The sequence below is a fragment of the Paroedura picta genome, chromosome 7 (genome assembly GCF_049243985.1).
Source record: "Paroedura picta isolate Pp20150507F chromosome 7, Ppicta_v3.0, whole genome shotgun sequence".
NCBI classification, from domain to species: domain Eukaryota; kingdom Metazoa; phylum Chordata; class Lepidosauria; order Squamata; family Gekkonidae; genus Paroedura; species Paroedura picta.
This window is the reverse complement of record NC_135375.1, coordinates 82,973,625-83,045,713: the sequence shown is the minus strand read 5'-3', so window position 1 is coordinate 83,045,713 and position 72,089 is coordinate 82,973,625. Positions and strand designations below refer to the sequence as shown.

The 72,089-nt window shown below is 41.7% G+C and overlaps 1 long non-coding RNA gene across 4 annotated transcripts; it reads right to left on the bottom strand.

The window, feature by feature from the left end:
- Nucleotides 1–31,888: 31,888 nt before the first annotated feature.
- Nucleotides 31,889–65,081, bottom strand: LOC143841836 (uncharacterized). 4 transcript variants are annotated; one of them, XR_013232884.1, is made up of 4 exons: nt 64,881–65,081; nt 46,148–46,358; nt 43,301–43,363; nt 31,889–32,198 (listed from the first exon to the last, which is right to left on the bottom strand). It is a non-coding gene; the product is annotated as an uncharacterized LOC143841836 (long non-coding RNA). The 4 variants fall into 4 exon arrangements; XR_013232886.1 differs by having other exon boundaries at nt 31,889–32,195; XR_013232883.1 differs by lacking the exon at nt 43,301–43,363.
- Between the last annotated feature and the right edge of the window lie 7,008 nt (nt 65,082–72,089).

Below are 72,089 nucleotides of genomic sequence, written 5' to 3'. Positions count from 1 at the left end.
ACTGTTGCATGATGCTCACCTATTCACCCATGAATCATGAGCAATGTTTCCTCTTCCTGCCATATCTAGCTATAGCCTCAGTCCAAACATTAGTCCTATTTATTCCTATGAAGCAGGCAAAAAAGTGGTGCCTTAAAACTCTAGTCACAGGAGACAATAGCATACATAAAATATCTGGTTGTGAAAGGCAATGAGTCCCTTTTATGACTCTCCTGCATCCTTCCTGCAGTGATTCTCAGCCTGGGGGTCAGGACCCCTTTGGGGGTCGAATGACCCTTTCACAGGGGTCGTGGCAGGGCAAGCAGCTTGGCCGGGGGTGCCATCCACATAACAGCCTTGCAGGGTAGTTCATCTGTCTGGAGCGGCAGAAAAGAACGAGATGGGCATGATGGGACAAGAGGCAGAACTGAACTGAGAAACCCCAACAAAAAACTAATTTATATACAATCATGAACAATGGCTCTTCACACTATTGGTCAGTTTCAAATTAATTTCTGTGAAAGAACCCTTGCATAATTTCATGGTTGGGGTTCACCACAACATGAGGAACTGCATTAAAGGGTCACGGCATTAGGAAGGTTGAGAACCACTGCCCTATAGTCTGGACAACTAGCTTGCTCTAACCTATCAGGGCCCATGCCTTATTTGAATTCTAAAAGAGTTTTCAACAACAGCCTTAGACCCTAATCGCCCTGAAGGAATACATCAGGTGAAGCCATCAGTCATGCACCATTGCCCTGATATCCAGGAAGTACGGCAAGCGCTTCTTTTCTCCTATCAAGTGACTGATTAGCATTCAAAATGTGCATTTACATACCCAGCAATAATCCTTGAATTTCACATCGCTAGAAGAGAGTTGTGAATCAGCTCCTAGCTGCTCCAAAATATTTATTGCAAAAAAGAGCAAAACAAAACATTTAAAATATAACTTTAACTTTGTAGCTGTAGGAAAGATTTCTGTGGTTCTAACAGAACTGCTCAACTGAATGAAATAAACACCTGGTATTATTTGCTGAATGAGGAAAATAGTCAAAGATAGTTCTGTTCTGAGAGAGAACACAATATTCTCACCATTTTCTTATAATATTGCCATCCTCCTCAATATGAAAAAGCCAGTTTCTAAACCTCATAGTAGCTGAAAAATATCTGTGACAGAGAAATGACATTTCCCTGCCTTTTAGCCCACTGAGGTACAATAATTTCTCACACAAAAAAATCCAAGATTATATAGACTCTATATTGGGAAGCAAAGATTATTAACAGTTGCCACCACTGTGGTGTTGTGAGTCTCTAGACACACCAAAACAAACATAAGTTGTGCATTTCTTCGCTCTTCTTTTTGCCCACCTCACATCTCTGCTACAAAAACTGAGAAAACAGTTTTCTGGCATGAGAATGCACTTTTGAATGAAAGCCAGGCAAATGCAGAGAGTAGCAGTCTTTGGAATTATATTTTAAACTGTGGGCTGCATACCAGGTTAGTTGAAGCAGCACCATACAGGGTTTCTGTAACATCAAGCAAGCCCTCAAATTTATTGTACTAGTGCATTTATTGTATTAGTGCATAACTTGACCACTGAGGATGACCCTTTGGATCGAAATACATCTGGTCTCAGTTCCATGTGTTATTGTGTAGTGTACATACAGGGCTTTTCTGCACGTGATAAATATGGTGAAATGCTTACCTAATGTAGTCATTATATTCTAGCCGCTCTGCCTGATGTTGCCCACATCCAGTGTCTGGGCAGCAAACTGCTTGCTACATCCTCCATTTTAAAGTGTGAGTTGGGGAATGGCATAAAATGGATTCACTAGCCTAAAAACCGCTAGCTACCAGAGAGCAACCAGCAAACAACCAGCAGAGGGAAGGTATGGAGGCTCAAACGCACTAAAGTTGCCTGCCTCGTCCCACCCTCGCACTTGCCTCCCTCTTCCTTGTTCCTGGGGATGGGAATTTCTTTTTAAAAATGGCTAACTTACTTGGAGGAAGGAATAGGCAGAAATGCATGCAGGTGATGTCAGAAATATTTTTTTTTCAAAGTTGTAACACAAAGCATGCCTCTCAAACATTTTTCACCCCCCCCCCATAATAATGATATTAATTTTTAGATGTATCAAAGGACTCGTGATCCCATAAGGGGTGGCATTTAAAAAGCACTATGCATCTATGATTCCATGCATAGACATTGCAACAGAGAAGTATGAATTTAAAAAAATTAGCAGGCATTGCAAGACCTTTAAACTGTTGGAGAAAGGGGATTGGTTGCCTGAATTGATTGACAGGTGGAAACGAGTTGCTCCCTTCTGCCATTTCCAGCAGGAGGAGGGTGAGGTGCACGAAAAGGCAGCAGACAAAAGCATGACAGCAAAAATATAAGGAGGGGCTGGGAAGTGTGAAAAAAAATAGTGCTTTGCCATTCAGCTGGCCTAACGCTATTTTTACTGAAGTGCGGAAATGCCCAGAATATATCATTGTGATTTATCAATGTTTTTAAATTTTTAACTTGTGCATAATAAATATTTGCATTTTAAACTTTCTTAGTAGCTCTCTCTGTAGCCATGGTGGATCTGTAGTTCTGAGGGGTCTCCACGTCCCACCTGGAGGCTGGCACCCCTAGCCCTGGCTAATAGTTGGATGGGAGACCACCAGAACACCTAGGGTCACTATGCAAAGGGACACACTGACAAACCACCTCTGAATGTCTCTTGCCTTGAACAATGCCATCCTCCCTGATGCCAAAAGTTTATTGCAACATGATAGCACTTTATACACATATATATATTGGTGAGACAGCTGATACTTGGCCCCTTGTAATGCAGCTTTGCTACAATAGACATTAAAATTCAAACTGAGCCCACTTTTTCATATGTAAAAGGTGTGTCATGCATTGGTAGACATTGATCTGGGCAAATACAAAATCAGACACATTACTGTAGAAAAATGTCAAGACATACCATGATCTATAAAATCAGTGGATAATATAGGGCATTCCCTGGGAGTTGATACCAAGAGACCTGGGGCATTTCCAGAATCACTGACAGAAAAGGAGGGTATTTTCAGCAGGGAAAAATTGTGTGGAAAGAGGTGATTAAATCTGGCCATGCTTCTTCCATACAGTTATGAAGACTTTCATAGATTGATAAACTATATAAATCTGGTGGTTTATAAACTACTGAGATTTTTCTGCCTAATTGCCAGTTTCCCATAGTGACCTTGATTGCCAATAACTTCAGGATGGACAAAGGGAAGTACTATACCACACTCTGCATAATTTATGTTTGAATAAACTGCTGTAAAAGGTTACTGATTTAGAAGAGTTTAAAAGGGTTTAGTAATGGAGGAGGACAGGACCATGAGTGGCCATTAACTATGATGGCCAAATAGAACCTCCATGTTCAGAGGTGGTATACTCCAGAATGCCTTTTTTTTTTTTTTTTGGTGGACAGCCATGCGAGATAGATGTTGCCTTTATTTGCTGCCGATGGAATTCCAGTGTGGAAAATAGGACATTGGACTACAAAGACATCTGATATGATCTAGCAAGCCCCTTATTTTCTTCTCATAGCCCATGTAGCCATATTCTTGGTTTTACAGAGGGATTCAGAAATATAATCCAGTGTTCCCAGTGGTTTCTACTTCTTTAAATATATAATCATAGAATTGGAAGGAACCTCCAGGGTCATCTAGTTCAAACCCCTGCAGAATGCAGGAAATTCACAACTACCTGCCCACCCACAGTGACCCCCAATTCCATGCCCAGATGATGCCCCCCCCCAAAAAAAACCCAGAATCCATGGTCAGTTTGGTCTGGAGGAAATTTGCCCACTGACCCCATAGTGGCAATCAGAATTCCCCTGAGCATGCAAGAAAGGCCAACAAGAGCCAAGCTAAGGCACAATCCCTTCTGCCCACCCACTTACAAACTGCCTAATTCACAGAATCAGCATTTCTGTCAGCTGGCTACCTAGCCTCTACTTTAAAACTTCCAAAGAAGGAGAGTCCACCACAACTTGAGAAAGTCTGTTCCACTGAGGAACCACTCTAACTGTCAGGAACCTCTGGCTGTTAAGCTGAAAATTCATTTGAATTAATGTTATCCCATTGGTTCTGGTCCAACCCTCTGGGGCAACAGAAGACAACTCTGCTCCATCCTCTACAGCCCTTCAATACCTGAAGATGGCTATCGTATCACCTCTAAGTCTTCTCTCCAGGCTAAACAGACCAAGCTCCCTCAATCTTCCTTACATGTCTTGGTCTCCAAACTCCTCACCATTTTCGTTGCCCTCCTCTGGACTCACTCCAGTTTGTCTACATCCTTCTTCAATTGTGGTGCCCCAAATCGAACACAGAACTCTAAATTAGGTCTAACCAGAGCAAAGTGGTACCATCACCTTACACAATATGGACACTATTCTCTTTTCAATACAGCCCAAAAACCCATTTGCCTTTTTAGCCACTGAGTCACACTGCTGACTCATGTTCAGTGTATGGTCTACTAAGACTCTTAGATCCTTTTCACACATACTACTGCCAAGACAGGTCTCTTCCATCCTATAATGATGCATTTGATTTTTTTTTCCTACCTAAATAAAGAACTTTACATTTATCACTACTGAAATTCATTTTGGCCCAGTTTTCCTGCATATGCTACTACATAATTAAAGCTGTGAGGAGAAAGGTGATGGCGATCCTTCTATGGTTAGGGAAGGCATTCTTTGCATACCCAGAAGTATTTTTCCCCAAAACTCAGGGCCATTTCGCACGGCTTCAAAATAGCACAATGGTTGCTAATTGAAAACGCTACTAATTTGCCTTAACGCACGACGTCGCAGACAATCTGCAACACTCCTGAAACCAATCAGCAAAAAGCGCTTCGTTGTAGCGCTTTTAGGGGAATCCAGAAAAGTGGATTCACCCTCCGGATAGCGATACACTCCTGCAACCAATCTGCAACACTAGCGCTAAAGACCTGTGCATTACCATTGTTGCTGGTTCTTCAAAGTCCCTCCTCCTGAGCCTGTCCTCCAAACTTCCGGCGAAGCGATCGCCATTTTTTTTCTCCGAGCGAGCGGGGATAAACGCACCAGCGAGCCTCTTTCTGTTTAGAGGCTTCCCTGGCTTCAGTCCTTCACCTTTAGTCACTAAGCACAAACCACATAAAAGCCCGTTTGCTGAAATAAAGTCCCTTTATTTTTTACACATTAATTCAGCCGAAAATCGGGCCCGTGAGAGGGGGGGGGATTTTTTTTTATCACTCGAGGCAGCGTGCCAACGATCATACAATCAAACGACAGCTCACATTAGGCAGCTGGATGGGTCTCTCCGTTGCAACGAATCTACCTAGATTCGTTGCTATGGGTCTGTTTTTTTTAAAAAAAAACCTTTCTTAAAGGGAAAGGGGCTGTTTGGGAGCATGCTAATGGCTGCCCATTGGCTGCTTGACGGCCAGGGGCGGGACGAGCTTGGCAATAGCGCTTCCTTTCTAGCGATTTCTGCCGAGACCGGAAGCCTGTGGGAAACGCTAAAAAACGCAACTGATTCCACTACAAAGGCAGGTATGCATAACGACGAATTCCACTATTTTAAATGGCGATTTTTCATTCCGCAAACAATTTGCAACAAAGATCCCCGTGCATAAAGGCCCTCAGTCCACACTGAAAGCACTTTTCACCCTAGTGAAATCTTGGCACAGAGTAACCACGCCAGGGTAAGTGGCCAATGACTTATATCAGGAATAAGACTGAGAAATCTGTGGGGCAATTGGGATGATCGTTTTAAATGTTTTATTATGTGTAATTATGTATGTTTTATGTATAAATAAGTATGTATAATTTTATTTTATGTCAATTTTAATATGTTGTACACCACCCTGAGCCTTAGTGGGAGAGGCGATTGATTAATCCAGTAGTAGTAGTAGTAGTAGTAGTAGTAGTAGTAGTAGTAGTTAGACAAGACAAATTTGAGATGCATAGTCATGCCAATATGCTGTGGCAAGATAATAATAAAAAAGAAATTTTGAGTCACCATGGGGGAAAAATAGATGCATCATAGCTTAAGATTTCATGAATAGCATCTATTTCATAAGATAAATGAAACAAATTGTCACTGGGTACATGGGGGAAATATTTGTAAGGAAGTAAGGAAAGGAAATGTAACTTACATGCAAATGATTGCTATGAAGCTATGATATCTTATAATGACTTAATAATATATGTGTTTTTAAAAAACATATTCAAGGGAAATAGACAATTGGAAACAAGCCACATTAAATAACGTGAGACTTCTAAGGGAGACTTGTTGAGGATTACTCATCTGTTCTATCCTCTTTGATTTGCACCTTATGCTTCATCAGGAGCGCAGATCGGTCACCCTGGAAATTATTTCAGGGGCTATTTGGATTGCCAAGAGGTTTTCTTCCGTCCTTCTTTCCTAGTTGGATTTCAGCATCTAGGGCAGCTTTTCTAAACTATTTTACCATCCAGACATTTTACCATCCAAAATTCCTTCATGCTTCAAGAAACCTCAGAAGTGGAGCGATCATGCAGAATATGGTTGGGAAGCAAAATGATGTACATGCCTACCCAGGGCCCCTCCCCTTCCCACAACCTCCGGGCCCATCATTGGCCATTTTGGGAGGGTAGGCAGGCTGGTGTGAACATATATCATCATATCACCCGATAAATGTTTAACAAATTTTAAAAGATATAAAAAATGAATTAACTCCTACTCATTCACAAAATCTTTTCAGGGTTTTCAAGAAACCCCAGGGTTTCATGAAACCCTTGTCGAGAAAAGCCCAGTCTAGGGACTAGAGTTGTTTTCTAAAGTTAGCGTAAGTTCATGGGGGCATCCGAAGGTGGCTCACCTGCCTCCTCTCCCTGGAGGATAAAACTGGCTTTTCACTTCTTGCCCATTTTTCTTCCCCCATTTAGCACCTTCAGATTGCAGTGAGTTTCCTTTTATTTTGTTTGGGTTTAGTAGAAATCTTTTAAAGCATGTTTTTTTTCAGCGTAGTGCTTTTTGAGACAACCTGATGTCTCCTTTCAGTGGAACTTATTTCAATTAACTTTGCTGACCTGTTTGGATGTATCTGAACAAATCTGGAAGTGTCCATTTGCATTCTTAGACTGTTTCTTCTTCCTCACAGTTAGACATTCTTGCTTCCACCACTGCCTGCTGTTTCTCACAAGGTTTAAAAGAAGGCTGGATTCCATTTGTAGTTTCCTGCATCTTCTTCCTTGTCATTTGAAAGCTCCTACCACAAAAATTAATGAAATACTCTTCATTCAGTGCACTTTGATCCCCCCCCCCTCCATACGCACACATTTGGACAAAAATATAGCAGGTGTTACATTTCTGCAAAATATGAAGAAAATATTGTCTAACTATTGCATTTGTGAAATGGTGAAAAAAGTAACATTGGACAGCAACCCAATGAAAGGACAGATATATCAGGAAAAGGGGTGGGGGTGGACCCCAGACAGCTCACAATTAAGCAAAAAGATGAATAGAACCAGGGCGTATTTTATGAAAGTTCTTCCACTTATTCTATCAATTTCCATGGGATCCTTTGCTGTCGCAGTAAGATCTGTCAGACCGGTATTCCAATCACTGACTGATGGATTGCTGGTAGATTAATGTTGTGGTTATAATGAAGGAAAAGAAGCTACCACTGCTCGTGATATCTATTAATCTATGAAGAAATGATAAATGCCTTGTAGTGATTTAAAAAAAAGAGACAGCAATATATGATACATTCTCAATTATGCCTCAAGTTTTTGTTTTTGTATCATTTTGTTTTATAAACTCAGCAATCCGCACAATTGAAAGGCTGATCCTAAGGGCCTATTGATACAATTAGTAGAATGGAGAAGTGTTTGTCATTCTCAATTCCAGGAGATCTCAAGGCCCCACTTGGAGGTTTTGTAATAGTGGCTCTGAAATGCCTCCAAAAGTGCAAAATTGTCACTTATAAAGCATCATAAAGACAACCATCAGTAATAGCCATACGAGAAATATTTTGTTTGTTAGTTTGTGCATTTAAAACATTTATAGCCCCCTTTCCTCTATGCCACTTCACAACCATGGGCAGCATGGCTAGGACTGTGTTACTGTATTGCAATGTTCATCAAGAAGACAAAAGTCATGACTACTGGGGAATTACATGATTTTAAGGATGAGAATAAAGAAAATGAAATGGCTCCAGGTTTTCTATTCCTTGGCTCTATTATCAACCAAAAGGGAGACTGTAATCAAGAAATCAGAAGGAGATAGAGACTGAGGACAGCCATGAAGGAGTTAGAAAAGATTCTTAAGTGTAAGGATGTGCTGCTGGTGACTAAGATCACCAGTTAAATTCCAGATCAGCATTAAGGTTTTGGTACCCAACTTTAAGGCTATTCATGGTCTGAGTGTGGCATACCTGAGGGACTGCCTCTCTGCCTAGATCCCCCCCAAAAGTTCTCCACTTTGCAAATATCAACCCTGGTCCCTAGACTACAGCTAGCCTCAACCAGGAATGAGGCCCCAGAGGAGATCTGGACCCTGACAGAACTGGTTCAGTTCTGTGGGGACTGCAAAACTATGTTCTTCTGCCAAGATTTTGATAGGCACCAGTGAGTCTACTACATCAATTGGATCCCTCCTACGAAAGCACCCCAAACTGGAAAAGACCTATCAATATAGAGAATGTCTCCAAAGTTACAGTTATAATTGATGCAGTGGTTATTTATAGATGCTGATTTTAAACAGTTTTAGGAATGTATTAGAAACATTATTAATTGTATTTTCATCTATTATTATTTGTAATTGATTTTTATGTTGTACACTGCCCTGAGCTGGCTTGCTGGGAGGCTGGTATATAGACTGAAGAAAGAAAGAAAGAAAGAAAGAAAGAAAGAAAGAAAGAAAGAAAGAAAGAAAGAAAGAAAGAAAGAAAGAAAGAAAGAAAGAAAGAAAGAAAGAAAGAAAGAAAGAACTCTACACAGAAGTTAAAATGTGGAATTTGTTGCCAGATGATGTAATTATCAATAAACTGCTTTAAAAGAGATTAGATAGATTCAGGAAAAACCTCCATGTTCAGGGGTACCAGAACGAGTAGACAACGTTAGGAGAAGGTCTGAACATGGAGGTTCCCCTGAGTCACCATGGCTAGTACTCATGATAGATCCTTCATGAATCTATCCAATCCCTATCAAAGCTGTTTATTCCTGTGGCCAGCACTACATCCTCTGGCAGCAAATCCCATGTTTTACTCATAAAGAAGTTTTTCCTTTTGTCCATCCTGAATCTACTGCCCACCAGTTCTCATTTGATGCCCTTGAGTTTTAGTATTTTGGAAGATGAAGGAAAAATGATATTTGTCAGCTCTCTCTACCCCATGTGTAATTGTGTAACCCTTCCCACGTGGACATCCCTTTTCTAACCTAAAAAGTCTCAGATTCTTCAACCTTTTCTCATAGAGAAGATACTTCAACTTCCTTGGTTGCCTCCTCATCTTGGTTGCCCTCTTCTGTACTTTTTCCAGCTCTGCAATGTCCTTTTTGAAATGTGGCGACCAAAAGTTTACACAGTATTCCAAATGAGGTCACATCATAGATCTGTACAGGGGCATTATAAATCCAACCATTTTATGTTCAGTCCCTTTCCTAATCCCTTTTTCACTGCTGCAGTACACTGAGCTGACACTTTCATCAAGCTGTCCACTATGGCCCCAGATCTTTTTTCATCTCCATCTCAGCAAACTCAGACCCTATTAGTCTAGACTTGAAGATGGGGAATTGTTTGTCTCATCACCTTATCAAAATTGAACCTCATGTGCCACATTGTTACCCTACTCACCCAGATTGTGGAGATCCCCTTGGAGGGTCATAGTTGGCCTTTGTTTTCACCATCCTGAATAATTTGGTGTCATCTGCAAATTTGGCCACCACACTACTCACGCCTAGTTACAGATCACTGATGAAAAAATTAAATAATAAGAACCCCAGTACCACTTCTGGGAACTCCACCGCTTACTTCCATTGTGAGTAATATCTCTACTCCCTATCATTTAACCAGTGTTCAATCCATAAAATAACCTGTCTTCTCATCCCATAATTACTCAGTGTACTCAGGAAGCTGGCTCAAGTACATTAGATATACTGCAAGATCTGAATGAGAAATCATGAAATTCAGAACAAGTACCTGAACTATCAAAACAATTCATGTTTACATATGCACAAAATCTGCAGATGGGCCTACAGTATCTTCCTTTTTAGTGTTCTTAATATGTTTTGGTCTCCTCTAGCAAACCCATTAAGCTCTTATGTAAAATTAGCCAAAACACATGGATACAGACCTTGGGCTTACACTACGGTCCATTCAGAAATGGATATTTTGTCTCTTTTCAAACTGAAATGGGGACAATTCCATTTCCTGCACTGACTACTCATGATTGATGCTCATTGGCCATATGATAGTCTCTAGGCTGGCTGCCCTTGTGTCTCGGTCTTCTATTGGAAACATGTCCAGGCAAACATTCTTCTCCTTCTTTGGACTTGGTTGAACCCAAAAGGTGTTATGAGTTTAAGATGGCAGCCTCTAAAATGCTTCAAGTGACAGATTAGGCTCTGGAGCCAGCTGCTCACATATTTGAGCAGCCAGCAGGAATTCTTTGAGCAGTTCCTGTGTTTTAGAGGGGGAAACAGGGACTCTCCTGGTATTCTGTGACAATGTTTTTAATCTTTGCTATTTCATGTGACAGGCGGATAATGGTTAGCCGCAGGAGACCTGTCAGATCTTTACATCCATCCATTTTACCGCTACTAGAATTAAACAGCCCAGACACACCAACTGAGTAGTTGTGGGACACACCTTTTTTGATTCCTTATACACAAGGACTTACTATACAAGCTCAATTTTCAAGTGTTAATTAGTATTTTATTTTTGCACAACCTTGATCACTGAATTTTGTTAACACTACAAAGAGAACAATAAGAATTGGGAGGGAGTGGCATGACCCATTGAATTCCACTAAGTTGAATGGAAAGTATATGTTTAAATTACTTTTATTGAAACCAATAGAACTTAAATGTGTACAATTTACCCTAGATGATACCTTGTGTGTTTAAGTGTGTATTTCCTACGTAGTATTCTCATGACCCATGGTGAGTCGGTGCCTACACCAGTGTGAAAACCTGGGGCCATTCTGCACCCAATAAAAACGTGAAATGCTCACCTTATGCAGATGCCATATTTTTGGCATTTTGCATGACATCGCCAACATCCAGCATCCAAGCAGCAAACTGGTAGCTACGTCCTCCATTTTAAAGCACTATCTGGGGAATTGGATAAAGTCAATTCCTCAAACTAAGTAGCGCTAGCCAGAGGAGAGCAACTAGCAAGCTATGTGCCAAGGAAATGTGCTTAGCCAACGTAGCACTATCTTTGCCTCCAGTTCCTGCCCTTGGACCCACCACTCTCTCTCCCTTCTCCCAGGGACATTTTTTTTAAGCAAACCAAATAGAGAAACAAATAGGCATTAAATTGTTCAGTCAAAGCACAAAAAAATTCCCCCAGTTAAAACACAAAACATGTCACCTCCCCCCCCCAAAAAAAACAACAACAACCGGGTTTGAGATTAATTTTTAAAAGTTTCAAGGCTCATAATTCCAAAAGTGGTGGCATTTTAAAAAGTACTATGCATCTATGATTAGATGCATAGGCATCTCAACGAAGTTTTACTTTTAAAAGAATTTTCTGGCATTGCAGACCCTTTTAAACATGGAGAAAGGTGATTGGCTGCCTGGCTTGATTGACAGGCAGAGAGGTGCGTGCAAAGCACGGTGCTCTTCCGCCATTTCAAGCAGGTGTGCAGAGTGAGAAGAAATGCGAGAAGGTGGCAGAGGAAAGCAAGGGAGCCAGAAGGTGAGGAGTGGCCAGAGGGATGTTATTTTTTAGCATTACCCCATAATGCTATTTTTTTCAATGTGCCCTTGGAATGATACATCAAAAACAGCAAGTGTGAACCAAAAATCAGCATGTCATGCTCTCTAGCTTATTTAGCTTGTTCTATTGCTTCAGACCAATATGGCTACCCACCTGAATCTATCAACAGACTACTATATGCATGGAGAAAGGTTCAGGGCCCATCATATTCTAATCTCCTATGCATGCCCAGTACATTACAGTAGACCATCTCTGAGGAGAGTTACTGCTGTCTGAGCCCACTGAGATTGATGGGCTTAAATTGGAGTAACTCTGCATAAGATTGAGCTGTAAGTCTTTTCAACATACTTATTTATTTGGGAGATTTCTCTGCTGTTTCTCCATAGTGCCTGCTTAAGGATACTTACAAAGTAAAACATAATAAAGAATAGTACAATTTTAAAAATAACACCATAAAAGTCATAACAATGGAAGCAATATTTAAAATACAACATCAAAAATCCAGCAAAGGCATAAATATAGTGTGACACATCATCTTAAAATGGGTCTCATAAACACTTCTCAGGCACAGGAGACTGCAAAATGAGATCTGCTACAAATCAGCCTATGATAGTATACGGACTTCTGTTTCATCTTCTTTGTTGTACGTTTTTACCTTGTGATTTTAAAATGAAAAAGCAACTCAGAGAGAAACCATTTGCATAGCTGTTGCATTGCCCAAATGCACTGCCCAAATGCAAATATTTACATAACAAACAGGTGACTATTACCATGGCTTTAGACTGTGGATCTGACAACTGTCCTTTTACAAAGGATTACAAATGGAGACCATGGGTCAAGTGAAGATTCCAAACAAAGTAAATTTGTGTTTATAGATTCCTTAATCACAGGATATATTTGTTCTATGACTGGTGTTATGACTTTATAAGGGCAGCCCACAATCACCTTCTGTTATATCAGACAGCCTTTTAGTAGCTGATTGCTAACGGATTTTTATGTCATTTCAGACACAACCATTTTAGTAACTGGCTGCTAATGGATTTTATTTGCCTTTTCATACAAAGTAACTTCCATCCAGTTAAGTGTGGTTGAGGTACACTACTTTCTTCCATTTTCATTTTTTTCTTTTTACATCTGAGTCACTGTAGTGTACTATTTAAAATGTCTGCAGAGCTTCCGGTAGACCCATGCTTTCCCCCTCTGTCCTCTTTCAATGTATGATCTTCCTCAAACCTTTTTTGAACATTCTAACTTGAGCACTGTAGTATTAGACCCATATCGCTATAGCAGCACCATTGAGATGTCTTGGCACCACTGAGGCACAACAGACACCCTGTGAGGTAGGAACTCTGAGAGAACTGTGACTGGCCCAAGGTCACCCAGCTGGCTGCTTGTGGAGGAGCGGGGAATCAAACCCAGTTCTCCACTGCTCTTAACCAGCACACCAAGCTGGCTCTTATGCCAAGCTGGAGCTGTGAACAAGCAAGACAGGTCTTTCCAGAAACCTGAAAAGGACCCATGTTTGCAGAAAAACATAAAATCTTAACAATAAATACTATGGAAATTGCCTGTAGCATCAGATCTGCCTGTATGATGGTAAAAAACAAACAAACATCTGTATCTGATTAAAAAGTTAAGGAAACAAGAGGGATCTTATTGTGCAGTCCATGATTCATCACCTTGCAAATCTATTCCTCTATGTCTTCTCTAAGAAGGAGGTTATTCCAACATCATAGTTGCCAGTAACGCCTTCCATGCTTTGCTCCATGGATCCCGTTCAACACCTTTCTCAACTGTGCCAACTGACTTTGGTGTAGGTTAAGCTGCTACACAGCTATGCTAACTTGACTGCAAATGTGCTAAGCTGTGCCTTCTGTAAGTGCTAAAGAGTGTACTGAATCATGCAACCTAAATGGATTTTTAAAAGCTCTCTTGGTCTATTTTTAGCCAGGAGAGACCTTTTAGTTAGAGAGCGAGAACAAGCAGCAGTAGTGCATGTAGATTGCACACACACAAAAACAGGCTTTGTAGGTGCTTTGCCCTTGCAGTCATGCAGCTGGCTCATAAAACGTCAGTGCCTTAAACGGTCTAAGGTTATCCAGAGATGGAACATGGGCACAGAAGAAGCCTTCAGAATACAGGATCCGTGCAACGTGCATGAGGACTTTCAATCACCTTGGTTTTTCTCCTGCTATAGTCTTGAAATTACCCAAACATGAATATGGCAACATGTCTCAAAACAGTATGTGAATTCAAAAACAGCCCTTGAAAGAAGGTTTTGATTTGTTTCACTTCCCTTCTTGTTGGCAGGTTTGGGGGAGGGTTTTTTTTTTTTTTTAGATTAAACCCATTGAGGCCCTGGTTTCCATAAAAATGATTCCATTCTGACCTTCTATGGAGTTATTACAGAAGAATTGCCTCCTTCAGCTGCACTGGCTACCAATTGAATACTAGATCAGGTTTAAAGTACTGGTATTCACCTTCAAGGCCTTAAGTGGTCAGTGTGCTGCATATCTCAAGGACCATTTTCTTTTTAAAAATTGAAATGTATGCATTGCTATACGGACACATCACAACAATAGAACATTTTTTCTTGTTTTGTTTTGGGGATTCTTTTTATGATGGTTTCAATTCATGTTCGGGTAGATTTCTGATAGGCTTGAGACTTACGCTGTTCATGGTGATTGGGCCCTGAGGACTGTGTGTTCACAATACAGAACAAAAATACAGAACATGGATGCCATGCTAATAGAGAGATGTCTGCTTGATAACATGGGCCCCCCTCTTTTCCCGTTCATTCCCTATATCCAGAAAACTAAAACATGAATTTGTTTTAGATAGGGTTGCTGGCCACTCCCAACATAACAGTATATTTTATTTTCACTGATACATGGGCACGGCGGTTTGCATTCTTGTAGCAACACAGACTGAGCCATTTAAAAAAAATGGCATTCCGGAAATGGAGAGGGGAGGGTGGGTGCGAGGGCAGGGAAACCGCTAGCAAGACTGCCACATGTTTCTTCATCCAGACAGACTTGCCCTGGTTTTCACCTTGTTGTATGCTGCAAGAAGAAAGGGAAAGCAGATTCTCCTGCTTTCCCTTACTGCAGGACAATGGGAATGAAAACTCATGCCAACCCCTGGTTGCTGCCAATATCATCAGGAAGCAGCAATAAAACCCACTAACTATGAGAGGCTGGGCAGAGGCAAATTCCTCATGCAGAAATTGTCCAGCTTGTAACAGGACTGTGACAAAACCAAGGTCACCTAGCTGGAGGATCAGGGAATCAAACCTGGTTTGCTAGATTAGAAGCCACTGCTCTTAAACACTACATCAACCACAATTATTATTATTATTATTATTATTATTATTTATTTATTTATTTATTTATTTATTTATTTATTTATTTATTTATTTATTTATTTATTTATTTATATCCCGCCTCCCCCCGAAGGCTCGAGGTGGCTCACATAAAAATTCATCAGCTGGCAATAAATATATCACATAATAACCTTCTAATAAAAGGGAGTTCATTGCTGAAGTGCCTATGGATCACAACTTGCTGCAATAGACTGGAATGAGACACTAACACTTTAGAACAGCAAAAAAACAACAGACAGCCTTAGGAGCTATTTCCCAGAACTACATAGAATCTATGTTGACTGCAGGATATGTTGGGAAAGCATTTAGGCAGAGTATGAGTGGGTGTTTGTCTCTTGGGAACCTTCCTTGCATACCCAGGGAATAACTGATCCCCACTATGGATGGTAGGTAAATTTCCTCCAGGCCAGGCTGGATTCTGGAGATTTTTGGAGGGGGGATGACTTGGGCATGAAATTGGGGTCACTGTGGTTAGGCAGGTAGTTGTGAGTTCCTGCCTTGTGCAAGGGGTTAGGCTAGATTACTCTGGAGGTACCTTCCAACTCTGTGATTTTATGGAGCCATTAATCAATTGCTAAGGCTGCTATAAAAAAAAGGAGTCTGTCATGCTGTGGATTCTGCTATCATGAAACTGTCTAATGTCTTTGTATCTTGCATAGGGAGATCTGACACTCGAAAGCTCATACCTTGACATTCTTGTTGGTGTCTGAGGTGCTACTGGACTTGAAGCTAGCTCTTCCATCGCAGGCAACACAACTACCCACTGGAACTATAGCTGTGTGGAAAGTGAACTTCCCAGCCTTTCAGTGGTGTTTTGGTTCATCATAAGAATTATCATGGCCTTAAACCATTTCTGTAGTCCAGACACTCTGAATCACTATGTGCATTTAAGTTGCACCATTTTGCTGAACTTCTGCACGATTCTGCATTGTTGATGGACAAATGACTCAGCCATCTGCAGAATCAGTAGAGAAAAACGCATGACACTTCTGGATCACTGGGACAGGAAGAGCTGAAAGAGAAATACAGCTGAATTGTTTTATGTTAAAATATCCCTTGAAATATAAAGCAAAACAAAAACAAAAACTTAAAAATGCTCTGACAATCTATGACTCGTCTCTCTTCCTCACACATACCACTCTCACACACATACACATTTTGCATATGAACTACTGGAAAGAACAACTAGCCCTTGCATGGATCACATGTAATCTTTTGAATTGCCCTCTCTTGGTGCATGTGTGTGTTATGTGTCATCAAGTCACCTCCAGCCTATGGCAGCCCTATGACTGAATGGAATCCTTTGCCAATGGATGGTTCAGCAAAATGTCAAGTTTTAAAATGACACCAAATAATAAATCAGCTGCCATGAGACTGAGAAAAAAATATTCATTTGCAGTATCCAAAAGATAACCTGCATGTAATAAAACTAAGACTAAAGTCTCTTAGCAAGGAATGGAAACAACAAATGATAAGGGAGTATGGCAGATACATGCAATATCCAATTTTATGAGAATTTTGTGCAAAAAAATGGCCTTTTATATTCTACCACCTGCAGTGATCATACAGACTACTATTTGAAGCTACAGAAATCAGCATGATGACTGGCACCGATTAAGCGAGGCTTGTGAACACAAATGCGTCTGACATATCTTTAAAAATCTTTAGATGTTAATTTATATATGAGAGGGGATGTAACTGATGCACTGAATAGTACAGGAGGAGGTGGTGCTTCAAGTATATCAACATATATACTTTAAAATATAAATGTAAGAAAAAAATAGAAATGTTCCTCCCCCGGAAAAAAATGTATCAACTTTTAACTTTCTTTGGATCTTCAAAATTCACTCGAGGTGAAATGTGATGGTAACTTAGTCCTAATTCTCTTTGATCATGTCAGGATCTACACTTCTACAGAGTTTAGAGAAGGGCTCACAGAGTTGAATGTTTATCCACGTGAAAATTCCTTCCTGTGGGGAAAAAAGGGATCTAGTCTAATCTTCCTGACATGCTAACAGGCTGCACCTCACAGGACTGGACACGGTGCTAGTTGCAAATGGATTGTCCTGTGTGGATAAAATAATCCACTTACAGATTGTTGCTCTAATGCAGGGGTAGTCAAACTGCGGCCCTCCAGATGTCCATGGACTACAATTCCCAGGAGCCCCTGCCAGCGTTTGCTGGCAGGGGCTCCTGGGAATTGTAGTCCATGGACATCTGGAGGGCCGCAGTTTGACTACCCCTGCTCTAATGCAACAATAACAGGAGGTTGAATGATTCAACAAAAGAGGCTACACTTGCAGTTCACGATGATACCTCCCATACCCAGTTTTACTATGCCAGTAATAATCAGACCTTAGAGATGTGTGGGAACTCCCAGAGGGATTTTGCTGATGTAGTTATAATAGTAGTAATTTTCGACAGAACATGCTCAGAATTTTTCTGTCTACAACCCTTAAAATATATCTCAACATTTCCTTCAGGTAAAATTTGTTGGCAGCTTAAGGGGGGGAATGAAATTGTCCTTACAGGACCATGGACTAAGACAAAGGAAATTACAAGTGTAATCTAACACAAGAAGGCCAACTCAAGCATTCTGATGACTGATAGAAGGAAGACAATTAATATGACAGATCTGTCAGAAAGGCAGATGATACCATGCTGAGCTCAAAGACAGTGGCAAATTATAAATGTAAATGAGAAACTTTTTAAAGAAAAAAAAGGTCAGAAGTGAAATCAGAAGGGGGGGGGGAAGCCAAGTGCAAAGCCAGACTGCCTCTGGAGAAAGTGTGTATCAGAAGCAGTTGGGATACGTTCAAATATATGTTTTGTGCACAGAATGTCTGGGTTATTGCTTCTGCTCCCCGCAACTACGTTAATACATATGGTGTAGTTTAGGCAAGCAAGAAAAGAGAATATTCATAAGTGTAAAACTGTATGTTAATTTCCCTTCCCTGCCTCCACCGTATACACCTCAGGAATAACCCACCCTCGATTTTCTTCTGCCCCAGTCCCACTGAAATAAGCTAATGAAGAGTGAACTCCCCTGAGCTTGGTTTGAAATGGATTCAGTAGGTGGGGGGGGGGCTCATCTTTTAAGGCAGAAATCTAAATTGATCCATAACGTAAGACATTTTTAGCCTAAGTGTAGCTGGTTAAAGGTAAGCAAATATCCCCAATTGGTTTGTTGTTGAGGCTCCAGGGAACTGTGAACTTCCCAAGTCTTGTGAGAAACAGCTGCCCATGTCAGACAAAGGTGGAGGAAGCCAAGAGTTTCTCACTCTTTTTTTCTCTGTCATGGACCCAGGGACAGTGAGAGACAGCGAGTGGCAGACAGAGAAAAAGAGGAAGACTTTTTAAAAAATAGCTGTTCATGATGATAAAGAAAGGGGAGAGCCACTATCCTAGAAGCCTCAGTGCTGTATGCATTTGTGCAGCGGAAATACTTTTGAGAAGACCTGAATGTTCGCTGTTGGGGAGGCTTAAGGTTTTAAGGTCTGAATTGTTTTTATTGTTTTGTTTTGTGGGTTTATTGTTATGCTGGAAGTGATGGATAAATCAAATCAAATCAATCAATCAATTATTTGGAGAGCTCAGTAAAAAACATTCATTTTAAGGCTCCAGAGATTTGGTGTCATCCCAGGAATTTGTTAAGAGGTATGCACAAAGAAGTTCATACTTTACTAGTTCTGTGGCCAAATCCCATACACCAGGCTTTCTAAACAGGAGCTTAGTGAAACATGGAAAACATTTCTCCTTTTCCCTTTGGGCCAGGGCTAGCAACCCTCCGGTAAGTGGAGGGAAGTGAAGCCCTAGCTCATGGCTACCCTTCATGATCCAGCCCAGCTGAGTTTTGCGACCACATCAGCCAGCCAGGCTATGTGCAAGATCTGCCTTTCTCACTGGTACACCTGGAGCTTGGGAAAGGGGACAGTAAGGTAGGCAAGCAAGAAGCCACACCAGAAAGAGCAGGCCAATATCGGGGGAGGAGAGATGAAAGCCTGCCCCAGCTCTGTTCCTGGCTCATTTCTGGCATTGGGGGGTGGGAAATGGAGCATGATGTCACATACGATGGGATTGTCTGGGTGATATCACTTCTGGTGATATGTGATTTCCAGGGGCATGTCCAGGAGGTATGGCCTGCTGACATCACTCCCAGGGTTTCTTGAAGCCTGAATGTTTCAGGGGTTTATCTAGAGTAAAAACGGTTGAGAACGGCTGCTGCATGCATCGGGTTGAAATTTTGCTGTGCTGCCTCTAATCTCAGTTTTTTTCTCAGAAAAGGCCCTCCGAAATCAAGGCATCAAAGCACAGTCATGTCAAAATCTCTGGACTGACTCTGATATAACCAGAGGGCCAGCAACAATCTCCATGCAGTCTTCTTCCCTTCTTGGAGCTTTCTCGGGAAAAACAGGGCATAGAATACAGCTCATTTTTATCAACACAGCAGTGGATTTTATTCCCATTTCTAGCCCAAGCCTGTTTGTTTATATCCCACCCAGAGCACTCTATTTACATCACAACCATCAATATGAGCTGAGCTGGCCTATATATGCAAAGCCACACTTCTCATCCATCTTGCCTGGTGTTATCTAAGGTGACTGGCACAGCCCTCCAGAATCTGAGGCAGGGAGAGACCCATCCCCAGCCACTGATATCTACTAGCTGGAGGTTGTAGGAACTGAAAAAGGAATATTCCACAGGCAATGTGAATTATTTGGCTACAATTCCACCAGGAATGCCAGCCTAACAATAACAATGAGTTTCATACCTTATCTGGATTGGAAGCTATGATTCCCACACCCAAACTGATATGGCCTGGAGATCATAGGGAATTACAACTGATCTCCTGATTACAGAGATCAATTCCTCGGAGGGGGGGGCTGTTTTGGGAGTAGACCTTATGACATAATATTGTACTGAGGTTCTTTCCCTCCCAATATGCCACCCTCTACAGGTGACATCTTCAAAATCTCCAGGAATTTCTCAGCCTGGAATTGGAACCTCTGCACCAAACCCATTGGAATTCTTCAGTACCAATGTTTGGTCCTAAAGAAATAAGGATAGCATGGGGAAGCTTTAGAGTTCTGATTGATTATTTTCTGCTAGTATAAAAAGCTCCTGGCCACATGGGAGGAACTCACTCTCCCCATACTGGACCAACACCATTTTCCAACAATGATGAGGGGAGAAACTACTTACAGCTTCTCATATGTTCCCATGGCAACATGGGGAAAGATAATGCTGTTGCAGTGTCCATCTATATGACATGATGCTGGTGAAGAAGAAGCAAAGAAAGGAGCTCTGACCATTCGTTGAATGCCTTCTCTCAGCTTTTTCAAAACCCCTCCCCACAGTTCTGGGACAATCTTTAGAGATGGGTTTGTGTCCTGAAATGAAACTACTTGAGACAGCTTGTGTCAAAAAAGGAGTATTTTACACTTCAGAGGTCTCAGCAATAATTAGGACATCTGAAAACATTCAAGGTCCTCTTACTTCTTGCTTCATAAATAATACCTTGACCAAAGTGGTAGTGAGGTGGCCTATAGAACCACACAAATCCATTTTTTCTTCCGGAGTTGTTATATCACTGATGGATGACCACAGTACTTCCTGCCTGCTGTAAAAAGGACTGAATTCATCTGGGAGGGAAAGCGCAGGCTGACTAAAGTAGCATGTTAATCCTACAAATGTAGAACACATGCAAACGCCCCACTCCATATGAGCATTCTCATTGTTCACAACCCTGGTGATTAAGTTGCACTTTGCTGTGAGAGCCAAACTTGCACTTCAGGAAGTTCAGGGGGGCATGATGTGAGGGAGTAAACGATTAATCCTGTTGTAGACAGGGCTGCAGACAGCCAAATTCCATTGCTGTCAGCTGCTCTCTCTTTCCAAACAGATTGTCAATGTTTTCTGTGAAGTGATGGCTTATGGTTCCTGTTCCACACATTTGTCAGTGGCAGAGGTTTAAAAGAGTTGATGGGCATCGTTGCATTTCGGTTGACAAAACACATATTTTACAACCTACACTGTTTCCCAGCTCCACATTGCTGAAAATCAGCTTTGCCAGTTAGACATGGTGCTGTATCGACAACTTTTAAGTAGAACTGAATAGAGCACAGCCAAAAACCAACCAAGAGGTTTGCCATAGCAGGGAAGGAGCACTGACCTTTTTGTGGTTTATGACGCTGTCTCCTCACAAGGTAATTATATTTTTAAAAGGAGAATGGATGGGTTCCTCCTTTAGTCACTGCAATTGTTGAATCAAGGATGTTTGCACAGTTAGAAACATTTTTCCAGCTAGCTTATGACTGGACTTCCACCTTGGGGAGTTGGCAAATACAGCCTCTGCAAGATAAAGCTAATTCTTTAGAGAGTCTGCCAGGCCACTAAGTATACTGTGATGGAGAAGAGGAAGACAAGAAGTCTGTATTCTTCACCGTGATGCATGTATGTGCGCATAGCTTCCCACGAACCCTCAAGAACTAATCTCCGCTTCCCCATTAAAGCCTGCATTAGGAGGGGCATCATTTGTGTCTCCGTCTTACAACGATAGTGCCTCAGCTAGAAGCAATAAAGAAACCTATAGATAAAACTACCAGAATCTCCTGTGTGTTAGCTACAGAGCAGGACCAAAAAAGTGACATGACCTGGAAACAGGATGGGTAAACTCACCCCTGCCAACCTGGAGAGCCCAGGCATGCCCAGTCTCATCAGATATCAGAAGCTAAGCAGGGTTGGTTTTGGTTACTATTTGGATGAGAAACCTCCAAGGAAAACTAGGGTCATGATGCAGAGGCCCCAGATTGTCTCTTGCCTGGCTGCCAGACAATTCTCCAATGGCCCCAGTCTGGTGGACTGTTCTCCCTAGTGAGATCAGGACCCTCACATATTTTAAATAATTCTGGAAGGGTTATAAGACAGAGCTGTTCTTGGAAACAAATTTTTGCTGGATCATACTAGGACACCACAAATAGGACACCACAAATCTACTTCAAAATGCCCCCCAAATCAGTTAAGGATTGAATTAATGGTATCATGAAATAGTTGTTTCTCATAGAGGGGAAAATATTCTCTAAACTTTCATTTTCAACATGGCAATATTAATACTAAAATAATTAGTATGTATGACCTGTAGTATGTCTATATCTGAAAGCTCAGCACATGATAATTTAAAACTGTTCATTTTGGTTATCTAAAATAGCGATCCCCAACCTGTGGGCAGTGGACCACATGTGGTCCATTGACTAACTGGAGGTGGGCCGCGAAGGACTCCTTCTCCCTCCCCCAGCCCTTAACTTCATCCACGATCTGGCAGGCGCACATGGAACTATCTCGTTGCAGAGAAACAAGCTCAGGGTTCCCATTGATTTGTCATTGTTATGAGTTAAAATTTCCATGAAAATAAAATGTTCCTTATTTTCATTGTTGTGGCGTGTCTGTATCTTATTTTGAAGGGATGTTTAAACATTACCATAGCGACCAGAGTCAGAGAGCATTAGGGCAGTCGGCCTCAGTAAAATTGTCAAGCGTTGAGTGGTCCCCGGTGATAAAAAGGTTGGACCACTGATCTAAAAGACAGGCATAGAAGAGAGGAACTACCAGAAATCTGAACACATGTTGACACAGGTAGCCAGGTTATACATTTGATGCTGAAGTTTATCAAGCGATAGTCACACTGTGGGAAGTTCTCAGCAGAGGTTAAAGATTATTGCCAAGTGAGTGTTGCTGTTAAAAATGCATGCATGCTTTGGAGACCATGACAGGAGGCCCCCTACTGAAGGAGGCTGCAGACTTGTATGTCAGATAACTCCAATTATATATCTGAAAATCAGACAAGTTGAATTAACAGAAGAAGTGCAATTCAGAAAACACTGGGTGCCAAGTGCTATCAAGTCTCAGCCAATTTCTGGTGAAAGGGGCTTTCATGGCAAGTGAGAAGGAAAGATGGTTTGCCGTTGCCTTCTTTTGCACAGCCTTTTTGGAAGTCTCCCTTACAAAAACTAGCCCTGCTGAACTTCTGGGTTCTGATGAGATTGGCCTATGTCATGCTGCTTTCCCTCCAGCAGAAAATATTATGATCAAGTCCCAGTAAAATAACTGACATTTAAATTAGTCATAACTCAGTCCTATTTCATTTTTTCAATGGGATAATTGATCTGAGCTAACTTTTTGCTGTAAACTAACTTTGGGTCAATTGCTGTAAACAGATTCCATTGACATATTCTATCACTGAAAACCCTACATATGCAAGCTAAATGTCTTCAGTTCTCTACACAGGCTCAGGTGAGAAAGATCAGGAATGGTTTCTAAAAGGACAAAACTGAAACTACTTAAGTGAAGAAGCAATAACAGATTTATAATTTTATCAATAACTTAGGTTCTTCCGTCACATGGGGGGGGGAAATAATCACATTTCCAGTATGTGAAGTCCATCCCCTTCATGCACAAAATGAACTGAATCTGCAATTTCCTTTTGCAGACCAAAAGACTTCTATATTGCTGCCTTTCTGTTGACAGAACTATCTGAACAAAATTACATTGTTGACAAAATGTAATGAAATGTATTTGGTGGACAAAATGAAATGAGAGGTTTGACTAAAAAAAAAAAGTGCATCTTGTCTACCCAAAGGGCTCTGTGGGGTCCATAATTCTGTGTTTCAGTCTATAATCTCCAGAAATTGGAACCAGAATACTTAAAGTTAAGTGGAATCATATTAAGCTTTCAAGGTTCTGCTCTAGGAGAAGTGTTTTTTGCAAAGATGGATGGCAGGTAGAGATGGTCCAGCAGCAACATGTAATTGTTTTGCTGACTAAAGGTAAAGGTATCCCCTGTGCAAGCACTGAGTCATGTCTGACCCTTGGGGTGACGCCCTCTAGCGTTTTCATGGCAGACTCAATACGGGGTGGTTTGCCAGTGCCTTCCCCAGTCATTACTGTTTACCCCCCAGCAAGCTGGGTACTCATTTTACCGACCTCAGAAGGATGGAAGGCTGAGTCAACCTTGAGCCGGCTGCTGGGATTGAACTCCCAGCCTCATGGGCAAAGCTTTCAGACGGCTGCCTTACCACTCTGTGCCACAAGAGGCTCTGACTAAAAAGTGACTAATTGCAAAGTTTACAGTTCAGTTCCAAGTCTCATTACATTGACTTCTAAGTCAATGGACACAGAAGGGTGTAACTCTGATTAGGTAAGATTGTCATTTCCCTAGTCTCAGGAATTACTCCATGTTTGTTGATACATGCTAAAGGGTTCTATTAAAAGAAGGCTCAGTTTTACAGAATAACAAACAATCATAACAACAATTACACAGACCATTCATATCTTCTACACTAGGCAGCTATTGGGATGAAGAGAAATACTTTATTTTCACACAGTGCAAGCTTGCAGTAGTTTAGAACATGATCTCCAATTCTCCTTACCTTCTGCAATCCCCCTACTGTATAATGGAGGCATAAACCTCTTTCCAAGGCCATTGATAAGATCGCCCCCTGACATCCTCTTCACTCCATCCCAAGCCAACTCCATGGTATACATCGGAGCTGTGTGAACAGAAACAGGAACTGAGATGACTAGACCGAGTTTGGCAGAAAGCTCATGATGAGGCTTCAAGAACATCTTCTAAGATGCTTATTAATGCTTATTTGATGGATGTAAAACCCACAAAAGGGGAATATTTTGCAGCCTCACTAGCTCCACTAGCTCACACTGAGCTCAATTAATTTACAATAATTTGATATTGACATCCCTGACTAAAGGAAAATATGAATCCAATGGCACCTTTAAGACCAACAAAAAATTATTTTTGTTGGTCTTAAAGGTGCCATTGGACTTTTTTGTTGGTCTTAAAGGTGCCATTGGACTCCGATTTGTTGTTCTGCTTCAGACCAATACGGCTATCCACTTGATTCTATCTTAAAGGCTCATCTGAAATTGCTCAACTGGACATTAGTTGTGAAGCTTTTGTGAGCTTTTTTGCAGAGAAAATCTTGCCACTCCATCAGGACCTATCTGTCAAATTTGATACAGTTTGGGAGCTGGAGGTCCCTTGGTCATCTCAAAGTCCTACTTCGGACCACTTCAGTCCACTGTCCTTGACTGATGTAGACAGGACTCTGGTAACTGTCCAGCCAATGACATGGGATATTACTAACTTGTTCCTAGTTTCAGTCACCTTCCCAAAGAGATTAAAGAAGGCTGTGGTTAGGCCACTTTTGATGAAACTGTGGCTGAACCCATCTGACCCAGCCAACTACCAGCCAGTCTCACATTTGTTGTTTCTAGGTTATTTCTAGGTAAGGTGGTTGTGCATGCAGTTACAGGACAGCTGCAGAGTTTCCCAAATGAAACACTGGCTCTGTATCCATTCCAATCTGGTTTTTATTTCTGAATACAATGGTTGGGCATGCAGTCACAGGACAGCTACAGGGTTTCTTGGATGAAACATCGGCTCTTTATCCATCCTAACCCAGCAACATGACAAGAAGATATAGTTTTCTATTTAACTCTCTAACACTCTAAGATGAAGATGTTTAAGTGCTGTGGATAATTAAATTAAACCAGCTGTAATTGTTCTGTGGCCAACTTGCTCCAGCTGAAAAGTGGTGTGAGATTTTGTCCCTCTTCCCACCTCCCACTTCCTTCCAAAAATCTGTCCCATCTCCCATTGCTACTTTGTAAATGGTCCCATATACGAACTGGCTGCAGAGTGCATTGTTCTGGTCTTAAGATCATAAATAAATTCACCAAAATTTTGATCAATAATACCAGACAATGTATCCAATTTGCCAGAAGCCAATGAGACAATGATCAGGGTCCCCCCCCCCCCCCAGGATTAACAGTACATTCCTTTACTGAAATGTAGTATAGTCTATGCAGCATTAGAAGGTATTTGTTAAGTTGCATGTTAACAGTGCACTCATTATTCAGAGTCATAAAGCTGAATAGTGGGAGGCAGAGAAAGCTTTTATACTAGGCACAGTAAAAGCGTACCACACATTGTTTTCAGACTGACATGCTCCTATAAGGTGTGTCTCAGATAAGTATGGGTGCTGTGAAACAGACCTCCTGTAATTAAAGACTCAGTGAACAGGTATGTATTCCAATAAGACCTGCGTATTTTTTCAAGAGGATCCTACTATATTAGGGATGTTTCTATTCTAGGGCAGAGGAGCTCTACCACTAATATAAAACAAATTCAGGTCAACCTATGCATTATAATTATATTTAGACTTATGTATCTGCATCCCTACCCTTCAAGGATTGCTGCCTTGTCGTGGCAAAGGGGCTTGCGTAGCTCAGTGAAGCTATGAGCTATGCTGTGCAGGGCCACCCAAGATGGACAGATCATAGCAGAGAGCTCTGACAAAAGGTGATCCACTGGAGAAGGAAATGGCAAACCACTCCAGTATCTTTGCCATGAAAACTCTATGGACAGTTCCAAAAGGCAAAACGATATGACGCCGGAAGATGATCCCCTCAGGTCGGAAGGTATCCAATATGCTACTGGGGATGAGAAGACGGCTAGTACGAGTAGCTCCAGAATGAATGAAGCGACTGGGCCAAAGCCGAAAGGACGCTCAGTTGTGGAAGTAACTGGTGGTGAAAAGACGGTCCGATGCTGTAAAGACTTTTATTCCATAGGAACCTGGAATGTCAGATCCATGAATCAAGGCAAGCTGGACGTGGTCAAACAAGAGATGGCAAGACTGAACATCGATTTTTTAGGAATCAGTGAACTCAAATGGACAGGAATGGGGGGATTTAGATGACCATCAGGTATGCTACTATGGACAAGAATCTCGCAGAAGAAATGGAGTAGCCTTCATAATCAATAAGAGAGTAGGAAAAGCAGTCTTGGGATACAATCCCCAAAATGACAGAATGATCTCAGTTCGAATCCAAGGCAAACCATTCATCATCACAGTAATCCAGGTCTATGCACCAACCACTGCTGCTGAAGAGGATGAAGTTGACCAGTTCTATGAAGCCCTACAACACCTTCTAGAAGCAATGCCAAAAAATGACGTGCTTATCATCATGGGGGACTGGAATGCTAAAGTAGGAAGCCAAAAGATAACCGGGATAACAGGATCTGTTAGATTGTTTACTCCATTGCAATGTTATCTTCTTCGTTTATTGTTATCATTACTGTTGCCTTTCATTCATTATAATCACTGAGTTTTATGTATTGTTCTTGTTTACTTTTCATGTGAAATGTCCTGAGCCTTGGGGGAGGGTGATATATAAATGTAATAAATAAATACCTGCATAAATACATAAATAAAGTCTTGTTTGAAGCTGGTGGGCCTCATTCATTCACAACTAGTATTTCATTGTTTTCAGTGGGACTTACAGCCCAATCCAATACCTATTTTACTTGAAGGTAAATCCACAATATTCAATGAGCACAATCAACTGGTATGTATGGCACAGTTTTTCAACCTTCCTCAGCACAGAATTTAGCTAGATTGTGGTTTTAGGCCAAATTCATGTCAGTTAAGAGTTCTCTGCTCTTGTGACCAAGTACTCCTCCAGCAATGAATATTGTCTGTAGAGAAGACCCATGAATGTAATCGAAATGAGATAGTTCCTGTCCTATGCCAGTATGTACAGAGTAGAGTTATCAGCTTGAGTCTGGCAAGCAGTGGAAGATGAGATGGCTGGTGATATGATGACATCACTTCCAGTTCAATGTAGAAGTGATGTCATCATATGAAGCAATGCTCTAGCACAATAGAATTTGGGTGAATGCTGAAGCCCAAGAATGCATAACTATGGGTTACAATGTACTGAGAAATCATTGCCGAGGTCAGCTAAGAAAATATTCTGTGGAGTCTCCATCTTTACTGGAAAATGACAAGACGGGAGAAGGACTAGATTTCTAAATTGTTTAAAACAAACAAAAAACATGTTTCTGAATATAACAGGAGCAAGAAACTGGCTAAGGAGGAAGTTGAACCTGTGAACGACCCATTATGCACTGGGGGAATAACGCACATTCAGGGTGGAATGGCGGTGACTAAAATCACCGATAATGCACGGTGCCGGCTGCAACCGGCCGCAGCTTCGGTGCATGCCGCCGAAAAAGCCGCGTTAGCGAAATGCGGAAGAAAGCGCAGCTTCCGGGTGACCGGGGCGCAACCAGAAGCGGCGCCGGGATCGCCGCATGCATAATCGGTTACTCTGGGTTTTGCCGCCGTAGCACCCCATCCCATGCATAACCAGTGTGCTTCACATCTTCCCCCTCCGATTTTTCCATGTGCCCCGAAATCGCCGTTTCGGTGGCCGTGCATAATGGGCCAATGACAAAGGAAACAATGGATTGAATAAGAGAAATTGGGAGATGGCAGAGAAACTGAATGAATTGTTGCATCTGTTTTTACTATTGATGTGGTAGGGCAGGTACAGGAAGGCCGCATGAAGAACAGAGTCAAAATAAGGTGATTAGAGGTGATGTTCTAGAACTACTGAACATATTGAAAATAAATAGGTCTTCAGGTCTGGATGGCATACATGAAGGGTTCTTAAGGATCTGAATTGTTGATCTACTAACCAGTATATGTAACTTGCCACTAAAATTGGCTTCTGTACCAAAAGACTGGAAAGCAGCAAATGTTACATCAATTTTCAAACAGGGGTCCAGAGGGGATCCAGAAAATTAGAGGCCAGTTAACAGCTGTTCCAAGTATATTAGTATAAACTGTTACTGAGAATAGAATTATCAAACACATCAAGGACAAGGCTTGCCGAGTGATAGTCAAAATGGTTTCAGCACAGGGAAGTCCTGCTTCTCCAACCTTTTGGAATGCCTTGAGCAGATTAATCAGCATGTAGTTGGGCGTAATCCAGCTGGGTTTGCATACAGACATCCTAAAGATATTTGGCAAGGTACCTCAGCAAAGACTCCAGAGTACACTTGGTCGTCATAGGATAAGAGGATGAGCCTCCTTATGGATTGAAAATTTGTGTTTGATCTTTCTGTGATACTGCCAGTCATGGTGTTTTAAAAAATGCAAAATAAGGATTTTTGAGAAACCAAAGTATATTTTAATAAGCACAACAGTAAAATATATTCAACAATAAGTCACATAGCACAATAAAATAGTTTATTTCCGGTGATAAAATTATGTATGCAATAAGCATATCTGTGTATTTACGGCACACATTGTTTTACTGGCTATTTAGCATTAACAAAACTATTTTAGCATGTAAAGTAGTAAGAATCGCTTGTTATTTTATTGTTGTTATTATGAAAGTGTCCTTTTCTGTTTCTATATTTATACATTTTTTGGAGTTTGCTCCTCTGGATACCGTTTTGTTTCTTTTCTGGTTATGCAATCTGTTTCTTAGGGTTGAGTTCTCCCCCTCTCGTACTCCTGGTTATACAAAATAAGGATTTTTGCCACCATTTCAGTTCATGATTGTGGATTACATGGAGACTGGATTGAGAAGATGGCAGCTATTTGAAACTGCCTTATATATTTTGTAGAATGGGCATTAAGTTATACAGCATTAGGGTTCCTGGCCACAATCCATTTACTGCAGTCAGTCATCTGTAAACTCATATCACTGTGGTCTTTTTAACTGCAACCAATTCATTTTGTCCAGTTGCTGCAAAAAAAAAATTAAATTAAAAATTGCTGCAGCCCTTAGCATGCTTGCCCAGACATATATGACATTAGAGTTTACTTGTAGATAAAAATGCACAGGATTTCAGCCTTATTCTGTGAGGCTATTTAATTTGATACATTGTAAGGAATGGTTGTGCAAATACCTCAAGCAAGATTTATGTGAGCTGTTTTTTCGGTGCTTTTCGTATGACATAAAATAATTACAAATTCAGACAAAACATTATGATATGTACTTTCCCAGAATGCTTTGGGTTGGTGCCAGCCTAAATTTTCCAGTGACAGAATGGAACTTTTCTGCCTTCTTTTTCACAGTGCAACCTGCTGTTCTCCATGAAATGCCACTCCTGGGGGGCAGGGGGCACTGAGGAAGAACATGAGATGGTTCTGCTACAAGGGGGAACTAATAAAAAATACCAGTTCAGTTTGGATTCAACCCATTTTCACTTTCTGTTGCTAATAGCTGTTACTTATCATCACCGCTAAACCTAAGGTGGGATGGGTATATCACACTACAGAAATGTATTAACAGATTAGTGCATCCAGGATGTGTACAATGCTTCACTGTCTACTCCTTTCTTCTGCTGAATGATGGCCCTGGAAAGGTTTCAGGAATGGATGGGAGTTAATTAATGTTAATATATTTTTAAAATTTGTTAAACATTTATCATGATATGACCATATATGGTCATGTCAACCCACTCACCCCTCCCAAAATGGCCAATTATGGGCCTAGGGTCGGTGGGAAAGGGAGGAGCCCCAGGTGGGCATGTACACAGCTATGCTTCCCAACCATCTTCTACATGATTGCACTACTTCTGGGGTTTCTTGAAGCCTAAAGAATGTTTCAGAGGTTTTTCAGTGGTAAAAAAGTTGAGAAAGGCTGACCTAAGGGTTTGGTTGATACTGTTCATCCTCAAAGTCATCACCATTGACAACATATCTCACTGTTCCAGTGAATGATGGGCCGGTTTAAGAATGGCCTTTCATTCTTAAATACCTCATGACACTCACCAATTATCCTTACCTGTTCTAGCAACTGAACTTATGTCATCCCTAGTTATGGCCTAATCACTCAGAAAGCCAGGCCTATTTTAAATAATACTCTCCAAGCCACAACATGGAGAAGGCAAAAAGAGATCCTGCGTTTAGCAGGGGGTTGGACAAGATGGCCTGCGTGGCCCCTTCCAACTCTATGATTCTATGATTCTATGATTCTATGAGATCCACTGCAATAACTAGTTCATGGAGATCTAAAAAAAATCCCGCTCAGTCCCAAACAGTTGCTAGCTATTATCATAGAATACAGGTGGAGATGTTAACCATCTCACAGCAATGCATGCTTGAGGTGGGCAGAGTTTGCTTCAAAATATCTTCGTACACCCTCTTTATTGGCTGGGATTCAATCCAGCTTATCTAATTATATCCTTTCTCATATTTGATTTAAATAAGCTGGCACACTGGCATCTGCATCTCACTAAATTTCTCTTTTATTTTGTATGTTTTTATTGTGATGTGTCTCAGTTCACCTCGTTTTTTATTGCTGTTGTTGACTATACTTGCACTTCTTCAATACCATTTTAACATTTGTGTTGTTCACATATAAAATGAAGATGAAGAGTTGGTTCTTATATGCCACTTTTCTCTACCTGAAGGAGTCTTTTCTCTACCTGAAGGCTTACAGTCGCTTTCCCTTTCCTCTCCCCACAACAGACACCCTGTGGGGTGGGTGAGGCTGAGAGAGCCCTGATATTACAGCTTGGTCAGGACAGCCTTATAAGTGCTGTGGCAAGCACAAGGTCACCCAGCTGGTTGCATGTGGGGGAAGAGTGCAGAATCAAACCCGGCTCACCAGATTAGAAGTCGGCACTCCTAACCACTACACCAATAAATTGAAAGTCCAACAGCAGCATAAAGACTAACAAAATTTATTCCAGACCTTACTTCATCAGATGCAAGAAGCATTCGTCCTGTAAGCAGGTGTGTTCATATTCAAAACTATAGACAGCATAAAGGTGTTAGAAACCATATCCCATTCAGCCTATTCTTCTTCGAACACATTTCATACTGAAACTGAGTGATCAGAACTGCCGATATGATCCACTTTTCCAGACCCTTAGTTTGTCACATCACTGCTCTTCTCTTTATTACTTATGCTACATAGGTGCTTTCTTCTTGCATCTTCAGGGTGTCAGTGAGTCATGGTGATCTTCCACTGTCTCAAATCCTCTTTCTTTCACTTTAGTGTTTCCTGCTGGGTAACAAAAATGTTTGTTCATTTCCAAATGCATGACCCTTATACACTTCTCTGATTTCTAAAGCAAGGGATCAATGCAAAGTTATAGTCATGAAATATTAACAAGCGCACATTGAAGTTTGGTATGTTTTCCTTCCTTCCTTTAAGGGGAAAAAAACACAATCTTTTTGAGAAGAATGCCACGGAGAGTTTGCAACTACAAATAATAATAATAACCTACAGGAAACAGTAACAAGTTCAGCAAAGCATATTCCAAAACCTCTGGCTTGGAACAAACCTGTGTGTAATCCTGTTGGGACAGTAATTAGTTCATGGCAATCAACACTCCTCATCAATGAAAGCCACTTTCAAAGGTACTTCTTTTGTAGTGAAAAAGTGTGTGGGGGGGAGGAGGGGGGTCAAGGTTATGCTCTGCAGTGTGAGACTTTTTCCTGCATTCAGCAAGGGGGAAAGAATTGGCAGGCAAAGGCACATTATAACAAAACCCTTGAAGGGAGATAGGATGCACATTAAGTTTTCATTATTTCCTGCTGCAGAGGCACAGATAAATGCTATAAATACAGAAAGGAAATAAAAGACAGGTTCTGCTCAAGGAACGTAGCAGTGAAGGCAAGATTGTTTTTTTATTCAGAACATCCAGGGACTGACATGCAAGGGAAGTGTCTGGTATCAGCTTCAGAAACCAGCATTCTTAAAACTCACAGCTTTTAAAATTTTAAAGCAAGTTTCTAGCCCTTACGGCTGCAAAGAAATGATCGGAAATTGTGCGATATCTACTGAAATCTGAGCTGAGCTCACAGTGGGGCCTGCTTGTGATCTCACAGGAGATATGAAAGCAGGCAGGATGGAGAAGAAAATGAAAGGAAGCATGGCAGAAGGAAAACATAGATGGAAGCCGAGATCCAAAGTGATGTGATATAGAACCATACAGAAACAAATATATTATTTAGAAGTATTGGAATCTTATGTGAAAGTGATCATTATAAGGTTATGCCGCTTTTCCTTAAGGTTTGCAGCACTAAAGTTCCATTATTTTCATTTTGTTTTGTGGGTTCTCTGTTTTTCTCACTAAGAATCAAGATTACTCAGTGAAAATTAATGCAGTCATTTGGATGGTCATTCAGACAGGGGTCATCAACCAAAGCCACCAGGATTGTCCTGTCCCATAGCCCTGAAGCTGCACTGGAAAGGGTCAAAAAGCAGAGTTACCCAAGAAGACTTAGAGCTGGTCTGCTACTGCTCTCTCAGGCACTTTACCCATGAAGAGCAGATGAAAGACTCAGCAACAATTATTATGTAGGGGCACTTTTAAAAGTAGAGAATAAAGAACAGCCCCTTTGAAAGGCTCAGAGAAGGTGCCTTGAATTAGTGATTGATTTTTGGTAGATACTGAGGTATTGTTGCTGTCGTTCTTACAAGAGTTTAGCAGCACAAGATGAGCCAGGATCCAGGGCACAAATAGTGGCCTTCACAGATCCTAGGAATCTGTCAACTTCCATTGTGTTATTTGACTATGTTGTAACCACCATCCAGGTCAGAGCATATTTCTGATACTTAAACAGGATTTAAAAAAAAAAAACCTTTGCAAACAATCACAGCTAATTGTCTGTTTCTGAGACGATAAAGGCTCAGATATCAGAGCCACCAGATGCTGGGATACCTTAAACCAGGGGTAGTCAACCTGCCTTAAACGATTGGAATAATGATTTCGCTGATAAAAGAGAAGCAACATTTCTTAGCCATTGCCACTGCCACTTCATACGACTTTCTGTGGGCTCAATAACAAGTTCTGTCGAGCTCAGCATGAGTTTTCCACCAGAATTGTTATAGATATCTCTTGCTCTCTTCAGGTCTCTCTGAAGTTCAGGCTCCACCCCAAGGATGGAAGAAGTTGACACACGGCAACCCTGTTGATAGCTTCAAGGAGCTTCACGTCCCAAACTCACACTGCAGCCTCAACCTTTGAAGGGATTTTGAAAAAGTTGGGTTTGATGTTGAGAATGATTATTTTACTTGGTTTGATGCTCTCCCAGCCTCGCTCTTTATTAGTAATAATGCTTCATCAACACTGTAGTATCTCACGTTATTCTCTCAGCGAAAGTACTCCACTAAAGGGTATGAAAAGATGCTTGCTTTCATCTGCCCTGTCAATGTTGAGTTTGCAGAGAAAGTAATATCTTTGAAACTAACAGCAAGAATTAAGAATACTTTGGGGAATGAAACTTTAATTCCTTTCTGGCTGGGGTGTATAGAAGAGGAGGAAGAGCCATCTCTGGAAGCCCTGATGCCACTCATCAATTGGGTTCATTTTGCATGTTATTAATGTGTGTATGCTGAAAATCTCATCTGGCACCTAGCCAAAAAAAACAGGGAAGGAGAAATGGCCATGCTGGTGGAAAACCAGCCTCTGGCATCCCTCGCATCCAACTCCCCCCGTTGAAATGACTGTGATTTCAACACGCATAAGTGGGTGCGACGATTACAGCCTCAAGTTGGAGTTTAAAGGTCCAAGAATGACAGCATATTTAATGAGCAGTAATGCACATTAGGCCACATTGGAAAAGCTGAAAGTGGCTGGCTAATTACTGCATATCCTGCTTCTTCGGCGCACTGCATTTAGCAACGCTACGGCGGCGGCATAGCACCTGACTGTAGCACAAGCCAATTACCAAAGACAATTTCATGCATGGGTAACTCTGATCTTCTCCTCCCCCCCCCCCTTCCCCACCACATATTTAAACCAGAAGCAATGCTTTCCCCTCCCCACACCCCTAACTGAGATTAATAAATGAACACAGAGATTTAGCTCTACTTTATAGGCACTTTTGTTCTTTTTATATCTTTTTGTTTCAGCAAGGTTACGGAAATGTAAGACTTGTCCGAGATGTTATTGCCAAATAAGCTTAAGAAATATTGGGCTGTTCAAAAATAAGGGGTATGAGGAGTTCAGGAGAGAAAAGGAGGAGGATGTTTTATTATCAAGCTTAAGTAAAAGCCTAGATAAGATATGGAATGGGGAAAATGCAGCACCAGCTACAGTATGCTAACGTAGGCATTTATTTCAATTGAGCAGGATGATAAAAAAAGACCTTTGCCTGATCTAGTAGCAACGAGTCCTGCATGGAAAGCGGCTCTGTGTATACAACCAAATCAGATGCAGAAACATGGACTGTGCTCACCCTGGCCCAAATGAACTGGTTCACTTTTCAGGTAGATCGGGATGGCAATGAAGAAGGGGGGGGGGTGCACAAATGACTCAAAATGGTGGATGGGGGGGGGACCAAATGAAAGCATTTCTCCGTTGGACGGCCCTGAATTAGATTCTGCCTTGAAAAATGAAAACACTGTAATTGTCAATTCCTTAACCACGTGGTAAGTGAGAGGGCAATTCGGGTTGGTACCTGGAATGCTGGATTTGAGTGCGAAAAAGGACAGAAAAGTCAGCCCTTTAGAAAGGGAAATCCGAATGATATTGCTAGTGTGGAAATGGTCTCTGCCTTGGAAGGAAAAACCGGATGAGTGCCTGTTTTTTGTCCTTTAATGCTAGCATGGTGGAGGTAGATTTCTACAGGCAGAAACATTGGGTGATGGAAAGGTTAAACCTTCCCGTGTGGCTCAGATCCAAAGCAGGACTGTGCAGGGCCACAATTTCCTGAGGTTTTTTAATGCTGGAAAGATCCAGTCATGGCTTTTCAAGCTTCTTACATTAATCCAATATTCAATTGTTTAAGATCTCGCAGTCCAAATTTGGTCAGGGTGAAACTGACATTAATATCAGGGTGAAATTGACCTCAAGGAGAGCTAGGGCCTTTTCAACCCTAGCTGCAGCCTGGTGGAACACTCTAACTCAGTGGTCCCCAACCTTTCTATCACCGGGGACCGGTCAACGCTTGACAATTTTACTGAGGTCCGGGGGAGTAGTCTTTTGCCGAGGGCCGCTGCCGCCGCTTAAGTCCCTGCTCCGCTTACTTTCCCGCTGGCACCCCTGACTTCCTGCCGCCCACTGGGGGGGCGCTGCCAGCAGCAGCTACGCAGTGCCATGCCGAGGGGAAGTCCCAGCCATGGCGGCCACCAGAGAGTACCAAAGGTGAGCCAACAGCAGAGTGGCAGGGCAGCCCCTGAGTCAGCAGCCGGGGAGGAGGACGGTACCAACTGATCCACGGACCAGGACCGGTCCCTGGACTGGAGATTGGGGACCACTGCTCTACCTGATAAGATCAGGGCCCAGAGGGACCTAAAACAGTTCCACAGAGCCTGTAAAACAGAGCTGTTCCAACAGGCCTACTGCTGAGGCCTAGGAATAACATCGAGATGCTGGCCTCCTTGCTTGAAAGTCCACTCCAAACAAGTTCTCTTGTTGCCCCCCCCCTCAGTTATGCTACCATGTAGCTCCCATGAAGAGAAGGTGGTCTGAAGGTGAAATAGATGGGTTTGGTTTTAATTTTATCAATAAATCTTAAAGTGTTAAAATCTACTTATTAATATATTTTGTATATTTTAAATTTTTGTGAACGCCCTGAGTCTCTAGGGAAAGGCAGTATAAAGGGTATAAATGTAAAAATACATACACATGTACATGCAAGCATGCATGCATACATACGTATGTATGTCTGTATGTATGCATGCATATAAAGTTCCTGTTGGCAGCAGACGATAGGACCCACAGTAATGGGTTTAAACTACATATAGAATGGTGACAGCTAGATATCAGGAAGAAAATTCGGTCAGAGTAATTCAGCCATGGAATCAACTGCCTAAAGAGGTGGTGAGCTCCCCCTCATTGGCAGTCTTTAAGGAACAGCTGCAAAGAAACATACCATGGATGCTTTAGGGTGATCCTGCATTGAGAAGGAGGTTGGACTAGATGGCCTTATGGCCCTTTCCAATATGATCCTGTGATTCTATAATGCAATTTGAAGCAAAATTACACTCATCTAAACCCATATTCTTCAGTGGATTTAGAAGGGTATAACTATTTAGGACCACACTATACTTTTAAAAACACATCTGCCAGGACATTCACTATGCTCTATAACAGACATGTCCCATTGTTTTGCTGTGATTTCATTTTCCTGAAGCCCTAGTGGGTGCAGTATTGGTCTGGCATACTTTGAGGAACTTTTGTCTCAGCATTTTGCCAGTCCAAGTGTTACTGTTTCCAGGAAAGTGTTCTATTAACATAATTCAAGATCATAATCCACCAACAATGAATAAACTTTGTATGAATACAGGGTGCCGTTCCACCTAGCCTACACGCAGAGAGTTATGTGGAGAGCTGCCCCATTGAAGGCCTTCCTGCCTCCACCAAATAGACTTGTGCACTCCAGCTTGGGAAATTCATGGAGATATGGGGTTGTTGGCTGGGGAGAATTCTCAGTGATAGCAAAGCAACCTGCAGGTGAAGCCTGGAGATCTTCTGCAATTCCAACTGATATCCAGTCTCCAGGGATCAGTTCTGTGGATAAAGTGGCCACTTTGGAAATTGGGCTCTTGTATTACACCCTGCTGAGATCCCTCCCATCCACTAATCCTGCCCTCCTGAGACTCCACTTCCAAATCTCCAGAAATTTTCCAATCAATACAATACAATGCAAAAACCTTTAATGGCATCCAGAAATTTTCCAATCCAGAATTGGTAATCCTAGGATAAAATCTATCATCCAAAGCTGCTGTTTCCTCTGGCGAACTGATCTCTGAATTCTGGATACCAGCTGTAATTCCAGAAGAACTCCATGACCCTCCTAGAGTGAGACAAGCCTACCACTCAGACATTTTTGTGCAGGATTACTGTTGCATTGCAAGATGTGCAGTTATGCAACTAGGCTATTTATTCCACGGCAGAATTTACCCATGTCTGCCCTGCCAGCATTCACAAGCTCATTTTTCTACAGTACATAACTGTATTCCTAATTTTCATGGGATTACTGTGTGCCAAGGGCAGGCCTGGGGAACACATAAATATCCCATTGGTTTATTAGTACAGTCTGACTGACAGTCTGACTGGCAGTGGTCTCAGGGAGAGATTTTCCCCATCATCTATTACATACCAAGTGCTGTCAAGTCACAACCAATTTGCAGCAATCCCAGCAAGGGACTTCCAAAGCAAGTGAGAAGCAGAGGTGATTGCCTTCCTTGACAGATTCTTTGTTGGTGGTCTCCCATCCAAGCATTGTCCCTGCTTAGTTTCTGATATCTGATGAAGTCTATACCACCTGCCCTGCCTATCATCCATTGCTTGATCTTATTAGCTAGAGATGGCAGGGATTGAACCTGGAACTTTCTGTATGCACAGCAGATGTTCTGCCAGAGATATGGCCCAACCAACAATTTGGGGAATAACATGCTTGCAGAAGAATTTTGAAAGGGCCTGCTTAGCCACAACACAGCACAACTGGTAGCATTGTAACGGCTTAGCAAGGTGGGGAAGACTGTCCTCCAGGGTGCCCCTCTATGCTAGTCTGTATTTGTGAACCACATAAAATTGTATCATCATTGAAAATGTTGAGCTTTTTTTTAATTTGCTACAGAATCATCATGAATAATTTGTCTGAGATTTAGTAAATGGTTATATCTTATTAATTCTGTAATGAAGAAACTTGTTATATAAGAAACGGGGTACACTACTGTCTGGATGTGTGACTTGCATCAGCAAAGTCAAACTTCATATTCATTTAGCTGATGGAACTGCTTAATGAACTAAGGAAACATGAACTAGAAGTAATCAAACTAATGAAGTTCGAATCCACGCAAACATTCAAAAGCTGTTCACTGCATTTGGAGATTTGCTGATGTGTACAAATCTTAAGAATTCAATTGGTGAGTTAGTGAACATCAGCTTCCCTCCGGCAAAACCATCAAAATCTATATAAAACAATGGAAATGTGTATGTCCAAACTAGCAGCTGGCATCAATTATATTTTTTCTTTATTTATATATTTATATCCTGCATTTCTCCTTAGTAGAAGCCAAAAGCAGTTTACAAGACACCCTACAAATATAATTAGATAAACAACCAGCAACTGACAGAAAAGGTAGTAAACTCCAAGGATGGTTCAGGATTCACCTGGGCCAGCTCCTTTATAGCCATCTACCATAGGCCAAGGACCAACAGTCCTTTCATGCTTGCTGTTCCTCTCTTGCCAAAATGAGCATACCTATAAATATGTCCAGGCTTTAGTGCCTTAATGGAAGGCAAGCAGATGTTCCTAATGCCAAATTGTTGCTGCTTGTTGTGCCTCAGAACTGACCAGGAACTTCTCCAGGACAGTGAGAAACCTAAACAAGACCCATGTTCTAGGACTGACACAGTTGTGTTTGGATGGTGTGGGTATCAAGATTAAACCCCTTCTCTTCCATAAAAATCTCAGAAACATTTCATACATTAAATGAAGGCAAATGCAGGTTTGCTAAGCATTCATTATGGAGGAGCAAATACTCCCTATTTTGTTTGGGTTTTAAAATTCATTTCAAAACTTGTTTATTAACACTAAAATGCAGCTTCTTCAAATTAAACCAAATGCAGCTTCTTCAAATTTTCATATATATATCAAGAATGTACAATTTTTCTCAGGGGTTCAATGATCACTGTGGCTGAATTCTGTTTTCATCTTCTACTTGTCAATAGGGAAATGACCATCATTTCCATCTTCAGTCCATGAAACTCATACCTTTAAAAGTCAGAATTTCAACTTGTGTATGCTGACAATTGTAGATACATATATTGCTCTGCTCACACAAAATGGTGAACATACATATTGAGAGAATTGTGCATAACACAATCTCCCTTCTGCATGGTAGGGCTGCCAAGTAATGACTGAACAGGTGCCATAAGGTAAGAGAGAATCAGACATTTTTATATGATCCTTTTAATGTAAAAGTGAGTCCTTTTATACATGAGTCTACCATGGGCAAAGCAGGGAGTCAAACTTTTTAAATTTAAAAACAGAGTAAATAAGTAGGGGGGAAAACAATTCTGTCCTGTTAAACTGAGCTGAGTACTTGCCCATATGAAGTCTTTTTTCTTTCTTTCTCCTACACAGGTCTGCAAGTGACAATTTTACTTCCTTTTAGAATGGTGAGATTCTGTCCTACCTGCCTGAATGTATACTGGGATGGACAGTGTCCCTGAAAATTTCATACCAATTAGTTTGGAGACAAAAAAGTTATAGATGGGAATCTGTTTCCTGTGGAAACCAGGGTAAATGTCACCCAATAATGACTTCAAATACATGCCAGAGCAATATTGAAGAATCTAGGGTGAAAGGTCAGCAAACAAAATGGAGATGAAACCAAACCTGAATAACATTTCTGTGCACATTCCTAGGGAACTTATAATCATGGACACACTTGTGCGGGTGCCCAAGTCGCAAATTGGAAAGTATGGCTGTGTGTAAAGGACAGAATGCTGAAATCCCTTCATTTGTTTTCCAAAGAATCTGTACAGTGATCTCAGCTGAGGACAAATGAGGTTCAGGAAGTCTATTCTTCTGAGTTATTCTCCTGAGGCAGAACTCAGAGTGCAACATAATCAGTAAAGGAAAGTTATCAGCTCAGTACAGAGTGAGGATGATACAACACAATGAACATGGACTGATGGCATGGAAGAGTATGATCTACTTCATCCCTTGGGAGGTGGGGCCAGACAGGGAATTTGTGAGCATACCCGGCTTCAAAAGAATGATTTCTGTGAGAAAAAATAACAGATCTGAGGTGACTGTTCTCTTCCATTTCAGATGAGCATTAAGCAACTCTGTAAATACAAATGTGTGATGTTTGTTCCTCCACTGTCATTCTAGATTTTTTTAATGATCAGTAAACTGTAAATTCATCCCATCTTCAAAAACAACAACAACAGTTTCTAAGGGAGTCTCCAATCTAAAGGTACCAAAAAGCAAATCTGACACTCTGAAATCTGATCACAACAAATCCTGGAAATTACAAGTTCACTCCTGACAATAATTATTAATTATTTGGTATTTAGTTACACTTCTGCTCCTTCAAGCAATACCAGTGGTGACTGATTATTAGTTAATTGATTGGCTTCTGTATTCAGTTGTGCTCTGCATAGTACTATGGCAAAATTATGGATACCTTTTTGAATTGCCTGACCATTCTGCATTATTTTGTAACACTTTATTTAACTCTTTATTCTTGTAGGCAGAATGTGCATCCCTAACCATTTCATGAACCTGACAAACTGGATTCTGCCCAAAAAGAGATGTCAACATAACTTGGTTAGTATAGAAAATGTCACAAGATTCCTAGTTTTATCATATGTCTACTTCAGTATTTTCTCTTCTAATGTTGTACTGAGACAGCAGCTTTATTGGAAGATAAATATGATTCTCTTTAAAGTTCCAGGATTCTGTGACTTGAAACCATTTTTGCAAGCCCAGCAGAACCAGTGCAATATACTAGCACCCAGCAGAACCCAGTGTCATTGTGGAAGGGCAACAAAAATGGTGAGGGGGTTGGAGACCAAGACGTATAAGGAAGATTGAGGGAGCTTGGTCTGTTTAGACTGGAGAAGAGGAGGAGGAGGAGGAGGAGAAGGAGAAGGAGAAGGAGAAGGAGAAGGAGAAGGAGAAGGAGAAGGAGAAGGAGAAGGAGAAGGAGAAGAGTTGGTTCTTATATGCCGCTTTTCTCTACCCAAAGGAGTCTCAAAGCAGCTTACATTCACCTTCCCTTTCATCTCCCACAACAGACACCCTGTGAGGTGGGTGAGGCTGAGAGAGCCCTGATATCACTGCTCGATCAGAACAGCTTTATCAGAGCTGTGGCGAGCCCAAGGTCACCCAGTTGGCTGCATGTGGGAGAGTGCAGAATCAAACCCGGCTCGCCAGATTAGAAGTCCACACTCCTAACCACTACACCAAACTAACCTTGGACCAGAAATATATCCTTCAGTTTAGCCTACCTCATGGTTGTTATGAGAATAAACTGGAGAAAGCAGAGGATCCATGAACATTGCTCTGACACCCTTGAAGGAAGGGCAGGATAAAAAATGCATTAAGCATTTTAAAAAATGGGAGCAGTGGATAGTCTCTAAAGAAGGTGCATAGGAAAGGCCTGTTTGAGCCTTGCTCATGTCAAGGAACATAGCAGGAAATAACAATTTTTCTTGTCCTGTATGGAGAATTGTTCCTTGATGTGGGACTCTGACTGTCATCATTTTTACCTCCTCCAGATTTTGCCTCTATCAAGCTGGTTATACGAGACCCAATCAGTTAGCCATTTGTTCTAAGTGACAGTGATTGAGGCTCCTACTTATACTGCCCACCATGAATACCACACAAAATTAGTCCAGACCATACATCCAATGAGAGCTGTGCGTGGGTAATACTGCCAGCATTGAATCTAACTGGAGCTGCAATTGCCTCTCCTGCTACTGAAGCCAGTTCCAATATCATGCCAAGAGAAAACCTTACATAGTCATCATCCATCAATATACTGAACCTTCGAATGCCCCCACCAATACCATTTTCTGACATTCTGTAATGCATTTTAAAGAGATGTGAAAGATAGGAGATGGACAGCTCTTGTCATTTGTTGTGATGGGAGTTCTATATATAAGTTCCTATGCGCCATGTGAAAAATACATCTTTTAGGTTTTTTGAATCACATTGCTCCTCTTCAATACAACAAACTAGGCTGACTACTCATTTATTCTACAGAGCTTTCCCTATCATTAAATCATGGGGGGAAGTTCTGCCCAACTACGCTCAGCCACTTATCCGATCCATCCTTGTTACATTTGGGTTATTTCCACTATGAAAACAGGCAGCGCAACATTTCACAGAGGGAGAAAAGATAATATTTTACTATAATACGATGACTTTCCAAAACGGCACCCTTCTCATTTTTATAATATACTATTACGTTTAACAAGGTTGCTTTCATTTCACGCTTAGGGATGAAAGGTGCTATATACAAAACGGAAAGTATTATTAAGATCTGAATAAAGAAGGATATCTTTTTGGGAATACACACAGGCTGCCTGGGAGGTTTTGGTTTTAATGAATGGCTGAGGGGAGAAACCAGGACGATGAAAAGAATCACAACAAAACTCAGATTTCATAACTAAAAACAAGTGCAATTACCTGCATTGCCTGGGGACAGCCAAAATACTCAGGTGATCGGCAGTTCGGTTGACAGTAATTCCACTTGCGTGGACCAGATGGACATGGAAGGAGAATGCCATTCTTTTACTCATTTTTAAAAAGTATTCTGGCTTTACAGTTTTACTAGGAACCTTAAAGCAACTCACAAAAAATACCCCAGCCCTGCGTTAAAATCACAAGATGAAATAAAACCTAAAGCCATCATAAAACCTGCATAATATACTTCAAAACTTACATAAAAGCGGAGAGAGAGCAACATATTCAACCTGAGCATGCCAAAACCATTCAGAAACCAGACATTCCTAACTGCTTTTCTAAAATCAAAAATAAAGAAAAGAAAATGGACCAGGTTGGTCTCCCTAGAAAGGTGAGCACATGAAGCAAAGTCAGACCATTGGTCTATCAAGGTCAACATTGTTTACTCAGACTGGAAACTAGCTGTCCAAGGTCACAGGTGAAGGTGTTTCACCTATTGTATTAAATTTGTTCCTGGAGATGCTAGGAACTGAACCTGGGGCATCTTCTTCTGCATACAAAGTGAATGCTCTAGCAACTGATCATGACCCTGCCCTAAATGATGAATGCCTGATGAGAGACCTGTGGAATGGCCTCCCCTAGTAAAATGGAACTGATACAATTTGGAAGGAAGGTTCTCTGCCTGTGGGGTGATATGTGGGAGGATGGAAGACCTCCCAAAGAGATACAGTTCTGTGGTAGAGGGTGAAAGCTGAGGAAAGGGCAAGTAATCAGGGTGATTACCAGAGGAAAATATCACAGAGTGACTGCTTGTGAATAACAGCATGGTAATTCACAGTGAGCTGCAGAACAGAAGCAAGAAAAGGAAAAAGGAAATCAGTGGGGATGAGACATAATGAGAGAAATAGGGAGGAGATTCAAAGAGGTACCATAGTGCTGGAAACCAGCATCAAAAGCTTGAGGACAAGGGAAGGACGGTGAATAGAAACAGAAGAGAAATTTGGCAGAGGTGGTCATTGTACAGATTCAGTTAAATCCAGGAAAAGGAAAATCTGTATTTAATACCAGTGGCTGGGACGCAGTAACAGGGGAAGGCTATTGTCTTTGTGGTCTGATTATAGCATCTGGTAACCATTTCAGGAAACAAAAGTGTAGACTAGATGGACTGTCTGATCAGCAAGGCTCTTTGTACGCCTTCATCAGCATACAATAGTGCTCATAGAAATTTCATTGAGATGGTCTATGCACCATGTTAATTTGGTCCCCTTAAGCAAAATGCCACATGGGGGAGATCCAGGTTCAATTCTCAGCAAATACATGATTGTTAGTTTGATCCCCTTAAGCAAAAGGTCTCTATTTTTATGGGTTCTTGTCACCCTGGTAGGCACATGACTGTCAGCAGGAAGATGCAGACTGCAAAATGTTACTGATACAAACTACTGCACAATACAGTATGCTGCAACTTTCTTGTGTATTGTGCAGTAATGCCTTCCAATAAACCGTTTAATTCATCTCAGTAACACTTTAGAGCAGGGGTAGTCAACCTATGGTCCTCCAGATGTCCACGGATTACAATTCCCATGAGCCCCTGCCAGTGTTTGCTGGCAGGGGCTTACGGGAATTGTAGTCCATGAACATCTGGAGGACCACAGATTGACTACCTCTGCTTTAGAGTCTGTGTTTTCCAAGTGATAGTGGTATACCCACCAGGGGGAGAACCTATAAGAATACAGGCCACTTGTTTGAGGGGACTGAATTAGCATACCACATGTATTAATCGGAGTTTATTGTTTTAGCACAGCTCTGAGCTGAATGGCCTACAGTAAGACCAATCCCATCATATCTGGGAAGCTAACCTGGGGCACCCCTGGTTAGTATTAAAATGGGTGACTACCATGGAAGGCAAAAGTTGCTGCACAGAGCCAAGCAATGGCAAACCACCTTTGTTTGTCTCTTGGCTTGAAAACCCTATTAAATCCAGGAAAAGGAAATATGTATTTAATACCAGTGGCTGGGATGCAGTAACAGGGGAAGGCTATTGTCTTTGTGGTCTGATTATAGCATCTGGTAACCTATGAGGTTGGTACTGGTTGCTACAACTTGACAGCATTCTCCTCCACCACCGTCACCACCACATTTAAGCACATCATTCCTGTTCATAAATTGTAAAATGTCAGTTTAAGTCAAAGATGGAAGAGAATAGCAAGTGTTAATGTAACGGTGGGCTCCCACTTTCAGTTTAACTCAAAACTTTCATGTGACAAGACTCATAATCTCTGAGTGTAGTTCTTATTCTTTGATATTGTATAAGGGGATGTGACAAGGTGGTCTATCATCAGATAGCTATGGATGGTAGTCTTCACACAGTCCATTTATAAAATATTTGAATTAATTTCCATAGGAATGACATGGGTTAAAAAGCAGTACTGTCGGTTCTCAGGCCTACTAAAATTTGAAATTTACATCCTTGATTCCTAGAGGTTTCTGCATTTTAAAATAGTTAAGTGGACCACTTGCAAGAAAGATACGAGAGGGAGGGCTATAGTTCTGACAGCCTCTGTGATACATTTGACTTCTTTATCTGAGATTAAAAGATACAACTGATCAACCCCAAGCATCTATGGATTTTGTGCTTCCAAATTGGCTTGTAAAATAATACTTTGAACTCTTGATTCCATATACTGGGATTCTAGAGACTTGAACCTACAGGGATGGCTGGTATCTGCATGGAACTACTGTCACAGATGCTCAGAAAATATAATAATAGCCCACATCATGTGAATATATTTAAGTGAATGCAATTCATATATAAAATGGTAGATCATCTGATAATAAATTAATATTCTTTACCTCTTAATCATAGTAAGCATGAACATCAATGCAGATGTGATAAATATCCATATATGAATCAAGTACAAAACAATATTGCAGGAGCAATAATTCTTCCAACTACTTTTCCTCTTCTTCCTCTGGGATATATTTAAAATCTGGCACAGATCACATTCAAATGTACAGAGATTTGTACTACATGTCAATTCTGAAAAGGTTGGTATGGCGACACCTGAAATGAAAAATATAGATTTAGCAAATACATCGTATCAGAGCCTACCCAGAGATGCTTGTAAACCAGATCAAAAAAGTTAACCTAATGCATATGTAATGGTCTTGTTTCCTAATGATAACCAGGGCATCTGGAGAATTCTGAAGGCTAACACCTTTTTCCTCCCGTTCTATATTCAGATTCTCTTCCTTTCCTTACCTTTCTGGAAGCTAAACCTTGTGCTCCAGGACCAATGTTATTGCTAACCAAGGCTGAGGAGTCAAGAATGCTTCTGCCAATAGCTGTATTTTATTTTGTTTTTATGGGATTTTATGTAAACCGCCATGAGCTAGCATGGTCTGGGTGTGGTGGTCAATACATTCAAGTGTGGTTAGATAGATAGATAGATAGATAGATAGATAGATAGATAGATAGATAGATAGATAGATAGATAGATAGATAGATAGATAGATAGATAGATAGATAGATAGATAGATAGATAGATAGATAGATAGATAGATAGATAGATAGATAGATAGATAGATAGATATACAAAATGGAAAGTATTATTAAGATCTGAATAAAGAAGGATATCTTTTTTGGAATACACACAGGCTGGCTGGGAGGTTTTGGTTTTAATGAATGCCCCCCAAATCTCCAATTTTCAAGCCAGTGTTGGCATCCCGATCTACAAAACCTCAAGTGGGTCTGCAGTCTCATTGGCAGACTAATCTACCCCATCTACACCAATTATATGTAGGTTCACCAGAGAGGATAGGTCTCTTTCTAAACAGAATAATGCAGAATTCTATTTGGGAGGCATACTAAATACAAGGGCAGGGCATATAACAAATCAAATTATCAATAGTCTATTTGCACAGGATTTCTTTAGGATTCTTTGGACAGGGCTGCTCTGATCGCCTGTATTTGGTAGAAAGGCAGAATCTAAATCAATTCAAGAAAAAAAAAAAACACTGATAAAAAGTTCCAGCTGCTTTACAGAACAAATTATTTTGAGCCCAAATAATGCATTGAGCTCAGCTAGCACAATGAATTTAAAAGTTATTTTGTGCAAGTAGGAACAGGGAATTCCCACTTGGCATTAATCTTCCTGGCTTATGGACATGTTCATGCGCATGTTTGAATCCTAAACCATTAAACCTTTTATTATATACCTCTTCTGCAATGCCAATTGCTTAGGATAAAAAACACACTAACTTTTTTTTGCATATGAATGAGCCGGTTACATTTGCACTATTTTTATTATCAGTTTACTTAGATTTATAGCCTGCTCAGTTCCTAAAACTCAAGGGGGATAACAACTTCTCCAAATCTCATTAATCCTCAAGAGTGCTGCGAAGCAAGAAAGCAACTCAATGTTAGTTGACAGAACAGGAACTAAGGTGGGAGGGTGGAAGGTTTGAGGCTCTGAGACTTGCTTACAAGACCTGACCTATGCAGTGTATGGCAGGACTATGGCAACTTGCAATTTGGATGTCAGCCTCTGTTGAACCACCACAAGAATGCATTAGGCTTTTATGCCACAGCATCCTACTGACTGCTCATATTTAACAAACAATCAATGCATGCCCCAAGATTTTGTTCATACACACTGTTACCCAAAAGTGTATTCCCCCATCCAGTACACAGATATAGAACTTTGCACTTATTCTTGTTGAATTACACCTTTTTCATATCTGCCCAAATTTCCAGCGTGTTCAGATCTCACTGAATTTTTTCTCTATGTTCTGGGGCATTAGTCAGCCCTTCCATTTTGGTGTCATCTGAAACTTTAAGGAGTAGTTCCTCCACCTCCTCACCCAGATATTTTATAAAATTATTGAAAAGTACCAGGCTAAGAACGGAGTCTTGTGGCACCGCACTGGACACCTCCCTCCAATCAGAAAAAATGCCATTGGCAACCACTCTTTGGATGTGGTTTTCCAACCAGTTCCATATCCACTTAACTAATCCATATCCTAATCCAGTCTGCAGTCCTCCAGTTTACCCATCAGGAACCCCATTGAAAGTTTTATTGAAATATCAAGATTTCAGGTAGAAGAGTCACGCTAACCTGGTAGCCCAAGCTAGCCCAATCACATCAGATTTCAGAAGCTAAGCAGGTTCAGCTCTAGATAGTACTTGGATGGGAGTCCACCAAGGCAGTCTAGGGTTGCTGCTCAAAGTCAGGCAATGGCAACAGTCTTCCAGGTGTAAAAATTTCAATGTAAAAAAAAAAGGAAGGGACAAAGTTAAATGTGAATCCTGTTATAAATCTTTTGAGGGTGAATTTTCTATGCAATTGGCTAGAACAGAATTAGCAGGTTTGCAGGGCTGAAGAATCTCGATTTTTAAAAACCTTCAGATTAAGGAATGAAAGGATTAAAACGATGTTGTACCAGACTCAGAAGAAAGTAAAGAAAGCATAAGAGAGAACAGGACAGTGTTTCTCAATAGACCTGTAGAACTTATTGCTGGGGAAATTATTTTTGACAGAACAGGAGACAAATAATGAAGAATATAGGTCCAGAGGTAAAAGAGTACAAATCTTCTTTTGCTAATATATGTTAACCCAGAGGAAACTTATTCACAGGGGAAGGTTGTGGTGTTTACTCTGAAGATGGAAGGTCACAGGTAAAGGATCCCACCTGTGGGCACCTCAGGGATAATGCCACTGTTGCTTAACCCTATGTTGGTTCATTTAAAAAAGAATCCCACTCACAGCCTGATCCTATGCACTTTATTTACTTTATATATAGTCTTGGTTTGTCATGGAGACTTAAAATGGATTGATTCTTTCTTTCTTTCTTTATTTGTTTATTTATTTATTTGTTTGTTTATTTATTTATTTATTTATTTTTAGATTTCTATACTGCCACTAGCCATAGCCTCACGGCGGTTTACACATACAATTCTAAAACAATAAAACCCCAATAAAATCCCCATTAAAATAACAATCACATACTAAAAAACTATGTAATGGCGACCATAATCTCTAATAATCCCTCCTTGTTCAGGGTGGGGTACTGGACCTAATCTAATGTAATGAGAGCCGGGGCCAAGATTAATTTGGGAACCACTTGGAAAACCCCTCCCCCAGGACCCTGCCCTGGCCTCAACCGTACGCCTGGTGGAAGAGCTCCATCTTACAGGCCCTGTGGAAAGCTGGTAACTCCGGCAGGGCCCTTGGCTCTTCCGGGAGATAATTCCACCAGGTTGAGTCCAGGACCAAAAAGGCCCTGGCCCGGGTCGAGGCCAGGCATACGTCCCAGGGACCTGGGACAACCAGTTAATTCATACCCACAGAGCAAAGGGCCCTGCAGGGGGTATAAGCAAGCAAGGGGTCCCGCAGGTAGGCAGGACCTAGACCACGTATGGCCTTAAAGGTTAATACCAATATCTTGAACCTGACCCAGAAACAGACAGGTAACCAGTGCAGTTGACGAAGCACTGGCTGGATATGGGCCCTCCAAGATGTCCCAGTGAGGACCCTCGCAGTCACATTTTGTACCAGCTGTAACTTCCGGATCAAGGACAAGGGTAGGCCAGCATAGAGTGAGTTAACAGTAGTCTAATCTGGAAGTGACCGTTGCATGGATCACAGTGGCCAGGTGTTCTGAGGACAGATAGGGCACTAGTAGGCGGGCTTGGCAAAGATGGAAAAAAGCTGTCCTGGCTACTTTCGTGACCTGAGCCTCCATTGAAAGGGAGGCATCAAAAATCACTCCCAAATTCTGGCACCCCATCCAGGCATGGGAGGCACGCTTCCTGGTCCTGCCCTCTTCTCCCTAGCCACAGGACCTCCGTCTTGGAGGGGCTGAGTTTCAGATGACTCTGCCTGAGCCATCCAGCCACTGCTTCCAAACAGCTGGCAAATGCATCTGAGGAGGAGTCCAGCCGGCTGTCCATTAGGAGGTAGAGCTGGGTGTCATCCGCATATTGGTTACATCCCAGCCCATAGCCCTGGACCAGCTGGGCTAGAGGACGCATATAGATGTTAAAAAGCGTGGGGGAGAGTATCGCCCCCTGCAGAACCCCTCAAGGGAGCCCACAGGGGTCCGACAACTCATCCCCCACTGCAATCCTCTGTGATCGGTTCCGGAGGAAGGAGACTAGCCATTGCAGCGCAGTCCCTCTAACTCCAGTTCCGGCAAGGCGGTGAGCCAATATCTTGTGGTCGACTACATCGAATGCAGCCGACAGAACTAACAACATGAGTATGGCGGAGCTGCCCCGGTTCAGCTGGCACCAGATATCGTCCATCAGGGCGACCAGCATGGTCTCCACTCCGTGGCCAGGACGGAAGCCAGACTGATATGGATCCAGGGCTGATTATGTAGGATAAGCTAATGCAATAATTCACATGATACATCTGATAAACAATGTAATGACTAGAGTTACAACAATCTGAAACAGACAAATAAATGCATGAGGTATATCAAACAATGCAGGAATAGATATTACAAAGTTAGAAAGCAACAGAATAAGAGCAGGATATTACATATGGGCCTGCCTTTCTAAATGGATGAACACTCAAAGTCCTCTCATTCTGGATGTGCCCTCAAGCCCTGACCACGTGAATACATAGGCACTAAATCCCTGTCCATCTGAATAGATGGGCACTCAAGCCCTGTTCATCTGAATGATTCAGTTTTTAAAATATAGATATAGATATAAAAAGAATCTTAATCTGCAAAAGGACTTGGTTGTCAAAGCACTTTTTAAAAAAATGTCAAATGAAAGACTAAAATATTGACTCATTTTAGGAGCAATGAGATTAATAATGTTTGCACCTTATAATAACAATCACATAATGTACCAGGAAGAGAGCTATTATTGAAGAATTATACACCATGACTGGAAAGGGATGAGCAATGTTCAGCTACTTTTCAGCTTCAAAAAGGCCAGTCCTAATTGTTCCTAAAAGATTTCTACGTAAAACATTTGCTTCCTAGCTGAGCTAGAACATTAGAGGCTTAGTATCAGTTCTGTGCTTCACAACGGGCTGTATCTGTAGTCTTGACCATGTAGCAAGTGGCTTTTAGAAAAATCCTCATAACCAATAAATCCTCAAACTCATAAAGCTAAATGCAGTCTGCCAGCTGTGTACTGCCACCCTCCATTCTGTTTTTGTATTCCAAAGCTGGCCCTAAACCAAGAGGAGCATCAACTTGCTGGTGTGCTGCCATATATGGTGATATGGCAGTGTTCAGCTTAATGGGCTTCAAGTTGCGTGAATTTCTTCAGGTATTGATTGACCACTTATGGTGACTACTCAGGAGGTTTTAATACAGTCCACCCTGAAGCTTATGAAACTTACTTTGCAATGGATAGATCAGATCTGAATAAATCTCTGATCAATACTAGCCTAACTCCTACTTAGGCTAGTATTTCCACAATGGCAAATTAACCATATATAACATTTCTCCAACACTTTCATTGTGTGAGCAATAAAGCACAGATAGTATAGTACTCTCCATAATCACAAATGATGTTTATGAATTTCACTTACTCTTACTTTCTTCTAGGATTTTCTGCCACAGAGCACATGGATGCATTAGTTATTGGTCATTGTTTTGGAATAGATGTCTGACTTTGTAAAGATTACTCAGGCAAAAAAAAAATATGGCCACATAATTGGTACTTGCTACAGCTATGTGTTCCTTTCCATTATTTTTCTCCCCTGTAAATCATGCACATCAACAAATGTATGTACTGAAATATTGTACAGTTTTCTTTTAAGCATGGTTTTGAACCCAGAGTGAAGACTTTAAATGCTGATATTTGACAACGCTAGGGTGTAGTTTTAATAATCTGATCTATAGGGAAAGACTCTTGCGAGTCCCTTGGACTGCAAGGTGAACAAACCGGTCAGTCATAGAGGAGATCAGCCCTGACTGCTCCTTAGAAGGCCAGATCCTCAAGTTGAAACTCAAATACTTTGACCACCTCATGAGAAGGAAGGACTCCCTGGAGAAGAGCCTAATGCTGGGAGCGATCCAGGGCAAAAGAAGAAGGGGACGACAGAGAATGAGGTGGCTGGATGGAGTAACTGAAGCAGTAGGTGCAAACTTAAATGGACTTCAATGAATGGTAGAAGACAGGAAGGCCTGGAGGATCATTGTCCATGGGGTCGTGATGGGTCGGACACAACTTCGCACCTAACAACAACATATGGAAAGATCATATTAATATATATCTTCCTAACTCCTTGGCCTAGGCCAGACTTTCTCAACCAGGGTTTCATGACAGCCCTAGAAGGGTTTCCTGAATGGGTGGGAGTTAATTAATGTTTTGTATATTTATTAAAGTGGTTAAACATTTATTAAGCAATATGACCATCTGTGGTCATATTGACTCGCCCCCTTCCAAAATGGCCAGTGATGGGCCTAGAAGGGTGGGAAGGGGAGGGATCCTGGGTGGACATGTTCACTGATATGCCTCCCAACCATATTTTGTATGATCATGCCACTTCTGGTATTTCTCAATGGTAAAAAAGTTGAAAATGGCTGGCCTAGGCTAGCCCAATCATGTCAGTTCTCAGAAACTAAACACAGCTGGTCTTGGTCAGTAGTTGAATGGGAGACCACCAAGAAATACCAGAGTCATGGGCACACTATTTCCTTTGCCTGAGCTTGATGCTTCTTAATCAGAAGCAAGATATTTTGCTATTGACAGGCAACCAATGAAGTCTCTTCACAAGTCATGCATGGTGGGATCTGAATTTGACAGGTATCTTTAAACAGCCCCGTGGCGCAGAGCGCCACGGACTGAGTAAAGCACTAAGGGCTGTGTGGGAGGAGTTAGGGCGGGCCCTGTCCTTGATAAAAAACGGATAAAAACGCTTCGCGGCTCCTGATTGGCCCCTCCGAGTGTCCATCCCGCCCCAAGCAGCCAATGGGGAGCCGCGTGAAACGCGGCTCCCCATTGGCTGCTTCACCCGCCCAGGGAATGTGCCCGGCTGCTCTGCCGACCGGGAGAAGGCTCGGCTGAGTCTTGGCTGGGGGGTGGCCCGGCCAGCCTTCTCCCGGCCGCCGGAGCCGCCTCGCCTTACCACCGCGCCGTCCCTCGCCCCTTTCTAGCGCCCATTTTATTGCTTCTTAAAATGGGCTTAAAATCTAGTTATACAATATAACTCTTGAATGCCAGAGTTGAACTCATTGTGCCAATAGACCAAAATGGCACATCATGCTCAGCACATTGCTTTTGCCTGGCTGAAGGCTGGCAAAGTTGTCTTTGGGGGGGGGGGGCTTGCAATGCAGTGATAGGAAGTCACATCTTCACAGGTCCCTTTGAGTTCTCATTGTAAAGCAGAAGCCAAAACACTTATTGTTCATGACTCCAGGTTCAGCAATGATAAAACTTTGCAGAACTGATTCGCCAGCACCAGTTCTCTAACCTCCTTAAGCAGATCCACATATTGGGATGACACTACTTTGCTATCAAGTCTCAGCAACATCTGTCATCTTACCACAGTAGAATAGTGATAATAATAATAAATAGCGATATGGATGATGGAGGAAAAGTAATCACTGTGTACACAGAAATGTTCAAATATGTTCTTAATTTCTTTTTTTTTTTAAATCTCACTACCCTTCCTGCTCTTGGGTCAGCTAAGATTTCTCCATATTCATATAAATTTTCTCACAGATGGAAGATTTTTAATTGAATTCAGTATTTTTAAATTTATTTTTTCTCAGTGTTTCCTTGCTTTCTTTCCTTGGTTTCCATGTTATTTATGTGGTCTATTTTATCAGGCTCAGGTGGGGGAAATCTGTGTTCATGTCTCCACTAAGCCAAGAAGTAGATGGCCTTGTCTCCTTGTTCTCAGTCCATTACTATACTTTCCATGTTAGGTATACAATTAAACAATGATTGCGTGCCCTGAGTCCTTACGATATCTCAAAATATATGTGTAAAAATTCCATGGACAATGGATTTATTTACTAGCTGGTATTCAAAAAGCCGGCTTGGTTAGGAGTGCAGACTTCTAATCTGGCGAGCCGGGTTTGATTCTGTCCTCCCCTACATGCAGCCAGCTTGGGCTCACCACAGCACTGATAAAGCTGTTCTGATGGATCAGTGATATCAGGGCTGTTTGAGCCCCACCTATCTCACAGGGTGTCTTTTGTGGGGAGAGGAAAGGGAAGGCGAATGGAAGCCACTTTGAGACTCCTTTGGGTAGAGAAAAGTGGCATATAAGAACCAACTCTTCTTCTTCTATTTATAATATTAATATTACATTAATATGATTAATATCTAGATTGACATTCTACACATTTCTTCTTCTTTTAATACAACTGAAATGGGTTGCTTTCAACTCTGTATATTCTGTATCTTCTGTCTCATTCTTCATGAGACCTAACTATAGTTGTTGCATATTGTGTATGTATCTGCAAGTTAGCAAAAAATAATTTTATGGAATTGCAAATCCTTATCTGTTGTTCCTCTATATATTTCTGAAACAGCCTAGGGGGTGGCATATGTCCAGCTGTCCAAATTTTTCACAGTCAGAGTAGTTCAGCAGTGGAATAGGCTGCCTAAGGAGGTGGTGAGCTCCCCCTCACTGGCAGTCTTCAAGCAAAGGTTGGATACACACTTTTCTTGGATGCTTTAGGATGCTTTGGGCTGATCCTGTGTTGAGCAGGGGGTTGGACTAGATGGCCTGTATGGCCCCTTCCAACTCTATGATTCAGGTAATGCGTTTACCCACCCTAGCAGGGGTGCAACTTACCATCGTGCCCCAAGCTAGGAATTTGGGTGTGACCACTGATGCCTCCCTGACTATGGAGGCTCAGGTCAAGAGAGTAGCGGGCCAGGCATTTTTCTACCTTCGCCAGGCCCGGCTACTAGCGCCCTACCTGTCCTCTGACCACTTGGCCACAGTGATCCATGAGACAGTCACCTCCAGAATAGATTTCTGTAACTCGCTCTACGCAGGCCTACCCTTGTCCCTGATCCGGAAACTACAGCTGGTACAAAATGCAGCTGCCAGGGTCCTCACTGGAACATCCTGGAGGGCCCACATCCAGTCGGTGCTGAGGCAGCTGCATTGGCTGCCAATTGCTGCCCAGATCCGGTTCAAGGTTTTGGTTTTAACCTTCAAGGCCATACGCGGGTTGGGACCCACATACCTGAGGGACCGCCTACCGCTCTATGCCCCCTGCAGGGCCTTACGCTCTGCGGGTGAGAAACTGTTGGTCATCCCCGGCCCGAAGGAAACGCGTCTAGCCTCGACCAGGGCCAGGGCTTTTTCAGTCCTGGCCCCTACCTGGTGGAATGAGCTCCCGGGTGATCGGCGGGCCCTGCGGGATTTGTCAGCTTTCCGCAGGGCCTGTAAAATGGAGCTCTTCCACCAGGTCTATGGTTGAGGCTGGGGTCAGCAAATCAGGGACATCGCTCCCCCCCTAGGAGTTGGAGTGTACGCTACTCCCCTATCCTTTCCTCTTCACCTCTTAATAATTGGGGGAGGGAGGGGATTTTTAGCCGCCATGTTAGTAGACTGATATTTTAATGGGAATTTTAATGGGATTAGTTGTTGTGACCCGCCTCGAGCCTATCGGGAGAGGCGGGAAATAAATCTAATAATAATAATAATTCTATGATTCTATGATTCTAAAGCAAATCAATTTTAACTAAAATTACTATTTCTATAGTCCGTTATGAAAAGGAAATATTTAATAGCCTTTCGGTTATCCAAAACTTCCAGTTTTTCCCTAAAAGGCCACACAAAAGGGAATCATTCATTCAATGAAAGAGCCATGTGAGTTGAAGGAAGGGTCCCATAGGCTAAAGTGTAATATCAGTCACCATTGTGGTTTTGAACATTGTACCATCATAATTATTATTGTACCAGTATCATATACATTGTACCACTATCATAATTAAATCTTGTGCCTCTTGCTGTACAGTCCTGAAGAAATAGCTAAGGTGTTGAAGGAGAGACCTGCTGGATCAGACCACTGCTTCATCTAGGTCAGCATCCTGTCTCATATAGTGGCCATCCAGTTACTCTGGAAGGCCAACCACAAGGCATAAAGGCTGAAGCCTTAACAAAAACCCATCTCTAACAGAAACTTACAGTACCTGCTGTGGATAAATCAGGTCTCTAATGATACAACTTGATAATATTTCAAATCTCAAATAACTATCATTGCCCTAGCACTTAAAATTAATGCATGTGAGGTGACTGGACACAACACTCAGTGTCCAATGGCTATTGATCACATAGGAAGGTGCCTTAGGCTATTGGCCCATCAACATTAGTATTGTCAGTTCTGACTGGAAAAGATTCTTTGAAGTCTCTGGCACGGAAAAATCTTTCCCAACAACTGCTGCTAGTTAAGATGTTAACAATTTAACCTGGGATCTTTATTACTGAGGCACCACCCCTCCCTTTTTAGCATGGAAATTCACCTCCTGCATATATTTTCATTTCCTGCCTGGGACAACCATTATGCTACTTGCTTGAACCTTTAGAATTTACACAACATTTTTATGTCCAGGCTGTTTTGCCAGAGAGCTCTGGGGTTGAATCCATTTCCTGTTTGTTTACAGATCATTAGCTGATTGGACCCATAACATACCACACATCAAAAACTTGCTGACAAAACCCATAAAATACCACACATTGAAGAGCTGCTGACAGAAGGCAACATTTTTTTTAAATGAACAAAGACCATTTTTCCCTAAATGTTTTAATCAGGACAATGGACAGGGGTTTTTTGCTCAAAAAGAAAAGAAGCCCTGGCAAAACCACATGGCTCCCATTTTAGATTAACCTTTTCATTATTGTCAAGATTGGATTATGTTCTTTCTCAGTGTGGGCATGTGGGCTTAATGCTTTCCTTGCAGCATTTGTGAGGCTGTCAAATTGAGTTTCATGTCCCCATTTGTATTTTATGGCTTCATCTTTGAAAGGATAAGCACCAGTCTTTAGAGAGAGGGAGGCTGAGGAAAGCCCTGACTACTGGAGATGGCAAACAACTGCTTCTTAAATGGCTAATTTTTCCAATGCAAGCTCAGATACCAGATGGCAAAAGGAGAAAGACAGAAAAATTGAGGTGGTTTCATTGTTCAGTGATAAGAGGTTTTCCATCTGCTGGTTCAATTCTAACTTAGTTTTCATTCACTTAGAGGCAATACAATTAAAACTCAAATGGAAAATGAACTCCCCCCCCCCAACCAAAAAAGGTGAAAACCTAAAATAGCCTATTCAGCAGGTTATAATACAACATCTTAAATCTCAGAGGATATAAGGAGCTGTCATATGGAATCATGCTGTTGGTTCATCTACCTCCCCAAAGTCTGGATTTTATTTATTTAAAACTGTACTTCCAGCTTCTCCTTGTGGCAAAAAAATGCCAGTTTTCAAGACTTGGTGGGAAAATGAGAGGGAGGAGGCAGCGCAAACATTGTCTAGAAGTTTGTACCAAAGAGCTGGGGCAGCTCTGACAAAAGAACCCAGGTGTACTTGGAAAACTGCTGAAAAAAAATAGCATTTTTTAAATTGATCTGAAGCTGGCAAGAAGGAGCCTTTGTGGAAAACCAGAATAGTATAATGTAGTGATCCAAAGGCCAGACAACAACTAGGGACACTTCAAATACCCACTCCATCATTAATTTCCCTTGGTAAATATTGAGAGAGTTTTCCTCTTTCAGCCTAAGCCACCTCACAATGTTATTGAGAGGATCAAACAAGGAAGTCAAGAATCATGTGTGCAGCCCTTGACTCCATTGGAAGTCTCACTAGGACTTCCTAAGAACTTATTATTAGAAGTCAGACAAGGAACAAAATAGTGACTTCATTTCTCTTTGAATCCCATTAGAAGAATGTTCTACAAATCGAGATTGATTAGAACCTGGTACAAACCAGTATGGAGTGCTGGTAGGCTTGCCAGCCCCCTGGTAAGTTTGGGAAATCTTCCACTTTGGATCTGGTAAAATGGCCATAAGGCTGATATCACAATGTCATTTCCAGAGCAGAACTCAGGAATAATTTTAGTCTTCTCTGAGAATTGCTGGAAACTCTATGGTGACCAATAGAGACCTCACTGTGCCCCCAGCTTCCTGGGCAATGCCTGGCAATCATTAGTGCTGGTAAGAGACTAAAGTACTAGCTCCCATCTTCTGCTTTGGGTACCCTGAGAAAAACAATACCAATAATAAAGTTAAGTGTAAATCTTTGTCTACAAATGACAGGTGCTGTCATGTTGTGTTTAATGCTATTTCTCAAAGAAAAAAGACACCGAATAATGGTCCTTAGTGGTTATTTTTATTGAATAATAATTTATACAAATTATTTAAGTGTATTATTTAATAATAAATCCTATTTTAATTAGTTCACCCATTAGGTCAGCATTAGTCCATTCTCCAGGAAAGGTCACACTGACCTTTAGCCCTACTGTAAACCAAAGGTGAACACAACCAAAGTGAGAAATTAAGCATGTATTCCAGATAAAAAATAGGTTTGGAACAAATTCTCTCTCTTACCTATATACCTCCGGTATTTCATAGATTTTCTCAGGAAGAGAACAAATCAGGTACCTTTGATTCTGTTTAGGCTATATTTGCATGGAATTTGCATGTCTTGAAATACAGCTTCCTGTTAATATTTTCCCAAATATATTTGGCTTAGTTTAAGGACAATTCATGCTAGGTTTAAGCTAATGAAAGGGGGATTAACAACACCAAGTTTTTGGCATTGCTAAATTGGCTCTAAGCAAATAAAGTACTTAGTGAACTGGGAAAATTGCAGTAAATGATAAATAGGATGGAGCTGTGACATTTAATCACATTCTACTTTTTTTAAAAAAAGCAATCCTCTGATTTGCATATATTTCCCACTACTCTGACCTTAGTGCTACCAATGCACAAAACAGTCATTGCATGTCTTGTTTTCTGCTACACGTTCATGTTAAGCAGCTGTGATTTGCTCCAAGAAGCCAAAGACTGGTTCTGTTTTTAAATAAAAAATGAAACTGCAAGCAAAATCTTATGACTCTTCATGGCTATCTGCTGTCTGCAAAAGACTAAGAGCCCTACCAGAAAATTATCAAGCTGTCAATTACAGAGTCCCACGAGGAGCGGACCTCTCTCCAATTCTTTTTAATATCTTCATGTGCCCTCTTGCCCAACTGGCATGGAGGTTCAGGCTGGGATGTCAGCAATATGCAGATGACACCAGCTCTTCCTCTTGATGGATGACTGCCCTGATTCTCCCCTAGAAGCATTAGCCAGCTGCCTGGGAGCAGTGACAAAATGGCTCAAACAGAGTTGTCTGAAGCTCAACCCTTCAAAGATGGAGGTCCTCTGGCTGGGCAGGAAGGGTCCAAGCAAGGAAGCACATCTGTCCAACCTGGATGGAGTGCAGCTATCAGTGGCTCACTGTGCCAGAAACTTTACAGCAACACCATGCAGATCCCACATCTGGCTCTTCCTCCAACAACTGCACTGGATACCAGTTGAATTCTGAAGGTTCTGGTAGTCACCTTCAAGGCCATACACAGTCAGGACCCAGTGTACCTCAAGGACCACCTCTCTGTCTACACCCCTCAAAGAATGTTGTGTTCTGCCACCTCCAACTGGCTAATGATCCCTGGACCCAAGGAAGCCCACTTGACCTCACCCAGGGCCAGAGCCTTCTCTGTCCTGGCCCCTACCTGGTGGAATGAGCTCCCAGAGGAGATCAGGGCCCTAATGGGACTAAAACAGTTCCACATGGACTGCAAAGGGAGCTCCTCCACCAGGCATTTGGTTGAAATCGATTGGGATCAACACCACCAACTAGGGCCCTGAATCTCCCTCCCAGGAATCCATGTTCTTGACTTGAACCATGGACCTGTGTGATTGTTGTTCTGTTGAACTGATAGTATTCTGTGGTTGCTATTGTCATTACCATTGCTGTTGTTTCTATTTAATGTAAAAATCTGAATTTGATGCATAGTTCCTTTATGTTTCATGTGAACTGCTGGAAGATTAAAAAAAAAAACATTTTCTATCCCATCTTTCTCTCCAGTGGGGACCCAAAGCCTACAGGGTAGAGTAGGTAGGCCTATTTAGAGCAAGTTACAGAATTCCAGGTGACTGTTGCATGGATCACCATGGCCAGACAGTCTGAGGGCAGGTAAGTGCACTAGTAGCCATGCTTGACAAAGATGGAAAAATGCCATACACTCTACTTCTGTGATCTGGGCCTTCATCGACAGGGAGGCATCCAAACCCACCCCCAAATTCCTGGCCATGGGTGAGATATCAAGCCATGCCCCCATGAAGGTGGGGAGCTGTGCTTCCTGACCTGCTCCTTTCCTGCTCAGCCACGGGACCTCCATCTTGGAGGGGCTGAGTTTCAGGCAGCTCTGTTCTAACCACCCAGCAATGGCTTCCAAATATATGGCAGATGTATCCAGGGCAGAGTGTAGGTGGCCATCCCTGAGGAGCTAGAGCTGGGTCTCATCTGCATATTGATGACACCCCAGCCCATAGCTCTGGACCAGCTGACCTAGAGGGTACATAAAGATGTTGGATAATGTGGGGGAGAGTACCACCCCCTGTGGGTCTCCACAAGGGAGTTGGTAAGGGTGCAATAACATCTCCCCAACTGCCACCCTCTGTGTCTCCTCCAGAGAAAGGAGCATAGCTACTGAATGGCTATTCCCCAAATCCCATCTCCAGCAAGATGGTGGGCCAATAGCTCGTGGTCATTCACATCAAATGCAACCAATAGATCAAGCAATGCAAAAGTGGCTGAACCACCCCGATCAAGATGACGCGGAGCTCCACCACCAAGGCGACCAACACTGTCTCCACCCTATGGTCAGGATGGAAGCCCGACTGGTATAGATTGAGCAACAAATTTTCCTCCAAGTATACCAGCAGTTGATCCAATGCATCTTCTTCTTTGTGGGATTCTGCTTTTTAGAGCAACTTGCAATGAGAGCATGAACAATTGTCCTTCTATAGGGACACCCCACCCCACAGTTCAAGCCACAAGCTGGAAAATGATAGCATACATATGATGGCGGGAAAAACTGAAATTAGATCACTGGATGAAAGTACTTCTGGCTTTCTAAATGTACACTAAATGTCAATAGGGCTTGTGTTGGACATTTGCCAACGTGTCTTGTTAAAAGCTGCTCTGTACTATTAAGAGATTGAAATGAGGATAAAATGTGGTCAGAAACCAATGGTAATTGGTTGGCCTTCTAATAACTATCAGAAATGTTTATGACAATTAGGCCTGATTGGAATATTTACAAGTTCAACATTTCCTGTACTGATTGTTTGACAAGGGCACTTGGCTCACCCTGTAGCTGGCTCCCTAATATCCTAAGAAGTCAAAATATACCATGTTTTCCACGTACATTAACACAAGAGCACATTTATTTCTACAATGGATGTTCAAAATCTGTTCTATTGCCTAATCAGTTTCCAAATCCTCCCCATACCAGAACTATGCCACAGTTTTGATCCTGAGATCATACCCACAGACCATTTTATAGGACATCCTCTTGGTACTCTGGCAGTCATTGGCACCTGGATTTGCTTGTTCACACAGGTATATCCAGTTGCAAACAGATGCTAGAGTGAAATGAGAACTTGCATCCAGTGAGGCATGGATGCATCCAGTGAGGTAGACCTTAAACAAGTATGGATAAGGAATATTTGATTGTAAGATAACAGGCATGTAGCACAACAGTGTCACAACTCCATCAGTAATTGGGATAAAAATTCTCAGGCTCTGAACTTTCAGCTGCAGATCAGAGTCAAATGACTAGTCCAAGGTGACAAGTAAGCTACAAAGATCATGGACTGGAACCCAAATCACTAAAAAAAACATTGACACACAAGCTGAAGTGATGGTTTTTTATGCTTTTGGTACAGCGACGTGGTTGCCTTCCTTGTCAGCAACTGGGGCTTTGTCCACCTACAAGAGATTAACCTGACTATTCTTCCTTGGAATTATTAAATTCTTAACTTGTCTTGCCACCAACTTCATTTCCCAAAAAGTAGACCGGGGAACCAGGGGCTCTGCTATTTTAGACTTGATTCTCATCAATAGAGAAGAACTGGTAGATGAGGTGGAAGTAGTGGGCACACTTGGTAGCAGCGACCATGTGCTTTGGGAATTTTCAATCGTGGGAAAGAGAAAACCTTTATGTAGTTGTACGTATAGACTGGACTTTGGGAAAGCTGATTTTCACAGACTTAAAGGTATGTTGCGTAGAGTCCCGTGGTCAGAAAGACTTAAAGAGATGGGAGTCCAAAAGGGCTGGAAGTTTCTTAAAAGTGAGATACTGAAGGCTCAATCACAAACAATTGCCTTGAGAAGAAAGGATGGAAGGAGTCTAAGGAAGCCAAGTTGGCTCCATAAGCAGTTGTCAAAAGATTTGAGGAATAAAATAGTGTCATTTAGGAAATGGAAGGAAGGCCTTATTTAAAAGGATGAGTATAAACAAATAACCAATAATTATAGGGGGAGTGTTAGAAAACCTAAAGCTCAATATGAGCTTAGGCTAGCAAGAAATGCTAAACATAACAAAAAAAGGCTTCTTTAGTTCTATTTCAAGCAAGAAATAGAATAGGGACACCATAGGACCACTGCGAGGACAAGAAAGTGGAATTATAACAGATGATGATGAAGAGAGGGCTGAACTGCTTAACACCTATTTCTCCTCAGACTTCTCTTGTGAGGGAAATAGTGATCAATGTGGCAAAAATGTAACACAACATGGGGGACGGGAATGGTGGCCTAGGATCACTGTTGGAGCAGTTTCTTTAAATGAAACAAAGTCTCCTGGGCCAGATGAATTGCATCCAAGGATACTAAAAGAACTTTCAGATGTCATTTCTGAACCTCTGTCCATTATTTTTGACACTTCTTGGAGAACGAGTGAGGTGCCAGACGATTGGATGTGGGCAAATGTTGTCCCAATCTTCAAGAAAGGGAAAAAGGAGGATCCGGGTAATTATCAACCCATCAGCTTGACATCTGTAGCTGGCAAAATTTTGGAACAAATAATCAAACACTCTGTCCTTGAGCAGCTGGAACTGAGAGCTGTGATTTCTAAGACTCAGCACAGGTTTTGCAAGAACAAGTCATGTCAGACCAACCTTATCTCTTTTTTTGAGAAAGTGACTACCTTGTTGGATCAGGGGAATGCCATGGACATAGTTTATCTGGATTTCAGTAAAGCTTTTGATAAGGTTCCACATGATATTCTTGTTCACAAATTGGTAAAATGCAGCATGGATCCTAATTCTGTCAGGTGGATCAATAACTGGTTGACAAATCGTACCCAGAGGGTAGTTGTTAATGGTTCGGCATCTTCTTGGAAAAGAGTGACAAGTGGAGTACCCCAAGGATCTGTCCTGGGGCTTGTGTTGTTCAACATATTTATAAATGATTTGGATGAGGGATTAGAGGAGATACTTATTAAATTTGCAGATGATACTAAACTGGGAGGGGTAGCAAACACAACTGAAGACAGCAACAGAATACAGGATGATCTTAAATATAAGTGGTTCTCTTTTCTTTTTACATAGGCGTTATGCAGTCAGTCTTTATACCCTTAAACAAATCTAATTTGGCTCACAAATTTCAAGATACAAAAAGATAAGATGTCTACCTGAGTTTGAATAATTCCAACAACTGAGATTTCAAAAATCTTTTGTATGTCCAGAGAATTTCACAGAATCACAGAATCATAGAATCATAGAGTTGGAAGGGGCCATACAGGCCATCTAGCCCAACCCCCTGCTCAACGCAGGATCAGCCCTAAGCATCCTAAAGCATCCAAGAAAAGTGTGTATCCAACCTTTGCTTGAAAACTGCCAGGGATGGGGAGCTCACCACCTCCTTAGGCAGCCTATTCCACTGCTGAACTACTCTGACTGTGAAAAGTTTTTTCCTGATATCTAGCCTATATCGTTGTACTTGTAGTTTAAACCCATTACTGCACGTTCTTTTCTCTGCAGTCAATTTCTAAGCCAGCTGGGGGATCTTGGGCCAGTCACAATTCTCTCAGCATTCAGCCTCATGTACCTCACAGGGTATCTGTTGAGGGGAGAGGAAGGGTAGGCCGCTTTGAGACTACTTTGGGTAGTCAAAAGTGGGGTACCAAAAAAACAGCTCTTCTTCTTCTCTTCTACTGATGGTCCACTATGATGTCTCATTTTTCCCCCAGTGGCAGAACTAGTCTTGCACCCCCAGCCATTTGTACTAGTGTGTGTGTGTTAGAGGGGGGGTCAGGAGATTTATTTGATGCAAGCAGCTTCTGCTCTCCAAGAATAAAATAATCTTTCTGTTTGTACTGTCACAGGAATTGAGCATGGCTTTAATCATAGTCACCAGCTGCTTCTACTGGGTTTGAAGTCATGGCTGCATTTAAGAAAGAGGGCATACAATGCTTTTTGCTGCTTTGGTGTGACTACAGTGAGAATTCACATCTAAAATGAATTGCTACTGAAGTAAAGGAATCAATTACTGATCTCAAGCATCATAAATACATCAATTATTTTATGTGTTGTTCAAGGAGTACCTACTTGAGCTGTACTTGTTCTCATTATGAGTACCTCCTTTTTTCATATGGTCTTTTCAGAGTATTATTTTGCACAACTAATGTGCTTATTTGTTGTTGAAGAGATCCCCTCGAGGTTCAGACATAATGTTTTTCCAGTAGCTAGATGATCCGAGTCATTTTTTCTCAGAGAGGACACCATGTTGCCATTGTCAATGCTGGGTCATCCATACGAGATCTAATATGATGATTGTCCAAAGGCTCAGATCTCTTTCATTGTTATGTCACTAGATGAGATCATCCATTACTTTGTTGTTGGATGTCATCAGTATGTTGATGACAACCTTGCTATATATGTCATTTCTAAGCCTCCAGGAGCACTTGTCTTGCCATGACATCATGAGCAGACAGACAACCCTACAGAATTCCTTGGCTTTAGAAGGGTGTAACTCTGCTTGGGATAGCACTGTTGATCTAGAACCAGTCCCATGATGCTGGTCAGATCAATGTTGGGAATAATCTGAAGCTAAACCCAGGAAAAGTGGTGGAGATTAATTTACCCACTCTGGATAAATTCGGCCTGTCACTGTGGAATCATGTGAAGAATCTGGAAGTGTTCTTGGGCCTAGCCCTATTGACTGAAAAACAAATTGGCACCATCTCTAGCAATGCTTTCCATTTAAATCTGATTGGGAATCATTCCCTCTTTTAGATTCAGCTGACCTAACCATACTGACCCATGCATCTCTAACTTGTATTCTGGATTAAATAGCATTCTTTATTTTGGACTGACCTTGAAGACAATTTGGAAGCACCAGTTTCTTGTCAGCTGGCTTTCTTGTGGGGCTTGGTCACTGTGTTTGTCATTCATGTAAATGAAGTTCCCCTTGCAGATCAAAATATCTGTAAAAATGTATAAAATGAACCTGGGACTCCCAGATCATTCTGAGATAATTAAACTTTTATGACACTCTGGTGCCTACTCCTTACCATTGAGGCTGAAATATCTGCTGAGCCCATGAATTGTACTGGGTGACTTTGAACCAGACATGGTCTAACATATCTCAAAAGGTTATTGAGATGATAAAATGAGATGGCATCCTTGTATTTTGTCTTAAACTCTTTAAAGGAAGGCCATACAGATATACATTTTATATATGAAGGGAGAAATATAATTCCCTTTTGTTGAGCAGAATTGTTTTCCTAGGTGTTTTTTTTTCCTTGATTGTGGAGTTCTCCTTTCTTCATCAGGGGTTCACCTATACTAACTTGTTTTCTTTAAAAACCAATAAACACAGGAAAAGCCATTTGCTTGTGGTGAAGCTGTTCCCAGTACCAAGTGGGGAGAGAGGCAGTGAATTGCTATAGATCCATGTCAATATAAGTAATAGCATTAAACGATAAAAGTGGGACTTTAATTGTTTGGTTTAAAAAAAAAACACCACCTATCAGCCAAGTATGCGTGGGGGCACAACATCTGGGAAAGAACATGCATTTAAGCTCTTGACTTCTTGTCTTTGTTCTTCAAAGTGCTCAGCGTCGTCTTATCTGTCAATGAAAGCCAAACAGCTCAATATGTCAATACAGAGATGAGCTAACATCAGAAGTATATGTGAAAGTGGAATGAATAATAATCTTTCCAGACAGCGGAACCTTTTATATAAAAAAAGCCTGTCAGAGATTCAGTTAGAACACTTTTCCCTTGAATTTTCCGGATATGGGGAAAAGAAAAAGAAACAGACGCACACAACCAGCTTACACTAAGAACATGTGGATTTTCTCCAGTTTCATTTCCCTGTTCTACTGTGGCTTGAGCCTGCCCCACATTCTGCTACATTTATCTTCTCAGTTTGCACAAGACTTCCTGATGACTTTGGGAATTGGCACATGCTGAGTTTGTTGCCTTTCATTGGTGTTCATTGTCTTTTTACTAGAAATCCCTATGCAAGTAAAATAGTGTGTACGGAACGTTAATTTTTTTCAGTCCATACAAATGAATTAATTAAAACCATAAATCCAGAGCGAGAGGGATGGGCATTATAAAGCTCACACAATAGAGTATTATGCTGTGAACAGGAATAGGCATTTGCACATGGAGTGACTTCTCAAAATTAAACTGGAATCCAGGGCCACTTAAGTGTTCACAAGTCAAACATCTCTTCATCAGATGAATTAGAGTTTATACCCTTTAGGCTGAGCACAAAACATCAAACTCATGTGTATATGCTCCAAAGTATCCAATAAGTTATCCAATAAGGTAAGTGCAAACTCATGAAAGCTTATGATGGAATAAATGTTGTTAGACTTTATGATCTACAAGACTGCCTATCTAAAAAGAATTTGGTCTACCCAAGTATTTCAGTGATCATACTTGCAATGTACATGAATTTCAGGGACAGGAAACAAGTACAAAAACTGTAACAAGGGAAATCCTAGGAATTAAATAAGAATTAATGACTGATAAGGGATTAATAAAGGATCTGATGATGTAGGCTGACAAAAGTTGATATGGCTATCTTTGGAGAGAACACTGACTAACTTCAGATGACTCACGCTGACTGAGGTGGACAGGATGCTAATGGCAGCCAAGCCAACCACATGCCTTCTAGACCCATGCCTATCATGGTTGCTAAAGACAACTGACACAAGAGTAGTGGCCCCTGTCCAGGAGGTAATCAATCTCTCCCTTTCAAGAGGAGAATTCCCAGAAGATCTAGAAGAGTCAGTAGTTTGCCCATTGCTCAAAAAACCATCTCTGGACCCGCAAGAACCCAACAACTATGGCCCTCTTTGCACTTAGCGTTTCTGGGGAAGATGCTTGAAAGGGCTGTTGCAGACCAATTGTCAGCATTCCTGGAAGAAGGTTCAGTCCTAGACCCATCTCAGTCAGGTTTCTGGCCACCCGTGGGATAGAAACAGCACTAGTTGCCCTGGTGGGTGACCAGTGTCACCAATTGAACTGTGGTGGGTCGGCGCTACTTGTGCTACTAGACCTTTCAGCAATGTTCAACACAGTTGACCGTGAGTTTCTTGCTCGCCATCTCACCGACACGAGGATACAAGGGACAGTCCTTCAATGGCTGATATCCTTTCTCTGGGATAGCAGACAGAGGGTAGCAATATGAAAGAGTTCATCAAGTCGCCACAAATTTGCTTGTAGAGTCCCCAATGTTATTCAACATTTTTATACGCCCTCTTGCCCAACTGGTGTAGAAGTTTGGGCAGGGATGTCATCAATATGTTGATGTCAGCCAGCTCTTCTTCCTGATGGATGACCACCCTGATTCTCCCCTGAAACATTAGTCAGTTGCCTGGAAGCAGTGATGAGATAGCTCAAGCTGAGTTGTCTGAAGCTCAACCCTTCAAAGATGGAGGTACTATGGCAAGGTAAAAATGGTTCAAGCAAGGAAGTATGATTACCCAACCTGGACTGAGTACAGTTATCAGTGGCTCATTCTAACAGGAACCTGGGCATGATACTTGATGGCTTCCTCTCAATGGAGGTTCAGGTCATGAAAGTATCACAGCTTACGTTTTACCATCTTCATCAAGCAAAACTACTAGCACCCTACTTGGCCCAGGAATACCTAGCCACAGTGATCCATGCGACTGTCACCTCTAGACTGGACTTCTGTCACTTGCTCTATGCAGGTCTGCCCTTAACCTTGATCCAGAAACTACAGAATGCAGGGGCCAGGGTCCTCTTATCTACCCCATGGAGTTCCCACATTTGGCCTATTATTCAACAATTGCACTGGCTACCGGTAGAATTCCAAATCAGACTTAAGGTTCTGTTAATCACCTTTAAGGCCATATGTGGTCTGAGCCCAGTATACCTGAGGGACCGCCTTTCTGCCTACTCTCTTCAACGAACCTTACACTCTGCCACCTCCAACTGGCTGATGATACCTGGCCCCAAGGAAGCTCGCTTGACCTCAACCAGCACCAAAGCCATTTCCATCCTGGCCCCCACCTATTTGAATGAGCTCCCAGAAGAGATCAGAGCCCTAATGGAACTAGAACAGTTCCACAGGGCCTGCAGAAGGGAGCTCTTCCACCATGCATTTGGTTAAGGTCAACCAAAATCCGTTGCCTTCCATTGGGTCCCTAAGCCTCCCTCCCATAAAACTCTATGCATGAACTCACCAACCATGGTTCCATCAGTATGCTTCAGTTGTGAACTACTGTTCCCATTATTGATTTTTTGTTCAACTGTACTATTTTGTATTAATTGTTCTATTGTTATCCATGTTATTATCAAGACTTATGGATACCAATTGTTCTGTTCTACTATGTTTCATGTCAACTGCCCTGAGCCTCAGAGGAGGGTGGTTAATTAATTAATTAATTAATTAATTAATTAATTAATATGTTTGTTAATATTTAAGATGTTACAGGATTATTTTGTTAATTTTGCAGATAACTATGTATGTGTCTATTCTGGACTGCAAACATGTCATTGTGGGGAGAACTTCAGAGGGAGACAGATTTTGTAATCATTTCTAAACTACATCGTTCACAGAGAGAATTTGAAATTTGATGTGCTCCAGTAGGAGACTGAGGACATCCCCAGTGCATGTACCTGGCACAAGGATCTGCAGATAATGTATGCAGAAATGCAATGACATAGTTCACATCTGGTGATTAAATATTCCTAGGGGACTTTCAAAATAGTTTAGGCCAGAAATGGAAAATGCAAGGCAGGTGATAATTGGCGTCTTTAACACCCAACACTTCATTTTTAATTCCACCTCCCACCCACTCTACTTTTAGCTTAATAATGCAGGTATAGGATCTTCATGATAAGTTTTATACTTACAAGGAGCAAAATTATCCTGTTGATCATGCTACAGTAATAACCCTTTGCTGTTTGGCATTTGCTTGGGCCAGTCATTGGCTTGGATCTAGCAAAAAATTACTAACTAAAGTGGGAAGTGCTCTTCACTAACAGCTGACCCATGCTGTTCCCATCTCCTAGGAACAGCATTGGGGGGGGGCATTTTGGGTTGCAGTGGGAGAGAGGAGGCAAAGAAATTATGTTCTCTTGATGGAAATTCATTTCATTTGCTACGATTTTATATAACCTAGGGCATATGATTGTAATTTGCCAAGTCCATCATTGATTTCCCATTTACTTCCATGTCAAGTTTACCTACCCCTCTTCCAATGATCTTTTGCAAGGTTCTTCCCTTCTCCATTAGACTTGTACAATCAAATGGACAGGTAGGTTACAATGAGAGTGAATGGGTTGGGTCCAGAGTAAATCTTCAGGGCAGGCTTGTAGTCTTGTATGTGTGAGTTATGTTCCATCAAGTTGCGTAAGTTTATGATGACCCTATGGATTAGTGGCCTTCAAAACTTACTATCATTAACAGGCTTGCTCAGATCTTGCAATTCTTATCTGCTTCATCCTTCACATTAACTGAGCAGAGGCTGAAGTTCACTTTGATCAAATCCAGACAGTTCTTCTGATTGGGTTTTATGCTCACTTGAGAGATATGCTTAGCCTACTGCTGTCTGATATTTTCAACAATAGAAGAAGCAGCAAGTCAACATACTAAATTCACATGGGCTTTAACTGGTTTTCTTGACAGCCCTGGAAGGGATTCTGGAATGGGTGAGAGTTAATTAATTTGTTCAAATTTGTTAAACATTTATTGGGTGATGTGACCATAGATGGTCATGTTAAACCCCCCCTCCCAAAATAGCCAATTATGGACCTGGCTGGGGAGGAAAGGGGGAGGGGCCCCAGGTGAACATGTACACAGCTATGTTCTCCAACCATATTCTGCATGATTGCACCACTTAGGGGGATTCTTGAAGCCTGAAGAATGTTTAAGGGGTTTCTCAATGGTAAAAAAAAAGTTTAGAAAAGCTGGCTAGAAAACCAAGAACTACAAAGATTCTGTAAAACGGCTAAAAACCACAAGACAATACATCATTTACTGCATAATTAACTTATCACACTTCCTACCAAGAGCTTTGGTGGTGACTATTAAATGCATTTTAAAAGTAATTAGTCACATGGAAATAAAGTATGACAAAAAGGAATCTCATGTATGACAGCAGGAGATACATGAATATCAGATGTCAGGGACAAACAGCAGAAGAAGGCAGTTGTATTCATGCCTTCCAGGGGATCTAGGACAATTTGGCATGCCCTTGATAGTGTCAAACAATAAATGATGTTGGAGACTCATGACTGGAACTCCCAATATTTCTTTTGCTCTGAAAGTCATCTTCAGTGGGAAACAAGAAAGCCAGCATGGTGTAGAAGAAGAAGAGTTGATATTTATATCCTACTTTTCACTACCCAAAAGAGTCTCAAAGCAGCTTACAATTGCCTACCCTTCCTCTCCCCACAACAGACCCCCTGTGATGTAGGTCAGGCTGAGAATGCTCTGACAGGCCTGCTCAGTTAGAATAGCACTATCAGGGCTGTGAGTAGCCCAAGGTCACCCAGCTGGCTGCATGTGGAGGAACAGGAAATCAAACCTGGCTTGATTCCCCACTCCTCCGCAGGCAGTCAGCAGGATGAACATTGACTAGTCACAGTTCTCATAATAATGTGAGTCCCATCTACGTCACAGGGTGTCTGTTGTAGAAAGAGAAAAGGTAGGTGATTGTAAGGTACATTGAGATTCCTCGGGGTAGGGGGAAACAGGGTATTAAAAACAAAGAGTGGCCACGACTTACCAGTGGCCATCAGTTGACGCCATGGAGGGTGGGCCATACGAGGTGTGGCTGGTAAGGCCCAGATGGGGCATGCACATTCATGGAGCTTGCAGGGCAGCAGGACATTGGGGGGCAGGCATGGCCACCTTTATAAGGTGCCATGTGCAGAGGCCCGGCCTCTTCACCACCAACTGCCACCAGGACAGTAATAAAAAAGGGAATGCCAGGCAGAGTCATGCCAGCCCCGGGAAAGCCACAGGAGGAAGATGACATCAGGAGGAAGCCTAAATAAACCCCGTTAACAAGAAGAGAGTGAACCCAGGAAAATGACTCACATGAAAATTTTTATTTATTAGAATTTTTATGGTCTATCTGCAAGAAAGAGCCAGTGTGTGCTCATTTTGCTTTTGAGACCAGGGATCATTACTTGGAAACATGAGGTGTTTGAGTCCTAAATTCACCTGTACATGTGTTGCATGTAACATGGGAATTACTCATCACATGTATTGGTCTATTAAGATCAGTTAAGGTCAGGCTGGCAGTGGCTTTCTGTGGTCTC